Genomic DNA, 72,089 nt, shown 5'->3' with positions numbered 1-72,089 from the left:
CCCTCCATTAAAGGACCAATAGCCCTGTATTGTGATAATAACGGAGCTATTGCACAGGCAAAAGAGCCTAGACACCACCAGAGAGTCAAGCATGTACTTCGTAGATTTCACCTTCTACGAGAGTTCGTTGAAAGAAAAGAAGTCGAGATAAGCAAAATTGGAACTGATGACAACATATCAGATCCATTAACTAAACCTCTGCCGCAGGCGAAGCACAACTCGCACACTGCAGCTATGGGAATCAAGCATATTGGAGAATGGCTTTGATGTCTCTGTTTAATGTTTTAAAGTTTTAGATTTAAATCTTTGTAAAACATTATTGGTTAATCATTCACAATAAATGAAAAGAATTCATTTTTCCATTTAATTTGTGGTTTATTAAATGATAAGTCCCTTCAATTTGACGATATATTCAAGATAGACTGTCAGGACCAGTCCTGTGACTAAGAAATGTCTATCAAGTGAACTTGAATGTCAAAGGTTGAAAATGGTCCCTAATCGGAGTTTTCTATAAAATTGGACGCATAGAAAACGTTAGACGATTAGAATGCAAGATGACTAGTAGTTCTGTTTCTTGAACTATGTGGACATGGCAATGTCATAATCATTTGCATAGATACTTACTTTGGGAAGACTAGTATCGGACGAGACCTATGAAACTTTACTGTAAGAGATGAAAGTCTGTCATAAGTAAATTTCATTAAATTATTAGACACTAAATCCTCAATACCTGAGTGATTTGAAGATTACTTGTTTGAGAACTGGTTGCTTTGACGTTGACCAACCGTCGCATCGTAAAAGGAGGCTATAAAGGCAACGCTCAGGTAATCACCTATCAAACGAAGTCTAATCTCAAGATCGCAAGATTGGGATTGTCCTCCCATAAATCGGGATGAGATGCTTAAAAGTTGTACAAGGCCACTCGGAGAGCTAGAAACTGTGAAATGCATGGCCGTGCTCGGATGAATCATAGGCTATGATTATCTGTTTATTTGATCAGTTGAACTCTGAAACCGAGGAACACCTCTGGACATAATAAGGATGACAACTCTTACCTTATGTTCAAGAGCAAGCATCGAGCGACAAAGGAATTAGGAAATGCACACTTGTCCCTAAGGACAAGTGGGAGACTGAAGGAAATAATGCCCTTGGTCCAAGTATGCATTCTATGTTAAGTCTAATAAATGCGGTTCAGTATTAATTAACAAGTTAATAATTCAGTGAGATCAAGTGAGCTGAATGCCTAGCTAGAGGCCGCTTTAGTTCAAGTGGAATTAATGATATTAATCCACAGCTTACTCTTGACTGAACCCGTAGGGTCACACAAATAGTACGTAAACGGATCAAGTATTTAATGGCATTAAATACTCCATCTATGAATATTCGGAACCGACGGATCTTGGTTTCAGTGGGAGCTAAGATCGTCACAGGCAAGAAATGAATACTCCGGAAACGATGATATTGCCGGAAACGGAAATATGGATCGTATCGGAAATATAAATATTATCCAAGTCGTAGATGTTGCCGGAAACGGAAACATGGTACGTATCGGAAAATATTATCGGAAATGGAAATATTGCCAGAATCGGAAATATTGCCGGAAACGGAAATATTGTCAGAATCGGAAATATTACCGGAATCGGAAAATAATTCCGGAAACGGAAATATTAAATATTTGTTCGAAACGGAAATTAATTCCGGAATCGGAAATATTAAATATTGTTCGTATCGGAAATGAATTCCGGAATCGGAAAATTTAATCGGAAGCGCATCGTACGAATAAGCATCGGACGAGGCCTGCCGGACGAGGCCCAGCACGAAGCCAGGCCATCGCCCAGCAAGCCAAGCGCGCCGCACAAACAGCCACGCCAGGCCCAGCGCAAGGCCAGGCCCAGCAGGCTGCGCGCAGCGCGCAGCGCGCACAGGCGCTGAGTGGGCTGCTGCTCGCGCGCACGCATGGGGCCCATCGTGGCTGCCGTGCGTATGTGTGCAAGTGTTTGTGTTCGTGCACGTTTCCTAAAACATGCAGAGTTCGGTTAATGATTAAATTCCTAATTCTATTTGATAAATTAATTAAATTAGAGTTCTTGTAGGATTCTAGGTTTAATTAATTTGTATCTGAATAGGATTTCGATTCCCTTTCCATACCCCTATAAATATGAGGCTAGGGCTCACAATTTATAACGAGTTTTAAAAGTATTCAAAGTGAGTTTTTGAGAGAAAAATTCAGCCACACATCTTGCTCAAAAGTGCCGAAAATTCTAGTACCTTAAGGGCGATTCTAGTTGGTCAATCTTAAGGCGGATCCGGACGTGCTGTGGACTATCTACGGAGGGACGACACTTGGAGTCCTAAAGACTTGTTCTTGTTCGGTTCGGGCGCAGCTACGGAAGGCACGCAACAAAGAGTATGCATCTAATCTATGCTAAATGATTATGTGTAAATAATATGTTTTCCTGGGTTTATGGTTTTTCCGCATGATTTATGAATTGTCATATGTATCATAACCTAACAAGTATCTATGCAAATGATTATGACATTGCCATGTCCACATAGTTCAAGAAACAGAACTACTAGTCATCTTGCATTCTAATCGTCTAACGTTTTCTATGCGTCCAATTTTATAGAAAACTCCGACTAGGGACCATTTTCAACCTTTGACATTCAAGTTCACTTGATAGACATTTCTTAGTCACAGGACTGGTCCTGACAGTCTATCTTGAATATATCGTCAAATTGAAGGGACTCATCATTTAATAAACCACAAATTAAATGGAAAAATGAATTCTCTTCATTTATTGTGAATGATTAACCAATAATGTTTTACAAAGATTTAAACTCTAAAAATTTAAAACATTAAACAGAGACATCAAAGCCATTCTCCAATATGCTTGATTCCCATAGCTGCAGTGTGCGAGTTGTGCTTCGCCTGAGGCAGAGGTTTAGTCAATGGATCTGATATGTTGTCGTCAGTTCCAATTTTGCTTATCTCGACTTCTTTTCTTTCAACAAACTCTCGTAGAAGGTGAAATCTACGAAGTACATGCTTGACTCTCTGGTGGTGTCTAGGCTCCTTTGCCTGTGCAATAGCTCCGTTATTATCACAATACAGGGCTATTGGTCCTTTAATGGAGGGGACTACACCAAGTTCACCTATGAACTTCCTTAGCCATATAGCTTCCTTTGCTGCTTCATGTGCAGCAATGTACTCCGCTTCAGTTGTAGAATCCGCAATGGTGCTTTGCTTAGCACTTTTCCAGCTTACTGCTCCTCCGTTGAGGCAGAAGACAAACCCAGACTGTGATCTGAAATCATCTTTGTCGGTTTGGAAACTTGCGCCCGTATAGCCTTTAACAATTAATTCATCATCTCCACCATAGACCAGGAAGTCATCTTTGTGCCTTTTCAGGTACTTCAGAATATTCTTGGCAGCAGTCCAATGCGCCTCTCCTGGGTCTGACTGGTATCTGCTCGTAGCACTGAGTGCATACGCAACATCCGGGCGTGTACATATCATAGCATTCATTATTGAACCAATCAATGATGCATATGGAATCCCATTCATTCGTCTACGCTCATCAAGTGTTTTTGGGCACTGAGTCTTGCTTAGAGTCATTCCATGAGACATGGGTAGGTAGCCTCGCTTGGAGTCCGCCATCTTGAACCTATCAAGCACCTTATTGATATAAGTGCTTTGACTAAGTCCAATCATCCTTTTAGATCTATCTCTGTAAATCTTGATGCCCAATATGTACTGTGCTTCTCCTAGATCTTTCATCGAAAAACATTTCCCAAGCCAAATCTTGACAGAGTTCAACATAGGAATGTCATTTCCGATAAGTAATATGTCGTCGACATATAATACTAGGAAAGCAATTTTGCTCCCACTGACCTTCTTGTATACACAAGATTCGTCTGCGTTTTTGATGAAACCAAAGTCACTGACTGCTTCATCAAAACGTATATTCCAGCTCCTGGATGCCTGCTTCAATCCGTAGATTGACTTCTTTAGCTTGCATACCTTTTTAGCATTCTTTGGATCCTCAAAACCTTCAGGCTGTGTCATAAACACAGTTTCTGTTAAAACGTCGTTTAAGAAAGCAGTTTTGACATCCATCTGCCATATTTTGTAATCGTAATGTGCAGCGATTGCTAACATTATCCGAATAGACTTTAGCATTGCAACTGGTGAAAAGGTTTCATCGTAATCCACACCGTGGACTTGCCTGTAACCTTTTGCAACCAATCTAGCTTTGAAAACTTCAAGTTTCCCATCCTTGTCCTTTTTCAGTTTGAAAACCCATTTGCTTCCAATGGCTTGGTAGCCATCTGGCAAATCGACCAAATCTCATACTTGGTTTTCAGACATGGAGTCTAATTCAGATTGCATGGCTTCTTGCCATTGCTTGGAGCTAGGGCTCGTCATAGCTTGTTTGTAAGTCGCAGGTTCATCACTTTCAAGTAATAGAACGTCATAGCTCTCGTTCGTCAAAATACCTAAGTACCTTTCCGGTTGAGATCTATATCTTTGCGATCTACGCGGGGTAACATTTCTAGTTTGACCATGATTCTCACCAGATTCTTCTAAAGATCTCTGAGTTTCATCCTGAATGTCATCTTGAGCATTCTCTAGAGTTTGTTGTTCGACTCGAATTTCTTCGAGGTCTACTTTTCTCCCACTTGTCATTTTGGAAATGTGATCTCTCTCCAAAAAGACACCATCTCGAGCAACAAACACTTTGTTCTCAGATGTATTGTAGAAGTAATACCCCTTTGTTTCCTTTGGATAGCCCACAAGGATACATTTGTCAGATTTTGGACGAAGTTTGTCTGAAATTAATCGTTTGACGTATACTTCACATCCCCAAATCTTAAGAAAAGACACATTTGGAGGCTTTCCAAACCATAATTCATATGGAGTCTTTTCGACAGCTTTAGACGGAGCTCTATTTATAGTGAGTGCAGCTGTATTTAGTGCATGTCCCCAAAATTCTAATGGAAGTTTGGCCTGACCCATCATTGACCTGACCATGTCTAGCAAGGTTCTGTTCCTCCGTTCCGACACACCGTTCCATTGTGGTGTTCCAGGAGTAGTCAATTCTGATAGAATTCCACATTCTTTCAGATGGTCATCAAATTCATAGCTCAGATATTCACCGCCTCTATCAGACCGCAGTGCCTTAATCTTCTTGCCTAATTGATTCTCTACTTCACTCTGAAATTCCTTGAATTTGTCAAAGGATTCAGACTTATGCTTCATTAGGTAGACATAACCATATCTACTGAAGTCATCAGTGAAAGTGATAAAGTAGCTGAAACCACCTCTAGCATTTGTACTCATTGGTCCACATACATCTGTATGGATTAAACCCAATAGTTCATTTGCTCTTTCTCCAACTTTAGAGAAAGGTTGCTTTGTCATTTTGCCAAGTAAACATGATTCGCATTTACCATAATCCTCTAAGTCAAATGGTTCTAGAATTCCTTCCTTTTGAAGTCTTTCTAAGCGTTTCAAGTTTATATGGCCTAATCGACAATGCCACAGATAAGTGAGATCTGAATCATCCTTTTTGGCCTTTTTGGTATTTATGTTATATACTTGTTTGTCGTGATCTAATAAATAAAGTCCATTGACTAATCTAGCAGATCCATAAAACATCTCTTTAAAATAAAACGAACAACTATTGTCTTTTATTAAAAAGGAAAATCCCTTAGCATCTAAGCAAGAAACTGAAATGATGTTTTTAGTAAGACTTGGAACATGGAAACATTCTTCCAGTTCCAAAACTAGCCCGGAGGGCAACGACAAATAGTAAGTTCCTACAGCTAATGCAGCAATCCGTGCTCCATTTCCCACTCGTAGGTCGACTTCACCCTTGCTTAACTTTCTACTTCTTCTTAGTCCCTGTGGATTGGAACATAAGTGTGAGCCACAACCTGTATCTAATACCCAAGAAGTTGAATTAGCAAGTATACAGTCTATAACGAAAATACCTGAAGATGGAATGACTGTTCTGATCTTCCTTTAGCTTTGGACATTCTCTTTTGTAATGGCCTATTCCATCACAATAAAGACAGCTTGATGTGGACTTGTCCTGCTTTGATTTAGCATTGCCCTTGGACTTTCCACCTTTCTTGAACGGTCTCCTTCTAGCCTTGAGTAAATCTTTGGCTTCACAGTCCAGTATTATTTCAGCCTTTCTGACAAGGTGAACAAATTCTGCAACTGTTTCTTCTCTTGGTTCACTTAGGTATAGTTGCTTGAAGCGACCAAACCCACTGTGTAGTGAATTGAGCAAGACAGAGACTGCCATCCTTTCGCTTATTGGTGTTCCTAGTAGACTTAGGCGATCAAAGTATGAACGCATAAGATCCACATGGAACCTCAGTGGGACGCCTACCCTCTGTTTAGTGCGAAGGAGCTGAACATGTGTTTCTTGGACCTCCATCCTGTAACACCTGTTGGGAGAACTAACCTTTAGACCAGACATTGATTCAATCAACTCATGGACGTTCAGGTCCCTGTCCTCCGTGCTTCCACGACAGATATCCCTCAGATTCTTGATGAGCGTAAAAGGTTCATAGGCTACAAACCTTCTAGCCCAATCATCAGGGATATTGTTCAGCATGAGACTCATAACCTTTTTGAGATCCGCATCCCAGGCGTAAAATCTCTCAGGGGTCATGTCTCTGGCATAGTAACTTGGCATGGGATGTGACAGTACATACTCAAGTCCATTGAGTTTGACTATTTCAACTAGCTTAGCTTCCCATTCAAGAAAATTTGCCAGGTTCAGCTTGACCATAAGCTCAGAACCTATGATGATGTTTTGATTGTTGTTTGCCATATTTAAAACTACAATTGAAAAGAATAAACAAATAAATAACCATTCACAGTTTCTCTTAATAAACTTAAATTCTAGCATACATGCATAATTCAATGTTTATTAAGCATTTTATTCAAGTTATGTGTTCCGGCAGGTGTGAATAAAATGATTCCAAGATCCTAAAATCATTGAAGAACTAAGCACAGTTTGTCGACTTAATCCTAAAACATCTTAGGTAAGCAAAAGCCTTTTGCTAATAGTCTAGAAACTATTCTTGGTTGATAGGTACGTCTAAGAACTTATTAGGTAAACCTATCGATTTTGCCACGACATAAAAGGACTCCTTACTTATATCGTTGAGTTTCACCAAAACTAACATGTACTCACAATTATTTGTGTACCTTGCCCCTTTAGGACCAATAAGTAACACCTCGCTGAGCGAAAACTATTACTAGATTGATGTAAAGGATATCCAAGCAAGTGTATATTTTGGCATGGCACCTTTTAACTCAATTTTTAAGTTTGGAACTTAAGGCTCTTACTATGTTGGTTAGATTTTAAGTGAACTAAAATCCTTAATCATGCAACATAATCAAGCTTTTGATCTCATGCATTTTAAGACATATTTAAAAGCAATAAATAACTTAAAACATGCATAAGATAAATGTGATCTAGTATGGCCCGACTTCATCTTGAAGCTTTAACTTCAAAGTCCGTCTTGAAAATCTCCGTGGGAGGCACCATTTTCTTCAAATAGGATAAGCTATAATTAAAACTAATTACAACTATTTGATGGTACGCAGACCATATTTGAATTGAAAAACGACTTTGGTACTTTAGACCAATTACATTCAAATTAATGGTACGCAGACCATATTTTCTATCCTATTTGAGCCATACTAGTCACTTCATAACCTGCAAAACAGTACATATACAATATATACCATTCACCCATTCATTATCATGAATGGCCCACATAGCTGGTTAGTAAAACACATTATGCATCACGTAAACATTTGCAGCAATTAATCAAGGGCACCAATAATCTACCAATTATCCAGTCCTTATTAATTCTAATCAAGTTGTTTTAACCTTAAGGATTTGTAGACCTAATCAAGAGTTTATGACTAAAAGGGGCTCCTGTTGTGGGCAAAATTACCATGCCTTCGTGCACCAATGAAGATGTGACACCTGGCACGTATTGCGCCCCCTAAGCAGAAATCATGCAAAGTCTACTCCGGGGCATGAGTATTAATCTAGGTATCTACAATGTATGTATTTAAGTATGTATAAATGTACGTATAAAACCTATACCTGGAAAAGGGCTTAATTAGTATGTATCCCAAGTGAATTACTAAGCACAATAGGCCCAAATAGCCCACTATTGCTACAGGGGATCAGAGAATTGTAAGGAGAAAGGACACGTGTCCTTCTCCCATTCCCCAGCCAATCATGTAAGGGGAATATTAGGTCATTCCTACAAAAACCTAGTACTATAAATATTCCCACTTCCCTAGAAAAAGGGGTCACAATCAATACATTCTAGAGCAATTGCTGCTCTGCCTTCTCTCTACTTTCTCTCTCTATAAAAATACAATCTTGTTTAATCTTTAAAAGTTACCTAGAAACCTCCAAGGTATCTCACCGGAAAAACCCCACAACATTTGGCGCCGTCTGTGGGGAGGTACGGTAACATGGAAGATCAACGACAGGACAACGATGCTGGGCGGCCTACGCGCGTAGAGCGGCCACCCCTCGAAAGAGAAATGCCGACTGAACATCATACGCCGGCCACAAGAATCACTGAAGATGCCGCACGTACATTTGCGGCCGGGCACACCCCTCGTCACACTGCCGAGGTAGAGGTGCTCAACGAGGAGGACGACCAGGCCAATCGCACCCCTCCTGGAGGACACCTGGATCCTCGGGTGGATACGGTAATAGAGGAGAACCCTGATATGCCTGTCTCTGTGGGTGCTCTTCGGGCTATTTTGGCTGAGTTCCAAGCTGATGTGGGGAAGACAGTTAATGCTGAGGTACAGAAGAGTATGCTGATTTACACCACTGCTGTGGCTGCAAATCATGAGAGGCCGGCAAGCAATAGGCCAACACTTTCTTTGCGCCCCCCGAATGTCTGGACCAGGCTGACAGGCGAGGACCTAAGGAGACAGCCGCCAACAAGTCAGCCCAATCAGGCAATGTCTTACCTACCACGCCGAATGCCACGGCGGCTGATCGGAGAAACGTCCCGAGGACGTGAGCAGCCACGCGCAGAGCAGTTGCCTGACTCTGAGTCTGAACTTTCTGACACTGGGTCAACCCCCGTCATGCCGGATAGACCTCTCCCTCATCCAACTTATACGCATCTGAGCCAGGCACGTCCAGGGGCCACCCGTCCAACCCGTCAAACTCGCGGACGCGAGTCCTCCCTGCGGCTACCCTACTCCAGGCGTCAAGACCCTGTATATCACATTCAGGAGGGGGTGTCCAACATGGCCCTAGGGCACACCACCCCTTTTGCAGACTCCATCATGAGAGCCCCGAGGGAACCCAAAGTCAAGCCGCCCAACATTGATGCTTACGATGGTACCACAGATCCGGACATGCACCTCTTGGTTTACCGGCATCACATGTATGTCCAAGGAACAACTGACTCAACCTGGTGTAAGTATTTTCCGGGCACACTCAAAGGAGTAGCCTCTAAGTGGTTCGAGAGACTTCCAGCCGGAACTATTCGCTCTTTTTCGGAGCTCGAGCTATTGTTCTCTACTCGGTTCATGGCTCACAAGGAAGAGAAGAAGACGAGCATGCATCTGAGTAGGATTCAGCAAGGGAAGGACGAGTCCCTGAGGAGTTATGTGAAGAGATTCAATCTAGAGGCAGGGCAAATTCCGGATTTGCCAGATGGTGTTGCATTCGATAACTTCATTCGAGGGCTTAAAAAGGGCTCTTTCAAGTTTGATCTGGTAAAGAAAAGCGTCCGAACAATGGCAGAAGTGCTGGATGAGGCGGAGGCCTTCATTCATGCAACAGAGATTTGCAGCGTCCTGAAAGACCCCAGAGGAAGTGATACCGCCGAGCTAGCGGCAAAAAAGGAGAAATTTGAAAAGAAGAACCGGCCTAACGGGACGTGGGCTATTTCAAAAGAATCAGACAGGGCCCCCGGAGCGGCAGGTCAGAAACGGCCCAGAACTTATGATCGGGAGCGATTCGAGTATAACACAGACATGTACACAATCCTGATGGACGTCGGGTCCAAATATGACATTGATCGTCCATTTCCCATGAAGTCACCACCAGAAAGTAGGGACCCCAAACTGTACTGTCACTTTCACAGTGACATTGGGCATGACACCAATGAATGTAAGAGCTTGAAAAGGGCATTGGACGGCCTAGCCACCAAGGGGTTCTTAAAAAGTTATATCAGCAGGAACACGGGAGGTTCTGGCAAACCCTTCTACAAGAAAAACAAATCCCCTCCCTCGGAGGAAGATGGGAATCGTACCGACCCAGAGTGCGTGGCAGTCATCTCAGGAGGATTGGCCGCCGGTGGGCCGACCATGAGGGGCCAGAAGGATTATGCCAAGCGATTGGGGCAAGTGATGCTGTCCGGCAAGGCCACAGTTAACCCGTTTCCAAAAGTTGAAATCGGCGAGGCCGACCGTGGGAAAATCTCCACCCCGCATGACGATCCTTTGGTAATTGAGTTAAAAGTTGCTAACCTAAGGGTTAGGCGTATTTTGGTTGATACAGGAAGTTCGTCGGACATAATTAGTCTAGAGTGCTTGAATCGGCTGCAACATGATCCCTCAAAAATTGAGAAAATCCACTATCCCATTATAGGCTTCGGAGGTAGTGTCATCCACCCAGTCGGCATAATTACCCTTCCTCTGAGGATGGGAAATAAAAAGGAATCTCGGCAAATGGATGTCCGTTTTCTCATAGTGAAAGATCTGACGGCATATAACATCATCTTGGGGCGTCCCACGTTGAACAGGGCAAAGGCTGTCATTGTGACTCATCTGATGCTTCTTAAGTTCATTTGTGACGATGGGAGCGTCAGCACTATACATGGTGACCAGCAACAAGCTAGAGATTGCTACCTAACCACCTTGAGTCCAGAAGCATGGGGGACGGGTGAAGAGAAAGGGACGTCGAGCAACAAACGAAAATGTGGCGACACGCAACCCAAGATCGTCAAAGAAACATTAACTATCTCAGCAGGGCACATGGAAGAGAGACGCCCAGAGCCTGTTGGGGCCCATTTCAATGTGGTTTTAAACACAGACAAACCTGACAGAGTAGTGCCCATCGGGATTTCTCCTGACGACCCGCTGACGGCAGAGTTGGTCGACCTTTTGAGAGAATTTGAAGATATCTTTGCTTTCACGGTGGACGAAATGCCGGGTATTGACCCTGCTATGGCCGTCCATAAGCTGAATGTGGACCCAAACTTTAAACCGGTTCGTCAGAAGAAAAGGAACCATGGGGAAGATAGAAATCAGGCGGCAGCCGCGGAAATACAGAAGTTGATGGAGGCTGGGTTCGTCAGGCCTAGTCAGTACCCCGACTGGGTTGCTAACGTGGTCCTCGTCAAAAAACCTAATGGTACCTGGAGAATGTGTGTTGATTACACCAACCTCAATAAGGCATGTCCAAAGGACAGTTTCCCATTGCCCAAGATTGACCGGCTCGTCGACTCTACAGCGGGGCATGCCATGATGAGCTTTATGGATGCCTACTCAGGGTTTCACCAGATTCCGTTGTGGCCTGACGACCAGGAAAAAACGTCATTTGTTACTGAACAAGGCCTTTACTGCTACAAGGTGATGCCGTTTGGGTTAAAAAATGCACCGGCCACCTTTCAGCGTCTTATTAACACTGTGTTCATTAAGCAGCTCGGCAGGAATATTGAAGCTTACATTGACGATATGATCGTAAAAAGTAAGCTGAGGGCGGCGCACATAACTGATCTCAGAGAGACATTTGAGACTATTCGAGCTTACAACATGAGGTTGAATCCTAAGAAGTGTGTGTTTGGGGTGACGGCAGGCAAATTCTTAGGTTTCTTGATTGATGAAAGAGGAATTGAAGCCAACCCAGACAAAATCCAGGCAGTAATTGATATGAGCTCACCAAAGACAGTGAAGGAGGTCCAGCGGCTTACAGGTTGCTTGGCCGCCCTGGGCAGATTCCTTTCCAGGGCTGGAGACAAGTGCCACTACTTTTTTAGGTCTGTCAGAAAGAAGGCCAAGTTTGAATGGTCGGACGAGGCCGAGGCGGCATTGGTCAGATTAAAGGAGCACTTACACACCTTGCCTCGTCTTGTTAGTCCCTTGCTAGGAGAGACTTTGTACATGTATCTCGCCGTGTCCGAGCACTCGTTGAGTGCCGTTCTACTGACAGAGAGGGAGGGAATACAGATGCCGGTATACTTTGTCAGTCATGTTCTTCAAAATGCTGAAGTTAGATATCCTACAGTGGAAAAGTTTGGCTTAGCTCTGTTCATGGCCAGCAAAAATCTCCGTCCTTATTTCTTAGCTCACAAAATAGTGATCTACACCGATCAGCCGCTCAAACTGCCCTTCACAAAGCTGGAGGCGTCAGGACGAATGCTGAATTGGGCAATAGAGCTGAACGCCTTTGATATCACCTATGAGCCGAGGAAAGCTGTCAAGGGGCAGGCATGTGCCGACTTCATTGTTGAAATGACGAGGCCAGACTTTGCCAAGAATACAAGCACAGTGTGGACAGTGTATGTAGACGGCTCATCCACACAGAATGGATGTGGAGCAGGGATAATCTGTCACTCCCCAGAAGGAGATACTTTTGAATATGCTATGCGATTTAACTTCCAGGCGTCAAATAATGAAGCCGAATATGAAGCCCTGCTTTGTGGCATTAAAATGTGTAAGGCGGCAGGCGCCGAGGAGATTGTAGCACTATCTGACTCCCAACTGATTGTGAGCCAAGTTAATGGGACCTACGAAGCTAGGGATCCGACTATGGTCAAATACATGCAGGCCGTCCATCAGGAAGTAGAGCCACTGAAAAGTTTTGAAGTAAGGCAAGTCCCTCGCTCGGAAAATAACCAAGCTGATGCCCTGTCAAAGTTGGCAAGTTCCGCGTCTTGTGATACCCCTCGGCACGTGTTTTGGGAGGTAAAAGAGCACAAAAGTGTTGAGCAAATGGAAGTGGAAACTCTTGACAGAACGTCCACATGGATGGATGACATAGTAAACTTCAAAATGAATGGAGTCTTGCCCGAAGACTCAAGGGAAGCGGCAAAACTTCAAAAGAAATGTTCTTGGTTTGAAATGTGGAACGACACCCTCTACAAAAAGGCCTACTCCCGTCCTTTGTTAAGATGTGTAACACCTGAGAAGGGGCAGGAAATTCTAGAAGACCTTCATCAGGGGTTGTGCAGCTCGCATATTGGTGGAAGGGCTTTGGATGAAAAGGCACTTCGAACTGGCTATTACTGGCCGACCCTTAAGGAGGACGCAATCTCACTGGTCAAGAAGTGTGACAAATGTCAGCGCTTTTCTCACCTAATACATCAACCGGCACGAGTTCTGACGCCCATTACAAGCCCAATTCCATTTGCTAAATGGGGGATGGATCTCCTAGGCCCATTCACGACCGCACCAGGAGGAAGGCGTTATGTCATCGTTGCTGTAGATTACTTCACCAAATGGGTGGAGGCAGAAGCGCTCAAAAACATAAAAACTGCTGATGTGAGAGCATTCATTTGGAAGAACATCATGACTCGCTTTGGGATTCCACAGGCTATCGTCTTCGATAATGGGCCCCAGTTTGAGACGCCTAAGCTGAAAGAGTGGCTGGCAGATCACGGTATACACACCTGTTTTGCATCAGTCGGACGACCCCAAGCCAATGGTCAGGTTGAGGCGTTCAACAAAATTATCTCTGAAGGAATGAAAAAGAAGCTTGACGAAGCCAAAGGTCTATGGGCTGATGAGCTGCCAAATGTCTTATGGTCCATCCGCACCACGGCTAAGAATTCAACCGGTGAAACACCCTTCTTGCTAGCCTATGGCGCCGAGGCTGTCCTACCCATAGAAATGTGTGAGCCAACGTTGAGAGTCATGCTGTATGACGAAAATGCTAACTGGGAGACAATGAAAGCAGCCTTGGACTTTCTGCCCGAGGTTAGAGGAAATGCAGCGCTCAGACAACAGCTGTACAAGATAAGGATGGCAAGAGAATACAACAAGAGAGTCTCTAATAGAGTGCTCAAAGTGGGAGATTTTGTCCTCAGAAAAATGGAGTCCACAGGACGAGCAAATGAACAAGGTAAGCTGACGCCCACTTGGGAGGGACCTTACGAGATCTATGATGAAGTTAGAGATGGAACCTACCGCATTCAAGACATGCAAGGCCGCCCTATTTCGCGCACTTGGAATGCCGACAATCTCAAGAAATATTTCTTCTAGATATGTGCTAAGCCTTGTCTTACTTACCACGATCCATTGCCCAAGGGGCGGCCTCTAATGGTCATAGTAGGGTAGTAATTACTTTTGTAACCGGCTAAATTCGCCTTGCAAAGTTATGAATAATACTACTCTATTTGTCTCGTAATATTTATTGCTCGCACAATGAATATAAAAATATACACTCCAATGCATAACCAAAGCCTAATTGTATGACGGCCTGAGAAGTGGCCCAGATTAGCAAAAACTCAGCAAGACTAATTGTTTGAAGCCTAAGAAGTGGCCCAGATTAGCACCAAGTTGTAGGCTGATCACCTATCCAACTCCCCTCCCAATATAAGCAAGCCGCTGGCCGACCAGTACAGCATAATAAGTGCCAGCGGCACGAATAAACTTAAATCGTAAGTTATTTGTTCAAAAGCCCAGCGGCATGAACAACTTTGAAACATAGGTTGTTCGCTCAAAAGCCCAGCGGCATGAACAACTTTGAAACATAGGTTGTTTGCTCAAAAGTGCGGCGGCACGAAAATATGGCCGTCCAGCCCATTTGACGAGCATGTCTAGCGGCAATCATACCTATTGATTGACTTACGTCAATCAATATCGTTATAGACACGCTCGCCAAAGAAAGCGACTATCACAGTAGTGCCTAGCGGATGCTCAGTTGCCTGCGGCACCAATATCAAAGAGACTAAGGTTGTTTGCTAAAAAGCGCGGCGGCACGCATGTTTGGCCGGCCAGTCCATTTGACGAGCATGTCTAGCGGCAATCATACCTATTGATTGACTTGCGCCAATCAATATCGTTATAGACATGCTCGCCAAAGAAGGCGACGACCACAGTGGGGCCTAGCACATGCTCAGTTGCCAGCGGCACCAACCACTTGGAAACAAAGGTTGTCCGCTCAAAAGTTCAGCGGCACGATTAACTTCGAAACAAAGGTTGTTTGCTCAAAGTTAGGCGGCACGAACGTTTGGCCGTACAGTCCATTTGACGAGCATGTCTAGCGGCAATCATACCTATTGATTGACTTGCGTCAATCAATATCGTTATAGACACGCTCGCCAAAGAAAGTGACGACCAAAGTAGAGCCTAGCACATGCTCAGTTGCCAGCGGCACCAACCACTTGGAAACGAAGGTTGTCCGCTCAAAAGTTCAGCGGCACGATTAACTTCGAAACAAAGGTTGTTTGCTCAAAGTTAGGCGGCACGAACGTTTGGCCGTACAGTCCATTTGACGAGCATGTCTAGCGGCAATCATACCTATTGATTGACTTGCGTCAATCAATATCGTTATAGACACGCTCGCCAAAGAAAGTGACGACCAAAGTAGGGCCTAGCGCATACTCAGTTGCCTGCGGCATCAACGTGCTTAGTGTACACTCGGTTGCACCTTGGCAATCATACCTATTGATTAAGGAATAATCAAATTATGAAGAGCAAGTAAATGACTCTAAAAGAGAAGACAAGTACAAGCAAGTTGGAAATAGACTTACGTCGAGAAGAGTGGCCTGGATCGCACCAAACTGGGCGTCAGTCTTGCGGCCAGGAAGAGAAGCAACATACTCTGCGGGGACGGCCTTAAAAACCTTGCGGCATATAGCCACCCTATCCTTTGACGAATAGTGGGGAGTAGCAGGTACGTTCTCGTCCTCGGCAGCAGCTGCATCCTTCCCTTTGTCTTTGGCTATAGGAAAAACAACGGCCTTAGGATGACGCGGAGAGTAAGAAGAACTGCCAGAGGAGGCTCGATACGTCTGAACGACGTTCGAATAATACTTACCGCCCGAAGACCTAGCTCGGCGGGCCACCTCCGCCGGTATCTGAGAGCGGACGTCGGCCGGGATTCCCGAAAGAGGGTCCTCCAGCTCGTCCGGATGCCCACCGGACCTCGATTTGGACACCAAGTCCACCACCAGAGACGGCTTGTCCACGCCCATCTCTTCGTCATCAGGGCATCCCCCCTCAGCAACCTTCGACTCGTCTTTCTTCACGAGACGGCGAGGTAGGGGTTTTGGCTTCTTGAAGGTACTCGGAGTCTCCGAGCCAGCCGGCACAGCTCTCTTCTTCAGCTGGGACAGAGTCGTCCCCTTCTTCTTCCCTGACGCCCTAGCCGCGTCCTTAGCTTGCTAAAAAAGAAAGGACAGTCAAATATTAGGCCTCGTCATCTATCGCAAGTCACTCACCATATAGTGGCTCGTCATTAAAAAGGACGCCCATCTCAAAAATGACGAGGCGTACCTGATCAATCACAAGTCACTCACCATGTAGTGGCTCGTCATTAAAAAGGACGCCCATCTCAAAAATGACGAGGCGTACCTCATCAATCACAAGTCACTCACAGAACAGTGGCTCGTCATTAAAAAGGACGCCCGTCTCAAAAATGACGAGGCGTACCTCATCAATCACAAGTCACTCACAGAACAGTGGCTCGTCATTAAAAAGGACGCCCGTCTCAAAAATGACGAGGCGTACCTCATCAATCACAAGTCACTCACAGAACAGTGGCTCGTCATTAAAAAGGACGCCCATCTCAAAAATGACGAGGCGTACCTCATCAATCACCAGTCACTCACAGGACAGTGGCTCGTCATTAAAAAGGACGCCCGTCTCAAAAATGACGAGGCGTGCCTCATCAATCACAAGTCACTCACAGAACAGTGGCTCGTCATTAAAAAGGACGCCCGTCTCAAAAATGACGAGGCGTACCTTTTCAATCACAAGTCACTCACAGAACAGTGGCTCGTCATTGAAAAAGGACGCCCGTCTTAAAAATGACGGGGCGTACCTTATCAATCACAAGTCATTAAATAGTGGCTCGTCATTAAAAAAGGACGCCCGTCTTAAAAATGACGAGGCGTACCTTATCAAGTGCAACACTCATATAAAAATGGCTCGTCATAAAAAAGGACGCCCGTCTCGAAAATGACGAGGCGTACCCTATCAACCACGAGTCACTTGTAAAAAAGGGGTGGGGGTGGCCCGTCTTAAAAGGTGACGAGGCGCACCTTGGCAACCACAGGAAAAACACTCACAAAGGGGCCCGTCATTAAAAAGTGACGAGGCCAACATTAGCAAACATGGGTCACATATCAGGATATCGGCTCGTCACTAAATAGACGTCCACTATAGACAATGGACGGAGGAAGATTAACTTGCAAAAAACAACCTAAGAGAATACTCACCTTCTCCTCCAACTCGGCCTTGGCTTTCTGCATCTTGGCCTCATAGATGTCCGCCATCCAATCGGTCATATCGCCTTTCCCGGTATCCGCCGCCGACAACTTGCTCATTCCTTCCTCTGAGAACAAAAGAAATCCAAAGTTAGAAAAATGAATAAGACCAAGGCAGAGCGGCACATAAATTGGCATACAACCTCGAGTCATGGAATATCCTAAGCCTACGGCCGCTAGAAAAGCCTCGTTCCGAAACTGGCTAATGTGCGGCAACCACTCGGCCGGCACATGGAAACTCTTATCCACTGTTAAGTGATAAGTGTTGGCCCTGAACAGGACCATTATCTGATCCCACTCTTCGGCAGTAAGGGGTGGAAGGGGCTCGTCACGATCCATGAAGTTGGCGTTGCAGTTCCAACGGCTCATTCGCTCATACATCTCCTGGTCGTCCGTGTAAAACACGACCCACCTCTTCCTCCACATATGCCACTTGCTGAGCTTGCCGACCACTGTCTGGTAGGTACCACGGCTGCTCAGATTAAACCACCCTTTGGCGGCACTGGGGGAACGAGAGAGGGAGACCAGATGCAGAAAGGCGTTGAAGGACGGCTCCACGTCGTTCAGCGCACATTTGGCAATGTAGCCGAAGATATCCGCCCATGAGTTGGGGGTCAGCTGGGCCACCCCAATATTAAAACCATCTAACACCTCCACAACGAAGGGGTGTGGAGGGAATCTCATGCCGAGTTTGATTGACGCGGCATACACAGGGAATTCTCCCTCGGCAAGCAGGCTGACGGTCGAGTCCAGACCGGCCGGCACACGCATTTGGTACCCTTCCCCCACGCAGAGGTCATCCCTCATCTTGGCTCCGTGCCTGTCTAGCCACCGCATCCAGCCCACGTCTGGGTGAATTTCTGACGGAAGCAATTGGGCCTCCTCCCGTCCTCTGGGCCTAATAAGCTGGGGAGCAGCTTCTTGCTCCTCGGCGGCCGATGACAATGGAGCGACGCTTGGCTCCCCCACTGCCTGGCTCGCTGTACCCTCCGACGAGCTTGCCGCCTGCTCCCCCGCCTCGACGTACTCGTCGATCTCTTGAAAGAGTTCGGCAAATTCTTCGTCGACTGCCGAGGCGGTGGAAGAATATCTCTCCCTAGGAGGTGTCGATGCTCCTTCCCGCAAGCGCAGGCGCGTAGGATCTGCCGTTTGCTTGGTTCTAGCCATGCCTTCTGCATAGTGAACGAAGCACGGCTTAGGGGTGACCAACAATGAAGAAAAAGACGCGATTGGACGTCCGCCCCGACAAAAGATGAACGGCGGAAAAATCTTAAATAAAACCTTTAAACCCTTACCTAGTACTAAGAGGTCGGCCGCTAACAAAGAGAAAAATGACGAGAGGATAACAAAAACAAGAAAGGCGAAAACTAACCTTGAAAGATCTGCGAAGTACTTGGTGAAGAACAGGATGAGTATCGCGAAGAACGGGATGAATTTCGCGAAGAACAGGATGAGTTTGACGAGGAAAAGGATGAGTCTCGTGGTGGCCGGAAATCGCCTGATGGTGGTAGGAACACGGCGGAAATCGCCTATGAGAGCTCTGTGAAAACGAAATGTAAAAAAATGAAATTTACCCCCCCCCCTCTATATATAGGGAGGGGCAAAATAGAGAAAGGTGACACGTGTCACCCCCTCAACACCTGACCCAAAGATGAAGATGCAAATCAAAGATCAAGAAGCGATACCCGGAAAGTGTTTCTAGAAATGCCCTTCTTGAGGGGCAAATGTTGTGGGCAAAATTACCATGCCTTCGTGCACCAATGAAGATGTGACACCTGGCACGTATTGCGCCCCCTAAGCAGAAATCATGCAAAGTCTACTCCGGGGCATGAGTATTAATCTAGGTATCTACAATGTATGTATTTAAGTATGTATAAATGTACGTATAAAACCTATACCTGGAAAAGGGCTTAATTAGTATGTATCCCAAGTGAATTACTAAGCACAATAGGCCCAAATAGCCCACTATTGCTACAGGGGATCAGAGAATTGTAAGGAGAAAGGACACGTGTCCTTCTCCCATTCCCCAGCCAATCATGTAAGGGGAATATTAGGTCATTCCTACAAAAACCTAGTACTATAAATATTCCCACTTCCCTAGAAAAAGGGGTCACAATCAATACATTCTAGAGCAATTGCTGCTCTGCCTTCTCTCTACTTTCTCTCTCTATAAAAATACAATCTTGTTTAATCTTTAAAAGTTACCTAGAAACCTCCAAGGTATCTCACCGGAAAAACCCCACAACAGCTCCCACTCAAACCAATAAATTCATATGCTTTACTAATTTTAAATATAAAAATGTATTTCTAGTCTAACCGGAAACATACAAATTTAATTAAAATTTAAAGCTCATATAAATTTATAATTGAATCCAAAAAGTTTAATTTAATTTCAGTCGTATTTAAATTAATTCATGATTTTAATTTTAGTAAAATAATTAGAATAAATAAAATTTATTATAATTACAATATTCAAAATTAAAATCCAAGAAAATAATTTAAATTATTAATTTTAAAATTAATTAAAATTATGTAAACTGAAAATTTCAAATTAAACATTCAAAACGATCTAATCGCAACGCAAACACCCTACGCATCGCACGCCCATGGGCCACACGCACATAGCCATCGCTGGCCATGTGCGCGCAGCCCATGCGCTGCGTCGCATAGCTGCTGCTTCTACCTTTCGCAAGCAATCGCGCGAGCTGGTGCTCGCTGCGCGCGCGCCAGCGCTCGATGCACGCGAGCATGTGCTTGCTGCGCGCGCGCCAGCGCTCGATGCACGCGAGCCATCGCTCGCTGCGTTCGCTCGCTAGCGCTCGCTGCACGCGGGCCAGCGCTCGCTTCGTGCACTCGCCAGCGCATGCTGTGCGCGCTCGCTAGCGCTCGCTTGGTGCGAGCCAGCGCTCGCTGCGCGCGGCATCGACGCTGGGCGCAACACTCGTGGCACGCGAGCTTGCGCTCGCTGCGCGGGAGGCTGCGCGCGCTTGCGCAAGGCAGTGCGCGTTGTGGCGCAGCTCGCTTGCTGCCCACACGCGACTGCCGTGCCTTGCCTTCGCCCATGCTCATTCGTCCATTGCTCATAGCCCACGACACAAGGCAGGACTGCTGCCTTGTGCTCGTGCACCATGCCCTTGCTCATTGCATTCGTGCCGCATGGGCGACGAGCTCCCTTGCTCGTCGTCGCATGCCCGCACTATACAACACCCCTTAAGGGTAACACGTAGCGTCCATTGCTTTGTGCGTGCAAGTTATATGAACGAATCGCATAAAATTTAAAAAATTTATATTTAAAATTAATGACAAATTAATAAATTAATATTAATTTCATAATTTTAGGGCGAAAAATCAAAAATTTATTATTCAATTGATTTCCGATTAACATGGATTCAAGTCTAGGTCATAAAAATTTAAAATTTATCATAAATTTACAATTTTTATGGTGGCTTTTAATCATAGGTATCTAATTAAATTATAATTAATTATGAAAATTAAATTAATTCTAAATTATTCTAATTTTCAACAAATTTATCATAATTACAAATTAGATTGCATAATTAACAAGGCTAGGCATTCAAACTTGTTAAACATATACAGTAGGTCAATCAAAAATTCAAGATTTATCAACAAGAATCGCAAATATTTAATTTAACATCTTAAATTTACGAAATTTTGCATTCGAAAAACTAAAACCTTCGAAAAGTCATAGTTAGGCTTCGAATTTGAGAATTCTGGGTTCGGCAGAAAAATATTTTTTTTGTCAAAATTTTAGAATGCCTTTTACATGCGGAATTGACACAAAAAACACTCGATTTGGATGAGTAACGAAGAAACTGCCGAAAAACTGCGTACGTATAATTAAATAAACGCAATTTGCAATTAATTAACAATTACGAAAATTAATCACCCCTTTTAATTCTTGCAAATTTGTAATATTTAACCATGTTCATGCAATTTAGATTATGAAAATAATAAGAGGCTCGTGATACCACTGTTAGGTTATGATACATATGACAATTCATAAATCATGCGGAAAAACCATTTAGCCAGGAATACATATTATTTACACATAATCATATAGCATAGTTTAGATGCATACTCTTTGTTGCGTGCCTTCCCTAGCTGCGCCCGAACCGAACAAGAACAAGTCTTTAGGACTCCAAGTGTCGTCCCTCCGTAGATAGTCCACAGCACGTCCGGATCCGCCTTAAGATTGACCAACTAGAATCGCCCTTAAGGTACTAATAATTTTCGGCACTTTTAGGCAAGGAATGTGACTGAATTTTTCTCTCAAAAACTCACTTTGAATACTTGAATCATCTATGTAAATATGTGACCCTAGGCACCTATTTATAGAGTTATGGAAAAGGTTTTGGAATCCTATTAGGATACTAATTTATTTAATTATAATCCTACTAGGACTCTAATTAAATAATCATTATCTAATAGTTTTAGGATTTAATCATATTTCGAATCCCGATTGCTTTAGGATTCCCGCACAAGCATTGCACGAGCACCGTACACCCGCGCAAGCCTTGCGGCCCACGCTAGGCGCACAGCGCTCGGCCCACTGCTGCGCTCTCGCGCGCGCGCCCCAGGCCTTGGCTGGGCTTGGCCTTGCGCTGGGCCTGGTCGAGGCTTGGCATGCGATGGTGCGTGTTGGCTCGCTGGGCGATGGCCTGGCTTCGTGTTGGGCCTTCGTCTAGCGGGCCTCGTCCGATGCTAATTCGTAAGATACGCTTCCGATTAAATTCCCGATTCCGGAATTCATTTCCGATACGAACAATATTTAATATTTCCGATTCCGGAATCAATTTCCGTTTCGAACAAATATTTAATATTTCCGTTTCCGGAATTATTTTCCGATTCCGATAATATTTCCGATTCTGACAATATTTTCGTTTCCGGCAATATTTCCGATTCCGGCAATATTTCCATTTCCGATAATATTTTCCGATACGTACCATGTTTCCGTTTCCGGCAACATCTACGACTTGGATAATATTTATATTTCCGATACGATCCATATTTCCGTTTCCGGCAATATCATCGTTTCCGGAGTATTCATTTCTTGCCTGTGACGATCTCAGCTCCCACTGAAACCAAGATCCGTCGATTCCGAATATCCATAGATGGAGTATTTAATGCCATTAAATACTTGATCCGTTTACGTACTATTTGTGTGACCCTACGGGTTCAGTCAAGAGTAAGCTGTGGATTAATATCATTAATTCCACTTGAACTGAAGCGGCCTCTAGCTAGGCATTCAGCTCACTTGATCTCACTGAATTATTAACTTGTTAATTAATACTGAACCGCATTTATTAGACTTATCATTGAATGCATACTTGGACCAAGGGCATTATTTCCTTCAAAAGTGGGCTTGGAGAGGGATTGAGACTGTATTTGGTTTAAGTTGTTTAAGATCCAATCATATTAAGATTTAAGTAGGTTTCTAAATATTAAATTCGTTGCATTTGTTTTAAGTAGATTAAGGTTCGAGCGCGCTAGACTATAATCAATTAAGTGGATTGAAATTATATTTGATTTCAGTTCTTGAACTCCTTCTTTAAATAAAATTGATTAGGAGTAATAGATTAGGTTTAGGGAAAGGCTATCGTGTTTTGTTTTAGATTATCGGAAGTTGTCTTTTTAAAAATTTTATTCGTTATTTACAGCAGAAACCCTAAAATATTTGTTTTAAAATATTGAAATTCTTGCTTAATCTGTGGATGTATTGTTGTTATATGATTTGGTTTGCATATAAAGTTTTTTACTGACTTATCTGTTCTTTGTAGGCCGCTGCGGGAAAAGATTAAAGGCCAAGGCTTGAGTTACAAAGAGATTCAAATGAGAGGATTTTTTGCTTTCAGAAAAAAGAAGGTATTAATGTTGATTTGATTTATTAATTTATGGTCTTATAATGAGATTGCTTTTTTCATTTGATCTGTTTTGATGAATCTTTTACGTAATCTCAAAGGTAAGCACCTTCATATTTACTGGGTTTTGAATGTGCTGATTCTGCTGGGTTTTGAATGTGTTGTTTCTATTATTGATCAAATGTATGGATTACTTCAGGGGTGTAAGAAGAAACTAAAAAAATAAATCAAGCTTTGTTTTTTGGGTGGATTTGTAAATTCCCAATTTGATTTGGAGGGTTATTCTTGTGAGTGAGGAGTAGTATTTGATTTTGAGGATTTTTGCTGGGATTATGAGTTTTCAAACTCAGGATGTTCGTAGTGATCGTTCGAGGTTCTCACGGGGTCTACAATAGGAAGAAAATTAAACAAGTTAAATGCAAGCTAATACATGCCTCTGTATTCCTTTTTTAACCATTTATTTTGAAAATTACATAAATAGTGTGAAGTTGTGAAGGTAACCAGATTTCACACGATGACCACCATCAACTAGAGAGATTTATACATAAGTAATTACTTGTAAAAATCCTTCCCCTTTTTTTCAGCATGATACCAGAACCCCACATGAGAACGAGAGATTTGAGAAAATCGTTCATGAGGTAACTACAAGGAAAATCTGCAAACTTCATATGGAATGGGTTTTCTTAATTAAGTTTGTTATGTTACAAAGCCAATGCTGGAAGCTGCTCTAATATTTTATTGATTAGAAACTCATCTGACTGGTAAACGAAAAAAGGCATTACCTTCTCACCAGTCATAACTAAAAAAGGGAGGGGACAGGGGATCATGGTAAGAGAAAAACGTCACGTACTATATAACATAAAAGGCATATCTGACATGGAAGGCTTAATCCCTTCGAAGAGGTACCTTATTTCTAATCCATGAATTACATCAATTAGTTTAATCACATCAATCCTTGATCATCATGACATCTATGATAATTGTTTCATTACTTTCACCCCAATTATATTACATAAGATGGTATGGAAATGATTTTACATTTCATCTAAATTACATGAAACTGTAACACAAACAATTTGTGTACAATGTTCCTTGAATCTAGATATCCAAATTCTGAAACTTTATCCTTATTAATCATTTTCCTAATACATACATGATTTTTTTGGTTAAAATAGAGGCAAAATTGTCAAAAAGTATCTTGTTTTTTGGTCACTTTGTGCCAAAAATGTTCCCTTACTTTGAAGAGATTGCCTTACCCAGGCCTGTACCTGCTAATATTGAACTCCATGTGCAGACCTTGGGGGGTTAGATTTCCTATATCTCTCCTTGTGCAAGGACCCATAATATTTTCAATGCAAACTAATATTGAAATATCCTTTCTGCGTTTGTATTACTTATCGCTGAGTGTTTATTTTGCCAGGGATTTTTCTTAGGATTTCGTCCTATGTCAAAAGAATTATTTTCTCCTTTAATGATTTGTCCCAAGTTTCCTATTCGTTTTACCACTTTATGTGAGGTTATGTTGTCTGTTATGAGTTTTTTTCAGTGCTTCATTTTGCTAATAGGGATTGTCCTGGTAATTATGTGTTTCATGATTGTATGATTCAATCTGATATTAAATGGCAACCGTGCTTGTGATTGGGGAGAATATGTTATTGAACTGATAAGAGCATAAGATTGTAGCTTGTTTTTGTGTGATATATGAGGGTGCGTCTTTTATGAATTAAACTGATATAAGTGAAATTTAATGGAATACACTGTCCAATTTATATTATTCTGCATTTTCAAAGGAAACCCATGAGGTTAAGCTATAGTGAATCTACAGAGAATTAACTTCTTATGGTCATAATTTATCCCTATTTGAGATTCTGAGTAGTAACCAGGAAGCACCCCTAAAAGAAATCAAGGTCCAAACTTACCTTCTTAAAACTGGCATTCTTAATTACTCTTGCATCAAAATTCTCGTATGTATGTAGATTTGAAGCTTCTTAACTCTTGTTTCTAAGTGATTCAGGTTACAGTTGAATGATGGGTTATGTTGTAGACTTGTAGTACCTTTCTTCTAAATCAAACAACATTGGACAATGTTGCACTCTAACGGTTAAATATTACTCTGTACTAATAATATATACTTCCAATAAAATATAAATGATTAGATGAAAAATATTTATCCTCTTCATTTCTTGTCTTGCTGGAAATGGAGTTTTGACTACTTGTTTTCTAGGCTTTTTGTTCTTAATTGCGACTTAGATAGTTAGATTTGGTAACTGGTTACCTGCTGATAGGTGCTGCTTGTTATGATTGAATTCTGGCGATTTGTTTTTTGTTTATTACAACAAAGTCATATCATTTTCCTTATTTTTTTATTTAAAATTTATGAAAACAGGATGACTATCTTACGGATGTCTAAGTTGTCAAAATTTCCAAAAGAGAGGAGAAAAAAGTAGAGGAGATAATAACCGACAAAGTGAAAGACAAAGGTACATATGTGAGTATCGAGATGAGTTTAATGAAGATCATGGATCTAATGCTGAAGATTAAGATCTTTCCGACAAGTGGAAAGAGATGAATTTTGCATTGGAGTCCTCTAAGGTATTATTGAAAGATTAATTCCCCTTTTTCTATAGGTCTTATGCTAGGAGTTTTCTACGATGGTTTTTATTTTCTATTTTTGGTGTCTCTTTACTGTTTCCTTTTTCGTTTCTTCCTTTTCTTTTTGTTTTTGTTATTGAAGCATGCTAGGTAAAAACAGACTTTCTTCTCAATTGTATGAGAAAATTTTCTTCTTAGGCATTTTGAGTATATAAGTAGTTGTATGTGTATGTATCTTGTCTAATTTTCCACCCTTATCCGTTCAGCTTGCCTGTAAGTTGTAACTTCATGTTGCAAAATTCTTTACAAGTGTAAGAAGATGACAGTTTGTTGTAAGAAGTAAATTTATGTCCAGTATTCCTCTCACTTTTAGGTAAAGGGAATTTTCTTTTTCCAAGATAATTATATACAAAAACTTTGCAGGGAGAAATCTGGAATAAGGTGTTTAGAGCAGGCTGAAGGTGAAAAGAACGCTGTTAATTACTTTGATTTTGGAATCTATGCTCAGCTTTTACCTTAAGCCACAAATGAAGGTATTGGTTTTTGATTGTTTAGGTTTATGTAAGTGGTTGATCTTTTCACATGTTTCTGCCACTATGATGTGAATAATTGATAAGTAACGTCTTAGTGAAAAATTATAAGTTCCTTTCTCCTCTTTCTATAGCTTTCTATGTTTAGTATTTTCTATTGGCCCTGTCATATTTAAGATTAGTTTTAGCTTTTTGAAGGTTTATCATGCAACAATATTTTAATTTTGATTTCATTGTGACTTCTGTTTTGATTTTTGTATCTCCATCAACATTGATGTTACATGTTTTCTTTCCCGAATCTATAATATGCTGCTTAATGTTGTACTGTTTATGGAAAAGGCTGCATTTCTTTTAGTGATAGTAGTTATTATTTGTGTCAGTAAAAACGTGCTCCGACAACAATTCTTCTGTAATTATATCTAACAGGGCTAAGCGGCCAAATTAGCATTAGCAATCTGAGCAAAAGTTTCTAAACTCTTCATTGGCAATGCAGGTGAAGATGGAGAAGTAACTGTAACTTATTTGCTTCTCGGAATCTGGGAACAAAAGGAGTCTGCTGCTCACCAGATAATGACAGCTCTTGGTTTCAATGACGAGAAAGCAAAAGAGCTTTCGAAATTTGTAAGTTTCTGACAGTTTTACAGAAAGATCATTCTTTTTTTCATTTACCTCTCAGTGCAATAGCAATAAAGCAAACCTTCACAAGGTTTATTTCTATGCCACATTAATCATTTTATAAACCTCATTCCCAAAAAAACCTTATGCTTACAAGTTACAATAGACAAACCTCATTCCCAATAACAGTGCATTGGCTAAACTTGAAAATGCGCTGTTGAGATGTCAGAACGTCTTGTAACTTTTTTGCAGAAATATAACCCTCGTAGACCCTGGTATGTATTCCTTTTGTTTGCAACTTCTTGTATGAAATTATATGTTGTTTAGTTAGAATATAATTTAGAATAAAGGTAACAAGCATGGAGAACAATGTGATCAATGGATCTTGTGTCATGTAATATTTATTATCTGATGATAGCTACGAAAGCTATCCTATCGGCATGATAGTTTTTCTAGATTTATTTTCGTTTAGATTAAATGCTATCAAGATTTCTGCCCAATTTGAGTAGAATGACACTTTGTTTGCCTTTTTCTTTTGCCCTAGGAGTATCAAGTTTTGACACCTTTGTGCTTCGGTTTATCTTTTACTTTATTATATTTTTATGCAGTTTCTGTTGTGAAATGGCTGTGCCTAGAGATCTGCAATTAAACTCCTGAATTAAGTAACAAAGTCAATTAGTTGCCTTATTTCTCGTATGGTGTACTTGTACGAGCGTGAAAGTCCAAATAAGCTGATCTTTTGAGTTTTTTGAAAGTCATGTACCTAGCATTTAAAATTAGATTTTGCTTAGAATTTTATTCAAACATGTAGATTTCTTGATGGTAAATTCCGTGGGAAAACTGATTGCACAATGACGCAAAAGGGATTTGTTAAAGCTACAAGCAATTGCAGGCTTGGAAAGAAAATGACACCTTCACATTAGAGTTTGGTCTGCTATTTCATTCTCGCGCCCTTTCTGAATGGCTTCTAATTTTTCCCGCCAGCAACATTAATGGCTTGTCTTGTATTTTATGTTGGACTAGGCACCAGCTGCATGTTAGTAATGATGCAGTTGCATGTTAATTGTTGTTATTTGGGCTGGATTGCTTTCAGGTTTATGAAATAATGATTCATATACCAAACTCATAAAATCTTTATTATTGTTTCTTCCCCCATATTCATATTCCCCCCCCCCCCTTCCCTTCCCCCAACTGTACTCATTCTTGTTTCTTTTTGAACTACAATGAGCTTCCTTGCAGATCTTGGGGGTCTTTACTGCATAAGTATCTTGGGGGTCTTTACTCCCATTCCTTTCCCCTAGAATTAATATATGCCCTTGTTTATACGATGATCATTATGTCTGAAATTCACTTCCTCACATAAGTCTATTATAGTGCATGATACATTGGTAATTGAAGGTGTGTCCTAAAGACAGCCAGCCACAAGAACCTTACAGGCTGTTGTTTTTGTAGATTGTGGAGCTGTGGACCAAGAGAAACTTTAGGTGTGATTGTGGAAATTCTAAGTTGGACGGCTTCATCTGTAAGATTCAGTCAAGTAAGGACATAGAAAATACGGAGAACTCTTATAACCATAACTTCAAAGGTACACATAGTACTTGTGATTGCCCTTATGACGTTGCACATGGACAGTCATCTTAAAGCCTATTTTGGATTAATTCTTCACTGGTTTCTTTTTGTTGGTTCACTTGAATGGAGTTAAATAATACTTTACCTAATTAAAGGACAATTTGTAAATTTTCTTCTTCCCTTCTTGGCCTTGGCTATTTACACCAGTCTCTTGAAATGCTGCTTTATTTATCTATTTGATTTGGTTATGGTCAGTTATATGGCTAATTGGTCTAAACAAGTATTCAGTCTATCATTATTGCTTGCTGATAAACTTCATGGATTTTATCGTGAATATGGGATCAAAAGACCACTTTCTGAAGATCAGGTTTTCAGGAATATCAAAAGCCGACATAAAGTTACAAGCCATTTGGATAAGGTACAGTTCTATTCTCCCATGCATGGTAGTAATTGTAGTCGTTTACCTTCTTCCCTTTGACTCGAGTTCTGATGAATTAATCTGTTTAACCTTGCATCCAGTTGATAAAGTATGTAATGTATACATGGGGCACTAGCTCATTACTTGAAGAGAATAATAACTTTAGCCTGTGGTTGTGTTAGGGATGCCTCTCACAGAAATGTAGAATCCTTACACAAAAAAGGAGTGATCGAGAAATTAGTTTGCGTGCCATTAGTTTTGACAAGAAAGAATAGTTCACATCAGGAATGATAAGTATCTCTTATGCAATTCTTGTTTGGATATACAATTCCGACTGAAGTTCTCTACACTAATTACTTTGTTCAAATCTCTGCATATTTAGATTGTACTTGAAAAGCGAATTTTTAAATTATCTCTAGCATTTAAATGTCGAAGGTTTTTAGTCCCTTCCTAATATCCCTATTGGTACCGTTCTCTGACCCCTTCACATTGGAGTTTGGGATGTTGTTTCATTGTCACTCCCTTTTTTAATTGCTTCTACATTGCTCCCCCTAACTTACCTCAGACTACGCATAATTGTGTGGGATCAAACTTGTAATTGTATTGTTATGAGCTGAACTTTCACACGATGACCAAAAAACACAATTGCGTGGTCTGAATAGTCAGCCTAGGTGTTGTATTGGGCAAGTAGGAATAAATATTTAAATTCACAAAACTGTTAAAAAAAGGTAGGTTGGGGGGATGGGGGGTGGGGTTGAAATACAATGTAAACACAGGATGTAGGTGGGTTGAGATGTAGGAAGGACTGTACTTTGTTGTTTCTGACTTTCTACCGTAAGAAAACTCGGACTGATATTGGTGAATTTTTAGACTGGGAAAACAATGATATGGAAGTACAATGTAAACAAAGGATGGAGATGGGTTTTGAGGTAGCAAGGAATATGAACATCTGGTTGTTTTTTACTTTCTACCTTAAGAAAACTCAGTCTAATTATATGAGATTTGTAAATTGGTCCACCATTGGTGGATTTTTTAGAACTTGTAAAACAAGTTGATTTGAATAAAAAAAAGTCTATCAAGTTGTGAGGTGGTGTAGATTCTTTGGCAATAGCTCTAGCCCATCTTCTTGTAGCTTTTAGATTTTCGTAGTTCTATATATTTCGTATGAAATTTGTTGTGAATGTTTTTCTTTGATTTGATCTTAATTGAACTATATTGAACTTGTGTTGTAATAGGTCTTCCATAAAGATCAAGATTATGGAAAATAAGCAAGCAACGTGCAACAATGCCAATGTTCCTCGAAGTTAAAAGTTAAATGTTATTTCGTTGTGAAAAAAAAATGGTTCTCCCTGCAATATTTCAATTTTGTTTATGTTGAAATTAGTTTGTACAAAATGCTGTATTTTTCAAGATTTAATTGAATTATTAGATGTATACGGAGTATGATTTATTGATAAATATTTTTTGGTAGAAAGATATTAGGTGTATGTTTTGCTTGAAATTAAATGAAAATGTAATTTCGTTTATATGAATTACAACGTTCAAAATGGTTATGAAATGACAAATTTATCTAATTATACTTTTCGATTCATAAAGTGAGTGGTTTTTTCTTGTGATTACAAAAATGGTTTATGAACATATTGTAATTTCATATAATATATCAATTATAGTTTCACAAATAATATCAATTATAATTAATTTCACAAATAATATCAATTATAATTAATTTCACAAACAGATTTTGCTACCTTGGGGGACGGCGCGCGTTAGCGCGCCGGCCAACAACTAGTGAGAACAAATAAACAAAACCAACCAAAAAAAAAATCCAACAGTAAACGTCAGTGGGGAGTGGGGGTACGTGGGGGGAGGGGGGGGGGGTTGAATTAATTTAGGGTTGATAATTAGGTAGTTTATGAACATAAATAAGCCTTTACATATGAAAGTAGCTTATGCAGTTATATAGAAATACAAATAAGCGTACAATAGGTTAGTATTTATATTTTTTCACAGAAATGTTCAATGTTTATCTTAAACACCAACGTGGATATATTTTATCCAATTTTTTTTTACAAAAATTCACAACAATTATCTAAAATTATATTTATTTTATCATTTAAAAATATGTTTATCTTAAACACCAACGTGGATATATTTTATCCAAATTTTTTTTACAAAAATTCACAACAATTATCTAAAATTATATTTATTTTATCATTTAAAAATTTCAATCATTTAATTTTTTGACATGGAAATCCTATGTGGATGCTCTCATTGCTCTTCAAAAAACTCCCATATATATATATATATATATATATATATATATATATATATATAAATATATATATTAGATTGATACTCCATATGCGATTAGAAATATGTTTACAAGAGGTGTCATTGATATTTTAATATTCCACATGCAACGTTAAGCTCTCCAAAATGGTTATTGTAGCATTCCACATGCAACATTAAGCTTTCCAAAATTGTTATTATAGCATTTTACATGGAACATTAACAATGTGCTTAGGTCGCAAATGGAAGGGGGGCATCTCAGTGAAAAACAAAGACAAAAGGAAGGGTGAAAATATATTGATAAGAATAAGAGAAATAAAACAAATAAGGAAATTGGGGGTATGTAGGTAATTCCACTATTGGGTGAATAAGAATTGAAGTTTAAGGCTTTATAAGTGTTAGGATTTGCCAAGAAAATCATAGGTGGTATAATTCTATTGATAGAGTGTATGTAAGGTAGTTATTACTCCTTCTGTTCCACAATTATGTTCCAATTTAGAATTTTGACATTATTGACAATTGAAGAGAATCTTCTATTTTATTTCCAACACATAAGAAAAAACAAATTCATGTGGGGTCTTGTTTTATTTGTCTTAAAGAATCTATAGCTATACTAAAACAGAAGCCCCTAAAAGCAAGCCTGACACTTGTCGCGCTCACATTAAAAATTTTCCCGCCCTTTTTACTTCCCCTAAATTAATGAACTAATGATAATTAAATTAATCAATTAATATTAAAAAATGCTAAATCGGATTTTTTTTTTGGTGAAAATGAGCCACAAGGGCAATATAAATTACAAATGGAGGCGAGGGGATTCGAACCTGAGACCTATTGTACACAGGCCCTCAGTCTTAATCGGATTAGCTGGTAAATAAAAAAGGGAGAAAAAATATCCTTACCATATTGTTGTGGGATCTTTTTACGGTGATGACGTGTCACGCGTTCCTCGGAGGTATCAAGTATGAGCTGGCACGAACTTCTGGCAACCTGCAAAACAAGAATATTCCCGTAGGAATATTTCCTCCGATGCCTAAATAAGTATGGGCAAGAGAGAGAAGTAATTTTATAGAGAAGGCAGAGCAGAAATAGTTTTAAGGTAGGTGAGAATGAATTGATTGCCCTTTTTACCTAGGGATCTGCACTATTTATAGTGTTAGGGTTCCTTGAGAATTGATCCCTAAATGCTGGCTGCATGATTGGATGCTTTATAAGATCGGGACACGTGTCCGATAGTAGGAAGCTTAATCAGTCCTGTTGGACCTTTTGAATATTGGGCTGGCCTGCAAGCTTTGGGCTTTTAGACATAATGGATCAGGATCCTTTTAAGCAAATAGGTCTCATAGCCTAAGTGATGGGTCTTGGATCTGGATGCGGGCATTGGCTATGCATGGATTCGAGGCATGCCTGTTGGTGGGCCTTTGAGCCTCCTTTATGGGCTATCATACTACAGTCATGTGGCACTCTTTAGTTTAAGTCACATCATTTGCCCCTCAAGGAGGGTTCCACTTGCCCATGTGGGGTAGGCTTCTTGACATGGTGGAGTGCCACGTGTCACTAGTAGAAAAATTGTCAAAAGCTCCCACTCAAAAGATGCTCTTATATTACAAGGGCAACCTTTAATTTGAATAATAATTTTTTTTTTTTTTTAATTTGGTTTTTGTAAGGTCTGTTGATAAAGGAAAAGCGCATCATTTGTAATTATCTCTCTCCTCCTCACACGGTCACTGACCTCATTGCTGCTTCCCTCTCTGCTTAGCATCTCCTTCTCTCTCCCTACCACGCATCTTCTCCTCCCTTCGAGCTCCAATGGTGATTGTTCTTGTTGCGACGGCGGAGCGGGTAGTGAAGGTGGTGCTTGTGGCACAAAATCTTGCTTAGGGTTTCGAATTTGGGAATTTTCTTGGTATGAGATTATTCAAATTTATCACTTCATGTTCTGAACTTTTGGTTTGTACAGGTCTTGATTTTTGTTTGATAATTTTTCAGTTTTTTGCGAATTTTTGTGCAATTGATTATGCGAATTATTGCTCGAATTTTTCTACTGATTATAGAGGATTTTGCTGCAAATTACTTGACTTATTATGCAATTTAAGATTCAAATTATTGTGAGAATGTGTGCTCAATTATTCTTCGAATATTGTTGTGCAATTTTGTTCCTCGAATTTGTTCTGGGATTTTGCGATTTGGTTCCATGAAAATAATTGTATGTGTTAGCTCAATTTTTCTGCAAGATTAAGTAAGCTAAATTTGTAGCAGATTCAGTAAGTGCCTTGTCATAGTTCTCAAGATATTTGTTCACCTGAAAGAAACCCATTTTAGTATTCACGAAGTCAAGCCTATCATCTGATGCAATAAAAGTTAAATCTATATAGGAAAATGGGAGAAGCCGCTTCAAATGAATTGCCTATGAACAAATTTATTTTCAATGATAGTACTCAGAAGGCAAGGACTACTAGGATAGTGGGATGTGTGGAATTAGAGAGAACTCATGGTCAGAAAGCAGAAAGTTGCCCAGGCTGCTATATTAAAAGACAAATCTCAGCTAGAAACTTCAATTAGACCTATGTTAGCTGAAATTTTGTATATGTGGTAGGAGTTATAAATATCACTGAACAAAGGCAAGATTTTCAGAATGATCTTGTGTCTAGATCAGATGTTAATGTTGCAATCTATATACTGAATGAATTAATAACCTAGAGTGTGTGCATCAATATGTTATATTTGGACTTAGAATGTGATAGCCTCTTAGGTCTCACCCTTCCTAAGAGGTGGGCCCCAAGACAGTGTCTAATACTGTACTGAATGGCGTAGTTCTTGTTGGGCAGATGCAAATAAATTGTCTGCGAGAGTATGGATGTAAGCCAGGTAAAACTCCTGTAAATATTGCGACCTTGGTATAAACGAAGTATTACTAATAAGAAAAAGTTACAAAAAATAAGGAACATGTTGGTGAAAAAAGAAATGCTATATTTAGGATCCTAACGTAGTCTAAGCAGCGGCGAAGACAGGGGGGCTCGCCCTACAATATATAATTTTTTTGACAGCATTACACATTGTGGACTTTTGTTCAGTGGTAGAGGAACGATTTGGAAAACTCATAACCGAAGTTTTGTGTTTGCGGGTTCAACTATTGCTTACTTCTTACTTTTTTTCACTTTGTACTTTTGATGCCAGCTAATGCTTACAACATAACAGGAATCAGAAAAGCTGTTTAAGAGTCTGCTACTGGGTCGCAGGCGATCTTGTCTTTCTATTAATCTCTTTAAAAAAACGAAAAAAAAAGTTTCTCAAATAGTAACAGGAAACAAGACAGCCCCTTTCCAGCTGATACGAAGCATTCTTATCATCATCCTCTATCTTATAGAAAGTTCTCAGAATATTCACAAGAAACAAGCTAGCAAGTGTTGTCACCCCTTGACTGAGTCCAACACAGATGGTCCACTGGCTAGCCGAGCCGTGAATCCCGCAAAGAAACTCCAACAAATCAACTCACATACAATAACCTTAACCAAGAAGCAGAAACACATTAGGTCCACACTTGACTCACCCTCTAAGGAAAAATAAAGGTCTACCTATCCTATATTTGTCATTTTGTGAAATTGTTTTAACTAAAAGAATTCAAACAGACAGTAGAGAAGTTAGCTACCTGTAAAGAAGGCCAACAGGAAAAGAACATTCAGGAAACAAATATCCAATGAGGATTTTTAGCAAAGTTCAAAAGTGGGGCCTGAATTTACATCATACCCCCAGTTCAAAGCTCTTTCTTCTTGTGTCATAAGCTTCCTAAATCCAAATAAATAATGGAAAAAAAATGAGAAATTAAACTTACTGTGGCACAGTTGAAAAACAGATCAGGATTTCCCTTCATCTTTTCATCTTTCTCCTGAATCGTGACAACACAGCCAACAGAACACACTAAAAAGTCAAGAACTTGAGACCCTCCATGGCTCCATCAGATTCCATACAATTAAAGAACTATTACACATTTGCATCATATCTTTATGAAGGACATCATTAACGGCTCAACCCCTCCGGCCTTCCTTCCCCCACCCCCTACCGTTTTCTGATATAAATGCCTCCTTTATCGTTAAGTTCTTGAGTATAAAGTCACATTTTTCTCGCTTTTGCTATTCTCATACTTTTTTCTCATCTGCTAGGTGTTTAACTGTGACTTTGAAAGAAAGGAACATTGTTTTTTTTTAGTAAGAATTGTAAATAGCCAGTTGACCTTTGCTATTGATTTTCAAGTCCGACTATTCTGTTTTTTCAAGAAAATGCTGGAAACATCCTTCTATTTTTACCTCATTCAACCACTTTCATGTGACGGATGAAACTTGGCTTTGCGGCTTGTATCTCTTTGATTCTGCTATTATTGTTTGAAGACCTTAACATTCTTTTGCTTAGATATTGCTCATCGCCTTGAAATGGTCTGCGTTATGATAGAGAAGTTGCAGTGCAATGTTTTTTATGCTTTCTTACAGAGGGTATGTTTCTTTGGCTGCTAAGGGATTCTCTTATCCCTGTTATATGTAGTGTCTTCCTTTTCTTGTCCTGTCTTTCTTGTTCTTTATTGTGTAACTTTTATAAGCATTTCTTGGATTTGATTGTGTTGTCTTTTCACAATATCTTTTTGGTTTTATACATTAGCTGATATTTTAGGGTTTATAATGTTGAGGAGAGCCTTAATGCTGATCAATGTTAAACAATTATCTGTTCTTTGTAGGAGCATGTCGTTTTAACTTCACTGCTGCTGAAAGTATAATGGGAATAACAGCAACGAATTGCATGAACATATCTGATTTTATTATACATGTATATTGACAATGATTAATATGTGTAGCGAATAATAAAAACTCTTAGGATCTGTCACTTGCTGCCTTATCTTTTGAGACGATCCTCAGCATTTTAAACTGAAATCCTTCTTGAATACGAAGTATGAAGAATCACATAGTCGTATTGTTAGTTTCTCAAATTGTAGGTTATTATATAGTGGATAGAACGCATATATGAATACGATGTAACTGTGTATGCTCCATATCAACAGAAAAACCTGATATGGCTTCTTTATGATTAGTATCACTTGGCGGTTATGGAATAGTATTAGTCTGACGTTTGCGCCCTCGAGGCCTAACCTGCTGCTAGTGGTATTCTTACTTACTGCACCATATTGTAATTATTAATATTAAAATGCTGCATGTGACTCTATTCAGGTTATCATGTTTCCTCTTGCTATGTTTTGCTTTAGTCTCTAGTCAAAAAACTTACGTAAATGTCTAAAAGACAGTTTTGAATGAGGTAATTCGTTGCATCTGTCAAGGTTTCCTCACAAGCTTCCTTTGCTGGTGAGTAATATTCGTGTCAGTTGTGCCTCTCTGCATCATCCTGTTAAAGTTGTTTTGGGACTGGTAACTGTGTCTTCTATGTTATGAAGGGTTTCTTGTAATTGACTTCGTAAGTAGTGTGTTATGATTAGTATGTGTAATCATTGTTCAAAGACCCCCCACCCCTGCTCATCTTTGCTGGATTGGAATTTCTATGCAAAGTAAAACTCATAAGTCTTTCTTTGACATTCACTAGGTCGCATCTAACAATGGGATCACTTCTGATTCCACCTCATCTAATCAGGGTGTCCCCAACGTCAAAGGTGAGACTGGTCAAGAGTCAGGTGCTGGACAAGATGTGTATAATCCACCTGCTAGCTATTACAATTATTATTATCCAGGTTAGACTTTTGTTGTACTTTCTTTCTGTGTACTTATTCATAGTATGCTTCCTGGCTGAAATGCTATGATGAAAAATAAGTTTGCTTGAAGTTTAATGCAAGTGGTATTAAGTATTACTTCAGTTACAAAACAAAAAAAGGAAAATTGATTAGAAATAATTCAAATAATACTTCGTCTGCATCTTTAATAAAAACAGACTTAACTAAGGAAATACACAAAGTATAAGGGGTTGTTTGGTTGACATCTAAAAATTGGGGAATTTGAAATTCATGGGAATTTATAAACTGGCTAGTTGTTTGGTTGACATAAAAAGTAAAAATAGAGGAAGTTAGAATTTATTATACTTGTCTCGGTATGACCTATATCAGGCCAAATGAGCCTTAGATGTGCATAAAGAATTTGAAATAAGTCTTAGTAACCTCTAAGCCTCTAACTTATCATATCAAACATAAAAAAGATTTAGAAAGTGTCCTTAGGTTCATTTGTTGATATTTGGGATCGAAAATGCCATTTTTGACCATAAATGACCTATATCGACCCAAATGAACCATAGGCGTGCATAACGAACTTGAAATGAGTCTTATAATCATATAACTAATCATATGAATTATGAAAAACGTTTAGAATATGGAAATAGGTTCGTTTGTTGGTAGTTGGGATCGAAAATGCCATTTTTGGCCATAAATGACCTATATCGACCAAAATGACCCTTAGGCGTGCATAACTAACTTGAAATGAGTTTCATAAACATTTAACTAATCATATTAATCATTAAAAAGGTTAATAATTTTAATATAAGTTCGTTTGTTGGTAGTTGGGATCGAAAATGACATTTTTGGCCATAAATTACCTATATCGACACAAATGAACCATAGACGTGCATAACGAACTTGAAATGAGTCTTATAATCATATAACTAATCATATGAATCATGAAAAACGTATAGAATATGGAAATAGGTTCGTTTGTTGGTAGTTGGGATCGAAAATGCCATTTTTGGCCATAAATGACCTATATCGACCCAAATGACCCTTAGGCGTGCATAACGAACTTGAAATGAGTTTTATAAACATATAACTAATCATATTAATCATTAAAAAAGTTTATAATTTGAATATAAGTTCGTTTGTTGGTAGTTGGGATCGAAAATGCCATTTTTGACCATAAATGACCTATATCGACCCAAATGAACCATAGGCGTACATAACGAACTTGAAATGAGTCTTATAATCATATAACTAATCATATGAATCATGAAAAACGTTTAGAATATGGAAATAGGTTCGTTTGTTGGTGGTTGGGATCGAAAATGCCATTTTTGGCCATAAATGACCTATATCGACCCAAATGACCCTTAGGCGTGCATAACGAACTTGAAATGAGTTTTATAAACATATAACTAATCATATTAATCATTAAAAAGGTTTATAATTTGAATATAAGTTCGTTTGTTGGTAGTTGGGATCGAAAATGCCATTTTTGACCATAAATGACCTATATCGACCCAAATGAACCATAGGCGTGCATAACCAACTTGAAATGAGTCTTATAATCATATAACTAATCATATGAATCATGAAAAACGTTTAGAATATGGAAATAGGTTCGTTTGGTTGTAGTTGGGATCGAAAATGTCATTTTTGGCCATAAATGACCTATATCGACCCAAATGACCCTTAGGCGTGCATAACGAACTTGAAATGAGTTTCATAAACATATAACTAATCATATTAATCATTAAAAAGGTTTATAATTTGAATATAAGTTCGTTTGTTGGTAGTTCGGATCGAAAAAGCCATTTTTGACCATAAATGACCTATATCGACCCAAATGAACCATAGGCGTGCATAACGAACTTGAAATGAGTCTTATAATCATATAACTAATCATATGAATTATGAAAAACATTTAGAATATGGAAATAGGTTCGTTTGTTGGTAGTTGGGATCGAAAATGCCATTTTTGGCCATAAATGACCTATATCGACCAAAATGACCCTTAGGCGTGCATAACGAACTTGAAATGAGTTTCATAAACATTTAACTAATCATATTAATCATTAAAAAGGTTAATAATTTTAATATAAGTTCGTTTGTTGGTAGTTGGGATCGAAAATGACATTTTTGGCCATAAATTACCTATATCGACACAAATGACCCTTAGGCGTGCATAACGAAGTTGAAATGAGTCTTATAATAATATAATTAATCATAAGAATCATGAAAAACATTTAGAATATGGATATAGGTTTGTTTGTTGGTAATTGGGATTGAAAATGCCATTTTTGACCATAAATGACTTATATCGACCCAAATGAACCATAGACGTGCATAACGAACTTGAAATGAGTCTTATAATCATATAACTAATCATATGAATCATGAAAAACGTTTAGAATATGGAAATAGGTTCGTTTGTTGGTAGTTGGGATCGAAAATGCCATTTTTGGCCATAAATGACCTATATCGACTCAAATGACCCTTAGGCGTGCATAAAGAACTTTAAATGAGTTTCATAAACATATAACTAATCATAAGAATCATGAAAAACATTTAGAATATGGATATAGGTTTGTTTGTTGGTAGTTGGGATCGAAAATGCCATTTTTGACCATAAATGACCTATATTGACCCAAATGAACCATAGGCGTGCATAACGAATTTGAAATGAGTCTTATAATTATATAACTAATCATCTAAATCATGAAAAAGGTTTAGAATGTGGATATATGTTCGTTTGTTCGTAGTTGGGATCGAAAATGTCATTTTTGGCCATAAATGACCTATATCGATCCAAATGACCAATAGGCGTGCATAACGAAATTGAAATGAGTCTTATAATCATCTGACTAATCTTGTAAATCATGAAAAAGGGTTAGAATGTGGAAAGAGGTTCGTTTGTTGGTAGTTGGGTTCAAAAATGTCATTTTTGGCCAATATAATTGTTTTCGCGACCAATATAATTTTTGTTTTCGCATATGAAACTTAATTTAATTTATTGGTTTGCATGTACGGTGTTCTTTTAAATGTTTTCAAAACTCCAAGGGAGGGGCCCTTTACCAAAAAAGAGTTGGATGAAGTTCGAGACAAGTGGGCTACTTATTTCAACGATTGTGAACTACCCTCAGTGTAATAATTAGAGAAGACTTGTAGTTATCCGTGACTCTTACATTATTTTGTTATTTATCGATTTAATTAATTACATTTGAATTAATTCGGTAATATTATTGGAAATTTAAAATTTATATCATTTTTGAGAATGTCAAGCTGATGTTTGATGAAACAGAAATTATATTGCAAAATCAGAAATTATATTGCAGAATATTAGGAATTATATTGCAGATTTTTTTTTTTTTTCTTATAAAAAAAACTCAAAAGTTGCCCTTGTTTGCAACAAGAGCAACTTATGTGCAGCTTATAAGGTGCCCTTATTTGCAACAAGGGCAACTTATAAGTTTCACATAAGGTGCCCTTGTTTGCAACAAGGGCACCTTATAAGTTTCACATAAGGTGCCCTTGTTTGCAACAAGGGCACCTTATAAGATTATAAGTTGCCCTTTTTAAGGGCAACTTTTGATAATTTTACAAAAGTGACCCCCCCCATTGGTGGCACTTACGAAGGGCAACTTATAAGCCACTTTTAAGAGCAACTTATCAAGTTTTTTCCTCTAGTGTGTGGTTGCTTTTCAGAGCCTGGTTTCTCTTTTAAAACCTGCAGAAATCGCTTATTTTCTCTCATTTTCCTTTTGTTATTTCGAAGTGATTTTTGTAGAAAGAGAAAGTGAATTCTTTGTCAAAGATCTTCTTGTGTTTGCATTGGGTGTTCTTGGATTTTTCGTTCAGTGTTCTTGAAGCTTGGACGATTTTGCTTAAATCATTTCATCAGTTTGATCACTCTTTGGTTAGTCTTTTCAATAACTTCTTGTTTCTGTATGCTTATGAAATTTTCTTTGCTTTTGATGTTTTAATCTCTTGGGGAGGCGTCCTGCTAGTTGCCGCGCTCTTTTTTCCTTTTTTCTAAAGTCAGACGTCATGTTCCCTATGCAGGACGACATGGCTCGTATTAGGCAGACAGCCAACGTGGGTGCATGGGCAGCGCCGCGAGAGAGGGACAACAGGGTTCCTTTTTCAAGCCCGTCCCAAGGAAATAGGGGTGGAGTTATCTCCTCCCATCATTCAGGAGACGGGGCTTTAAGGGCGGCACGTTCTTCAAGAAGAAGAAAGAGTGTGGCTCGCCGTCCTCGTGTCCCGCGTGAGGATTTTGAGGATGATTCCTCCAGTTCTTCTGACGAGGAGTTTGCAAAAAATCTTTCTCCTATGGTTCGTGGGAAAGAGGATGTGGATTTTCTCCCTTCTGACATCCTCCCCAGCATGAAATGGTTGAGGTATCTGAGGGAGCAGGGACGTGACTTTGGACGCTTCTTACTTTTTCCCCGGGGTTTTAGCTTTAGGTGTCCTCGTCCCCATAGTACTGTAGACCGACTCTCTCTGGGCGAGGTTGCTGTCTATACGGCCGCTTTTAGGTTGGGTCTTAGGTTTCCTCTGCACCCTTTTGTAATGGACGTCTTGGAAGGTTATGACATTGGCTTAGCCCAACTTACCCCTAACTCTTGGGCGAACGTCTTTGGGTATATTGCTAAGTGCGTACTGAGTGACGTCACTCCTTCTTTTCCTGCTTTTATTAGGCTTGTAGATATTGCCCCTTCCTCTCGTTCTCCCCAGGGATGGTTAACTCTATATAGCCGACGGGGATATACGACGGTAGTGGGTAAGACCTCTAGCTGGGTGTAGTGGAGGAAAAAGTGGTCTGTTATCCGAATGGAGGACCTCCCACTTTCAGAGCGTCTTTCACGGTGGAATTACCGGCCCCGTTATTTTTCTAGGGATGACGCCTACCCTCGTCTTTTGTCAAGGGATTGGAGGCTCATAAAGCCTTTATTTCAGGCCGAAATGTATCGGTTGTCTTCGAAGAGTCATGCGTGGGTGCCCAATAATTGGCTGCCCCATGTGGGTCAGTTTACCAACATGGTCTTTCTCGCGGCCGTTGGTCTTTGTCCCTATTTGGATAGAGGTAGTTCTCGTAGACTTTTCACTAAAGCCTGGTTTTCTTTCCTTTTACTAACCCTCTTGGTTTTGCGTAGGTTCTTCCATGAATCGCCTGTCCCCTGAAGACAAGGGTTTAGTGGACGTGCCTACCTGGTTGTCCTAGGTGTATACGGATGACATCCTCAAGGCCATGGAGGCTAAGAAGAAGGACTTTTCAAAGAAGTCCGACGAGGGTGCCTCTGTTGATGCTGCCAAGGTACGTCCTGATCATTTTTGATGTACTTCTGTATTCCTTTTAAGGTCTATGCTTGGTTGTTCATCCGTTTCATTTTCAGGAGCCTACTTCGACGGCTACGAAGAAACGTCCTGCGTCTTCGGCGGTGGCTCCTAAACCCAAGCGTCCCTTTTTCAAGAAGCTGGGCACTGCTGATGCTGCAGCGAAACCGTCACTGGTGAGGCCGTCCGCCCCTCTTGCCGGGGAAGAAGGAGTCCCTCCTCCTCAGGCGTCCACCCTTCCACGTGAGCATAAAGAAGCATCTCCGAAGGTGACCACCGAAGGAGATGCTGCGGCCAAAGCGGCCGTTGACAAGATGGTTGCTGACCAGGTTGACGCCCCAGGTGCTGCTGCGAATGTTGGAGGAGCTACTACTTCCTCGTCAAGAGAGGGGAAGGGCAAGGAATCCGAAGGTCCTTCTGCTGGGGACGCCCCCATGCCTCCACCAGCTCCATCGACTGGTTAGTGTCTTAGTACTTAGGACGTCATGATAACTTGGTAGTTTTGGTATAATATTTGACATTTTGATATTGATTCAGTTGACATGTTCAAACGGATGCGGCGTGCTGAAGTGGCGAACATTCCCCCATCAGGCGGGTTTAGTTCAGAAGAAAAGGATAAGATCCTTTCGGACGTCTATGATGCAATTCCCGAGGAATATGTGAGCTCGCTTCCTGGAATTGATCTGGGGTATTTTAGGGCCATGCAGTCCCTCGTACTTGATGTAAGTTTAGATGTATCTTCTTTTTTTTTTTTTACAAAATCTAAGTCTATTTTTGGTCACGGCAGCTCTTCATCCGTTGTGCCAAGGGTAGGCACTACTGCTTTGACATGCATAAAGAGATGCTAAAGCATAAAGACCAGATTGAGAATCATGAGAAGTATGCTGAGAAGAAAGCCAGGTTGATCAATGCGGATGCAGACAAGAAGATTAAGTCCGAGGCAAACGCTCTGAAGAAGGCTGAGGAAGACGCCCAGGACTATGAGAAGAAGTTGTTGGAGCATGAGGAGAGGTTGACCGTGCTGAGAAAGGAGTATTCCTCGGTCTTAGAGCGAGTGACCAATTTCTCTTCCAAAGTGGACGCCTTGGAGAAGAAGCTCAAGGCTACCCAGGATGAGATTGAAGCCGTGCCGGGGGAAGCTTCTAGCTCTTTCAAGCCTGGGGAAGAGTCCATTTTGGAGAATGCTCGGCGGGCATGGGATCAGTCAATGGATGGGAAAGACTTCTCCTGTTTTAAACGTCGTATCTCATACCAGATGGCCGTCTCGACAGCTAGACGCCTTGGCCTGGATCCTCCTGAGTTTTTTAGCGAGGGGGGGGATGAGGACGTGGAGGAAGAGGAAGTGAATTCCCCTAAAGGCCAGGATGTTCAAGACGGGAGCTCCACAACCCCTCATTGATAGATGGTCTTTGTTAGTTGGTTTAGATGGCGCCGCGGGCGCTTGTAATAACATTGATGCCTTTTGGCATTATTTATTTGGGTTTGTTTCGCCTTGTGGCGTGTATGAATATTTTGTGCCTCCTGTGCACTTGTTTTTTTTTATTCCATTTCAGTTTATTACTGATTTCTTAGGAACTCTCTTTTTGGTCCATTGGTGGACGGTTACCCCAGTGTTTTAGATGATCAGCCTAATTTGGAGCGCTAATCTAGGCCACTTCTCAGGCCGTCAACCGACTAGTCTTTTTGTGACGCCTTCAAAGGAGAAGGCGTTATAACTGCTCTTGTTGAGTCTTGCTTTGCGTTTTTTACGTCTTTTTCAATTCAGGCCACTTTTCAGGCCATCGTTCAATTAACCACTCATGATGCCGCCCCTTAGGGCTCGTTAATGTGGTGGTATTTCATTTAGTTTTTTTTTTGTGACTATTGAGCCATGAGTTCATCAGATAGGGAAACATTATCATAGATCTTATAATTTTACTAAGTAGCAAAACCAAATTGGCTTCTTTGTAGGCAGGTATTACATGCCGTTTTGTGGGCTCTTGCACAATTGTTAGGCCGTTTAGTAGGCTCGAGTTACATAACTTATCTTAATTTAATGACATTCTATTTCTAGCCACCTTTTTCTGTCTTGACTGGTATACTCTCATTAGCGGTAGGTAGTTCCTCCTCATGCTTTCTCTTGCCTCTTTCTTCGGCCAAATCTTTCTTCCATGCTGACGGGTTGAGGGTTGTGAGGTAGCAGTCTTTTGCCTGCTGTTGGTCTCCATGTATAGTCCCTATCGCCCCATCATCACATACAAACTTCAGGAGCATGAGATGGGTGACGACTACCGCTTTAATTTTGTTCAGGGTGGGACGTCCCAAGATGACATTGTATGCTGTCAAGTCCTTGACGATTAGGAAGTTTACTCCCATCTTCTGTCCATCTTTTCGATCTCCGAACCGAACCGGCAGGTTGATGACGCCTATAGGATGTATGACGCTTCCTCCAAAACCAATGATGGGATAATGTATGCTCTCTATGGTTTTGGGGTCGTGGGCTAGGCGGCTGAGGCACTCCATGCTCATTATGTCGGACGAGCTCCCAGTGTCTATCAGGATACACTTTACTCTCATATTGGAGATTTTGATCTCGACCACAAGAGGATCATCATGCGGGGTGGCTACTTGTCCTCCATCCGACTCACATATATCTATATGTGGAAATGGGTCCACGGGTGACTTTCCTGACAGCATCACTTGCCCCAGGCGGCGGGCATAGTCTTGAAAGAAATAATGCCCTTGGTCCAAGTATGCATTCAATGTTAAGTCTAATAAATGCGGTTCAGTATTAATTAACAAGTTAATAATTCAGTGAGATCAAGTGAGCTGAATGCCTAGCTAGAGGCCGCTTCAGTTCAAGTGGAATTAATGATATTAATCCACAGCTTACTCTTGACTGAACCCGTAGGGTCACACAAATAGTACGTAAACGGATCAAGTATTTAATGGCATTAAATACTCCATCTATGGATATTCGGAATCGACGGATCTTGGTTTCAGTGGGAGCTGAGATCGTCACAGGCAAGAAATGAATACTCCGGAAACGATGATATTGCCGGAAACGGAAATATGGATCGTATCGGAAATATAAATATTATCCAAGTCGTAGATGTTGCCGGAAACGGAAACATGGTACGTATCGGAAAATATTATCGGAAATGGAAATATTGCCGGAATCGGAAATATTGCCGGAAACGGAAATATTGTCAGAAACGGAAATATTATCGGAATCGGAAAATATTTCCGGAAACGGAAATATTAAATATTTGTTCGAAACGGAAATTAATTCCGGAATCGGAAATATTAAATATTGTTCGTATCGGAAATAAATTCCGGAATCGGGAATTTAATCGAAAGCGTATCGTACGAATTAGCATCGGACGAGGCTCGCTAGACGAAGGCCCAGCACGAAGCCAGGCCATCGCCCAGCAAGCCACACGCATCACCAACACACGCCAAAGCCTCGACCAGGCCCAGCGCAAGCCAGGCCCAGCCGAAGCCATGGGCGCGCGCGGATAGTAGCGTGGGCCGAGCGCTGTGCGCTCAGCGTGGGCCGCAAGGCCTGCGCGGGTGTACGGTGCTCGTGCGATGCTCGTGTGCGAATCCTAAACTATCGGGATTCAATAAAAGATTAAATCCTAAACCTATTAGATAAAGTTTATTTAAATAGAGTCCTAGCAGGATTCTAATTAAATAAATTAGTATCCTAATAGGATTCCGATTCTCTTTCCATACCTCTATAAATAAGGGCCTAGGGTCATTGTTTATACATAAGTTTTCAAGTATTCAAAGCTAGGATTTTTAAGCACAAAAATCAGCCATAATTCTTGCCCATTTAGCCGAAAATAAGTAGAACCTTAAGGCGATTCTAGTTGGTCAATCTTAAGGCGGATCCGGACGTGCTGTGGACTATCTACGGAGGGACGACACTTGGAGTCCTAAAGGCTTGTTCTTGTTCGGTTCGGGCGCAGCTAGGGAGGGCACGCAACAAAGAGTATGCATCTAAACTATGCTAAATGATTATGTGTAAATAATATGTTTTCCTGTCTTTATGGTTTTTTCCGCATGATTTATGAATTGTCATATGTATCATAACCTAACAAGTCTTTCTATCCCCTCATGGTGGGTCCTCCAGCGGCTGGCCCTCCAGATATGACGGCTACAAACCCCCCTTCGCTGTGGTTTCCCTCTGTAGGTGAGACGGGTGATTTGTTCTTTTTGTACTGGTTCTTCCCCGAGCCGTGAGCGCTTCTCTGCAAGTAGTTTTTGAGGTGTCCTTTGGAGGCTAGGCCGTCTAGGGCTCTCTTCAAGCTTCTACAATGCTTGGTGTCATGCCCTATATCCTCGTGGAACTGGCAATACATCTTAGGGTCTCGACTCTCAGCAGGAGACTTCATGGGAAAAGGCCGTTCAAGGTCAAACCTGGTCCCGACGTCCTTCAGTATTGTGAGTAGATCTGTGTTGTACTCAAAATATTCTCTTTCTTGTGGACGTTCTCTCTTGTGTCCAGGAGAATTGGTATCATGCTCTTTTTGTGGAGCCTTTCGGTCTATTTTGTCCTTCTTTCCTGAGGAATCTGTTGACTCACCAGTCTTTCCATCTTTGGACGCGCTGCATATTTCTGTTGCGTGGATAGACGCTTCAGCCTCATCCAATAAAATTCGGCCATAGTCCTAACACTCTTCTTAACTAAGTCAAACTTGAATGATCCTTTCTTCAATCCCCTGATAAAATTATCGAAAGAGGCGCCGTCGGGTAGGTATGGGATCTGCCCGGCCTCTAGATTGAAACTTTTCACATAGCTTCTTAGTGATTCGTCTTTTCCTTGTTGAATGCGTCCTAAATGCATGCTTATTTTCCTTTCTTCCTTGTGTGTCATGAACCTGGTGGATAACAGGGTTTGCAGCTCGTTGAAAGAGGCAATTGATCCCGGGGCAGTCGCTCAAACCATTTGGACGCTACTTCTTTAAGAGTGGCTAGGAAGTATTTGCACCAAGTGGCTTCATTGGTTCCTTGAACATACATGTGGTGACGGTATGCAACTAGGTGCATATCTGGGTCGGTGGTACCGTCATAGGCTTCAATGGTGGGAGTTTTAACCTTGGGTTCTTTCTGGGCGTTCATTATGTCCTCAGAGAAGGGAGTACTCATGTGCCTTAGCGTCAGGTTATTAAACCCTTCCTGGATGTGATAGGTGGGTTCACGGCAGCTGGAGACCATACGGGGGCGCAGGCTTACTCTGTTAGGCGTCATCTGGGTCTGCCCTCGAGCAGAGGGGTAAAATGGAGGATCTTCCATTACTGGGATGGACCCAGTGTTTGATAATTCAGATTCAGCTTCATAGTATTCCTGTCGCCTCGAGGAGGGTCGCAAGATGGCCGGGGGGTTTCCCCTGGATGGTGGTCGCGTTGCTTGGTCTCTCCGAGGCAGAAAGACTTGATGACCGCGGTCAATCTCCCAGCGTTCTGCCACGGGACTGACTCCACGGCTGGCTTGTGGACGGGAGCTTTCTCCAGCTCTCCAAACATTGGATCTAAGTGGAATTCTGTTTATCCGATTGACGCCTAGAGTGAGGGGCCTCTGCGGGGCCGTCCTTTCAGTGCTGTAGATTAACATGTTCTTTCGTATTTCATCCTGCAATGTGGTACTCATCTGCTGTCGAAAGGTTTGATTCATTTGCTGCTGGAATCCTGCTAAAATCTCGCGCAGCGATCCCACTGAGACGGGCAAGTCCAAATTCTCATCCAGCACGGCATCACGGACACTGGGGCTTAGGTGGCCGCCCGGTGGAGATGTTTCCAGGACTAGTTCTTCCTCTACAACCACCTCAGCCTCCTACACTCGACGTGGTGTGTTACCGGCATTTGCGACTCGATTGGCTTCTTCTATATGCGTTGACTCCTTTCGCGAGGCCGTCTCTCTTCTCCTTCAATATGCTCTCCTTCAGACTGTGGTTCGGCCATGAGAACCTCCCACAGACGGCGCCAAATGTCGTGGGATCTTTTTACGATGATGATGTGTCACGCGTTCCTCGAAGGTATCAAGTATGAGATGGCACGAACTTCTGGCAACCTGCAAAACAAGAATATTCCCGTAGGAATATTCTAGACCTGATCAAATGGTGGGCCGGGCCGGGCTTGAGCGTAAAAAATCAGCCCGCTATGTCGGACCGGGCCGGGCCAGGCCAAGATTCGGGCCAAAATTTTGTGCCCGAACCCGTTATTTTCGGGGCGGGCCTACCGGGCTTTTCGGGCCATTTTCGGGCCGGGCCAAATTTATAACTAAAAAGTGTATTTTTGTGTTTCCCAAACCCGCCCAAAAAAATAAAATTTTCGGGCCGGGTCGGGCCGGGCCGGAAAATTCTGCACAAACCCGCGAAAATTTCGAGCGGGCCGCCGGGCCGGGCTCATCTTGATCAGGTCTAGAATATTCCCTCCGATGCCTAAATAAGTATGGGCTAGAGAGAGAAGTAATTTTAGAGAGAAGACAGAGCAGAATTAGTTTTAAGGCAGGTGAGAATGAATTGATTGCCCCTTTTACCTAGGGATCTGCACTATTTATAGTGCTGGGGTTCCTTTGGAATTGATCCCTAAATGCTGGCTGCATGATTGGATGCTTTATAAGATCGGGTCCGATAGTAGGAAGCTTGATCAGTCCTGTTGGACCTTTTGAATATTGGGATGGCCTGCAAGCTTTGGGCTTTTAGACATAATGGATCAGGATCCTTTTAAGCAAATAGGTCTCATAGCCTAAGCGATGAGTCTTGGATCTGGATGCGGGCATTGGCTATGCATGGATTCGAGGCATGCCTGCTGGTGGGCCTTTGATCCTCCTTTTGGGCTATCATAGTACAGTCATGTGGCACTCTTTAGTTTAGGTCACATCACATATGTTAAGGATTTGTACATAATTTTGAAAATATTCTTATATTAGTAAAATATAGAAATATATACGTACACAAAACTTATTATGGCAGATTACGAGCATTTTAAGTTATATACGGCAGATTACAAATTTTAAGAATTTATCCTTATATTCAATTTTACGGGTAATCATACCATATGTTCATTTAACCGGTTGACATGCGGTTAATGTTGCCTAAAATACAAACTTTGATAATGAGATATATATACTAACATATACTACGTAATACAAACTTCGACAATAATACCAACTTCACACACTAAATATCTTTATATATGGAAAAAAGCATATTAAGGAATATTGATATGTGCAATTAGGCAAAGACGAGTGCACATATCACGACATTTGATATTATACTGATTGACATGCTACGTATATATCAATAGTCCATCAGTATATAAGTAATCTAAGACACATAATATAACTATACATTTAAAAAATTATAAAAACGTAGTTAATAGATTATAGATGTCTCATTCAATAAATATGATTAGTGATATAACTCCGCTTAAAGAGAATTGGAAAATAAAGGTCAAAATTATACGTCTTTGGGAAAAACCAGATTACTACAAAAAACTGAAATTAAGACCATTGAAATGTTCTTGGTTGATGAAAAGATATTTTTAATTAATTCGTATATGGCAACGTATCTTGGTTGTAGATTTTTGAGATGTTGTTTATTATCATTCTCATATATATATATATATATATATATATATATATATATATATATATATATATATATATATATATATATATATATATATATATATATATATATATATTTTTACAGCCATCATAAAAAATCTCTTATTGATAAATTTAAGAATCTTATGAAAGAAGGATCTTCGCGCATTATTGCTAATTTTGGAGTAGAATCAAAATTGGGGAAACATAGACCAACTATCCATACGTACATAATTAATTTCTTTTACAAGACTATAGTCAAAGAATGTGGAGATGATACACTCCCCTTACAAGGTTTGGAACTTGTCTCTTTTGACAAAATACTTCAAAATGAAATTGATGACACCATTTTAGTTGGTATGATTTTTGACATATTTTTTTCGCATATATATTTTTTGAAAGGATATAATTTTTTTCGCATATATGGTTCATTTAGTTTGATTTTTTAATCTTCATATTTATATGTTTACAGATGTAATTGGAGAAGTTACCGGAATCGGTGATATGGTAGATAAATCAACCACCAACACCCCAAACTTGTTTTTGCCACTTGAAATTGAAGATACGAAGTAAACAATTTAATTACCGTAATTTCCAAATTGATATTTTTATTATACTAGTTGTTGGACTGTGCGCGAGTCCTCCAAGATATACAAAACTGTCTTGTAAATATATTACGTAAAATAAAAGCAATTACAAATTTATGAAAAGTGCTAGAAAAAAAAATCATAAATAGATAGATAAAGTAGGAGTGATATGTAGTACATGCTCATCGTCCCCCATAATTAGTAATTTTGTGCTGTGAAATTATGATTCATATAATTACTAAGTATGAAAAATAAAGAGTACTTAACTACAAAATTGACATTTCATAACCATTTTGAAAGTTGTTTACCTACAAACCAAATTACATTTTCCAAATTTCCAAATTGATATTTTTATTATACTAGTTGTTGGACTGTGCGCGAGTCCTCCAAGATATACAAAACTGTCTTGTAAATATATTACGTAAAATAAAAGCAATTACAAATTTATGAAAAGTGCTAGAAAAAAAAATCATAAATAGATAGATAAAGTAGGAGTGATATGTAGTACATGCTCATCGTCCCCCATAATTAGTAATTTTGTGCTGTGAAATTATGATTCATATAATAACTAAGTATGAAAAATAAAGAGTACTTAACTACAAAATTGACATTTCATAACCATTTTGAAAGTTGTTTACCTACAAACCAAATTACATTTTTCGCCCTAATTCAAGGGAAACATATACGAAGTATCATTCTTACTAAAACAATCATCAATAAATCATTATACATCCAATGATTCTAAAAATCTTGAAAAATACAACATTTTTTCAACTGATTACAGCCTAAACAAAATTGAAACATTGCAGAGAGAACGATAGATCTGCTTCCCCTTCCCTTCCCTCCCCCCCCCCCCCCCCTTCACATTCTTGTCCTTTCTCTAAACTCACAGAAAATGACATATCAGTAAGGCTCCATTCGAATGCCAAGGTTCTATTAAAGCTCCATATATTTGGATATGGCACATGTCGAAGAAGCAAAGATCTATGATGTTTATTTCCATTACAGGATCAGAAGTTCATAACCATCAAATAGACATATAGCAATTTGGTCATACAAGAGCAAGAAATCGTCCTGCTTTCCACTAAGACCGCATGTCTCCCTCCAAATCTGAGGAATGAAAACGTGTATCAATCAGACATTGCATATATGAGAAATGCAGACGATTAACCCCAGAATTCAAAAACGGTTTCTCATGTCAAGCAGGAAAATCTACAGAATCGATGCTAGAAACTTTAAACTCCGACATAAGAAATACCCATGATAAGAATCTCGGTATAGGTTATGACAAATTGACAATAATGACATGCAGTTTGACACTTCATATTAAATAATTGACAGATGCCTCTCCCTCAAAACAAACAGTTGACTGTCATACATATCTTTCTCATTTGTCACAGCTTTTGGATTCGCATAGAACAGAAGCCACAACTCAAATACCCATCTTTGTACTTCTAAGTACTTCCAAGTGTTAAGGTCAAAATAGAAAGACAAAATATGAAGGCACAACTCAGAAAAATACTCCTAGAAACGTTGCAATTTTATTAGTAAGGAAAACTTCAGATGACTGCAATTTTCAATCTATATTACCAGTTCCAGAACAGGAAATAGCAAAGAAAAAGAACTTGGAAGGCATTTGTACTTTGTTTGTCGTTGTAGGGAAATTTGATCTTTGTGCAGAAGGTAAGTGAATATGATTTCATTCCACATATCTGGCACCATAGGTAGACACCAGTTACTACAATCTGGTACATATGGGTTGTCACTACATATACTTACATGTGCATCACTGCAGTATGCTGCCATGGGAGTAACATTCAGAGCCGTAACAGGTGCTAACATACTCTTGATACCCTCAATATCACATCTGAAATAGGACTTTTGTCCCTACCCTTCGTTGTTAACATCTGCTTCGACTCTATTTGCACATATTACAATTATGACCACTGTAATGATCAGCAGTGTTAATATTGGAATCTCAATGAGCGACGTCCCCCAAGTTAGCAAAATCTTTTTTCATGAAATTATGATGGGTTGTTTTGGTTTATATAATTAGTGAAATTAAGATAACATATTACGCGAAATTAATTTATGAAAATTACTTGTTTGAATTGCAACAAAAAAATAGAGAACTCCGTTATTTTATTTTGAATTATTTTAAGTATGTACTTAGACTTAATCTTGATTTTAAATTTTTAATACATCCTCCTAAAACCCGAGAATCACCTTCTAAATGTGTAACATGCAATCAACTTGCAATAGGTTTCAGGTTCGAATCCCCCCGCCCCCATTTGTAATTTTTTCGCACCAAAAAAAACTTGCAATAGGACGTTAATGCATTTTAAAGGGACTCTGTATGATAATCTGCTCCTCCATAAGGTATCTATATCTAACTTAATATCATATACGAACTCTATTAATTAGTTGTATTCATTGCCTTAGGCGCATAACTGCTACGAAATGTTTGTACTAAAACGGAACAAACACAAATCTCAATAAAATATCCAAATGGACTAATAGATTGACAAAACATCAGCAAGTTATCACGGAGTCAAACAATTACAATGCATATTACATTATGAAAGTATGAGAGTTTCCTTGACAATATTTAAGAGGTATTTGCTGTAAAAAGGATCGGGTTCATAAGCCTCTTGTCCTGTCGGCAAGCAATCCAAGGGCCATCTAGAACTTAGGTGCAAATACAAGATAGTTTACAAGTATCCTAGCACTCCCTTATAGCACATAGAGAAGTTAGAGAGAGAGAAAGTTAGAGAGAGAGAAAGTTGGACTCGTAGCAAAGTTGCTTTCTACTTCCTGTTTGTATCATGGAGGGGGAAGTTAATCTTCCTTCTCCTCCAATTAAGGATAGTACCATGATAGATAGTAATGAACAGTCTTCTTCTCCCACTAATAAGGGAGTAAGTCTAAGTTTCAGAGAGGTGGTTGCGTCTTCTACCCAATGGTTTTCGGAGGCTAGGAAAATAATCTCCACTTCGAAAGAATGGGATGAGATTGAGGAACTTGCTCCGGAAAAGTCATTAGCAGTTCAATTTAGCAAAATAACCTTGGATAAGCTAAGATCACCATGGAAGATGACACTGATGGGCAAATGTCTGGGTTTAAATATTAGACCTGGTTTCATGGAGCAAAGAGTCAGAGCGATGTGGAGACCAAAAGGAGATATGGAGATCATTGATTTGGGTAAGAATGTTTATTTATATCGATTTTCTCAGCTTGATGATTATGAAAAAGCTCTATTTGGGGGACCTTGGTTTATCTTAGATCATTACCTGATGTTGTCCACTTGGAAACCAAATTTCCGTCCATCTCTTAATTCCTTTGATACTATGTCTGTTTGGATTCGTATCGAGGAACTCCCGGTGGAGTATTATGAAAAAGATGCTCTCTTTGAAATTGCAAAAATGGCTGGAAAACCAATTAGAGTTGATTATGCCACTGATAGAATATCTAGAGCTTGTTATGCCAGAGTTTGTGTTGAAATTGATCTTAGGAAACCCTTAGTCACTAAGGTTTGGGTAGGGGGTGCGTGGCAAGCGTTAGTGTATGAGAATATTTCGATGCTTTGTTTTGGATGTGGTAAAATAGGGCATTTGAAGGCCAACTGTGTTCAATTGGATCCCTCTAATACAGGTCTTAAGGTATGTTCTATGGGTAATGATGTAATGGAACAGTTTAACAACGACATTAGTATTCCTGATCCCTTGGGCTCCATTATTAAGGAAAAGGAAGGGGAGGATAAGGTCATAAGTAAAAATGTTATTGAAGATAATAATATGGATGCTTATGGCCCATGGACGTTAGTCCAAACTAAAAAGGCTTCTCGGTCACGCATGGATAATAAAAAAGGAAAATCTAATAATGGTAGTTTAGTTACAAATAAGCGTATTAATGATTACAAAAGATCACTGGGTGTTATGGGAAGTGGTATAAGTGCTCACGACAGCTCTAGGGTTGATATAATTAAGAGTAATCGGTCTGACCAATTAAAGCTAAGTAACATTGATTCAGTTTTAAAGCCCCGAGATTCAATTAATCATGTTACTAATACAGCTTCTGAAGGAAGCAAGGATATAAGTGGGAACAGGAGTAGGTTGGGGGTCTCGAGCCACTTGGCTGCTGATTCCCAACACTTGGCAGTTAATGAAATATCAACAGACGTCACCTTACCCGAGTTGGTAAATTTAAGTACGGTTAACAACACTTCTTACCTCCGTCTTCTCAATCACATTCTCTCTCTTCTTCTCATTCTCTCAGTTCTACTCCTCCTTCCAATTCCTCTCCCAATGGAGAACAATCCACCCAAAAGGAACTCATGCATGCAATCCCAACCACCTCGTCGCTCCTATCAGCGTCGACCAAGACAAGCTTGGGTTCAGAGGGGACCCCGTCTAGCTCAGGGGAGGGAATCCAAGCCGCCATCGGAGACAAGAACATCCTTGGGTTCGAATGTTCAGTCGGAAACTTTAAATCTATTTCCAACCCAGCCGTCGATGAACTTATGTGCGACAGTGAGGGCACCATGTCCACCACAGTCGGAGCTGAAGGAACCAATAGGTTTGTTGGAGACGCTTCAACAAAGGGAGGAAATTCAAATCCAGAGGCAGCAAATTCGACCAAGGTTGGAGTTGTTGATTCCATCATCACCAAGACCATCAATCAGACCACCATTGACGGGAGCAAGTCTGGATTTCAATCCCCCGAATCTGAGCATGCATCGGAAACCGGTGGAACTAAAAGAGGACAAGCACATTCCCTTATTGTTCGTAACAGAAGGAAGAGATATGGGGCATCCTCTTCGCCATATAGCCACGTATATCACTCAACAGGAGGTGGTGGGGGTTCAGATCCAGGCAACTTATTATCAGAAACTCATGGAACCACTTCGAATATTCACGTACTTAACTCCAATTCGGCTGGAGGATCTGGGAATGATGGGAATCACGGAGGAATGGAAGGACTGGGAGGAGTTTTATCTTCCTCTTAATGCGGGCCCTATGGATGCTCCAAAAGTGACGGTTCAGCGTCCCCTTCCAAATCTTTCAATGAAAATTGGTATCTGGAATGTTCGTGGAGCTACTAAGGATGGTTTTCTGCCCCATGCATGGGAAGTTATTGATTCTCAATATCCAGCTGTTCTGGTTTTGCTGGAAACAAAATGTGGTGAAGATCGAGCAAGGGAGGTCATGCAGTTCCTAAGGTTTGATGCTTTCAAGGCCATTCTCCTAATGGAAAGCGTGGTGGTATTTGGCTATTTTGGAAAAAGGTGGTTGATCTGGTGATGTATACGGCTGAAGTTAACCAATTTCATGCTTTGTTCCACTTTCAAAATGTTTCTTCTGAGGTTTTGGTCACGGGTATGCATGCTTCAAATTCTCCAAGACTTAGGCATGAAAATTGGAGAAATCTTCAAGATAACCTTCCACCTTCTCAAACTCCGTGGATGGTAATGGGTGACTTTAATGAGGTCATCTCTCAAGCTGATAAAAAGGGGGGTAGGGCTTTCAGGCCTTCTCAGTGTCAAGACCTTCAAAGTTTCATTAATGCTGCTGGCCTTGTGGATTTGGGTTTTAATGGAAACCCATACACTTGGACAAATTCGAGAGATGGAGCTGACATGATCAAGGAAAGATTGGATCGTGCCTTGTTCAATGCGAGCTGGTTGGAGCAATTCCCTCATACCAAGGTAAGTCATCTCCCTAGAACTCATTCAGATCATGCCCCGATTATTATTTCTTTGGACAATCCTAGAATGAAGGGTCCTTTTCCATTTAGATGTAAGGAGGCGTGGATGGAGCACCCTGATTTTAAGGATTTTTTTTCGAATGTTTGGAGTAATACCTCTAATAATTTTATTATGGGTAGGGATAATTTCCTAGCTAATATTGGAGGTTGGGTGCATAATATTTTTGGGAATTTAAATGTGAAAAAACGTAAACTGATTGCTCGTATTGATGGAATCCAAAAATCCCTAGCTAATAATTATTCTGGGTTTTTGGTTAATCTGGAAAAGGAGTTATTATTTCAGTTAAATGATATCTTTAAGAAGGAAAGAATAATTTGGGCTCAAAAAGCGGGCATCAATTGGAGAAAATTTGGTGATTATAATACAAAATATTTCCATATTTTGGCAAAGATTAGGAAGAGTAGAGGAAAGGTTCTGGCTTTAAAAGATTTAGAAGGACATTGGATCACTGATCAGCAGGAGTTAAAAACCTTAGCAAGAAATCACTTTAAGTTCCTGTTCCAAACCACTCACCTGACCAGTAGGAGAAGTATTAAACTGCAATTCCCCGTTGTTCTCTCAGAGATTGATATTGTGACTTTGAATAGGGATTTATCTAAAGAAGAGGTTCACCTCAATTTGTGTTTGATGGATCCTATTAAATGTCCTGGACCGGATGGAATACAACCTGTCTTTTTCCAAAAATATTGGGATGTCATAGGAGATTCTCTTTTCAGGTTTTGTGAGTCTTGTTTTATTAGCAGTTCTATTCCAGTAGATATTAATAAGTCATTTATTACTTTGGTTCCAAAATGTGACAATCCGGAATCTATGTCTGATTTTAGACCAATAGGTTTGTGTAATACTGTGTATAAGCTTATTACTAAAATTATTTCGTCCCGTCTAAGACCACTATTGGATAAAATTATCAGTCCTTTTCAATCAAGCTTTATCAAAGGTCGTGGTATTGAGGATAACGTAATTTTAGTAAAGGAAGTAGCTCATATGTTTCATAAGTGCAAGAAAGGAAAAAACATCATGGCTTTAAAATTGGATCTCTCTAAAGCTTATGATAGTCTTGAGTGGAGTTTCATTCGGGATACCCTAATTGGTTTCCAATTCCCTAATAATCTTGTTAATCTCATCATGTGTTGCATCACTACTCCTACAATTTCAGTTTTATGGAATGGGAAAATTACTAATGATTTTACTCCATCTAGGGGAATAAGACAAGGAGATCCATTGTCTTCTTATATTTTTGTGTTATGTTTAAATAGGCTTTCAACCTTAATTGAGGAGGAGGTAAATAATGGGACCTGGAAACCACTTAAAATCTCTTCTTCAGTTTCAATTTCCCATGTTTTCTATGCTGATGATGTGTTCTAATTTGGAGGAGCTACTAATTCTAACATGTCTGTAATTATGCATACTCTTAATAAATTTAGTGCCTTATCGGGTCTTAGTATTAACATAAATAAATCTTCCCTGATTTTTCCTGCAAAAATGTGTCATCAAGTTCGTAGTTCTATAGCTTCCTCTTATAGTTTAAAAACTACCTCTTGTTTTGGTAAATATCTGGGAGTGGATATAAGACCCCATAAACTGAAAATTTCAAATTTCTTGGGCCTGCTGGATAAGACCTTAGATAGGGTTAGGGGATGGCAAAGTAAATTATTAAACATGGCTGGTCGATGTACTTTAATTAAATCAGTTCTCAATACGTATCCCTTGTATTCTATGCAGACCTCTGTTCTACCATCTATGGTTATAAAGAATATTGAAAGAAATTGCAAGCAGTTTCTTTGGAATAAAGTTGATCGATCTCGTTATATTTCCAGAACTTCTTGGAGGAATATTACTAGACCTATGGGATTGGGGGGGCTTGGCATAAGAAGACTTAAGGATTGGAACATTGCTTTTATGGCTAAACTTTGTTGGAAAATGTTGACTAGTCCGGATAAGCTTTGGGTTCGTCTTTTTAAGGACAAGTATCTAAATCGTACTAATTTATTTGATTGTATTCCTCATGCGTATAATTCTCCTATATGGCGGGACATCCTGCATGGTAGGGCTCTCCTTCAAAAAGGGTTAATAATAGGAATAGGAAATGGGAGGACCACTTCGTTGTGGTATCATCATTGGGTTGGTTCGGGCCCTCTTTATAAATTAATTGAAAAAGATATTCCGGAGTCGAAGGCCCATTGGTATGTAAGTAACATAATTAGAAATGGGAAATGGTATCTTGATAATGTCAGGCATATTATTCCTTCTGATTTGTGTGATTTAAGTCTTTCCACTCCGTTATCTGTGAATGAGGATCAAGAGGATTTTATTAGATGGAAATATTCTGAAAACGGATCATTTACTATTAAATCAGCTTATTCTCTTCAAACAAATTTAGCCTCCCAATCTGTTGTGAATTCAGTTGTTTTCCCTTGGAAAGGTTTGTGGAAGATTAAAGCTCCCTTTAAATACAAAATGCTTTTCTGGAATTGTTGTCATGAAATTCTCCCTGTAGCTCAAAAACTTTCTAATATTTTAGATTTCATTTCCCCAATCTGTTGCAGATGTCAAAATCAATCTGAATCTCACCTACATCTGTTTAGAGATTGTTGGGAATCCAGTATTTTTTGGAACTTTGTTTTTCAAAGATTATCAGCTCCTAAAGGTTTGGATTTGTCAACCTTTTTTCATGCTGGTTGGTTGGACTGGTTGTCTCTTAATTTAAAACAGGATATGAACTGGAAAGTGATTTTTGTTGTTGGCATATGGCATATTTGGAAATCTCGCAACAGGGCTGTGTTTGATCAAAAAATGATAAAACCTTTTTCCGTTTATAACAGTTTTTATGTGGATTGGATTTCTACTTCTACCATTTTGCAGGATAAAGGAAAGGCTCCAATGAGATTACTGACTCGTGCCAAGCATGTTTGGACTGCTCCAGCGTCTGGCTATTTGAAGCTGAATACTGATGGAGCTTGGACTGCTCATACTATTGCTGGAGGAGGTGGTGTATTTAGAAGATCTTCTGGAACCTGGTTCATGGGTTTCTCCAGTAAGTTCAATGCTTCCACTCCCCTTGCTGCTGAACTGTTTGCTATTAGGGAGGGTCTGATCATGGCAATCGAATACAAGGTAGATAAATTGGAATTGGAAACAGATGCTTTGTCCTTAATGAAGATGCTCAACAGTTTGGATGATCACTCACATCATGAATTATCTCCTGTCCTCAATGATGTTGCTAGTCTGATGCAAAGATTCACCTCTCTCACTATACATCATATCCCTCGTGCAAGAAATTTGGTTGCTCACTGTTTAGCTGCTTACTCTATCTCTATGGCTGTGGGGCATAAAGTTTTCGCGGATGCTCCTCCTTTTACTAGAGTTGCGTACCATGGTGATTTACAAGGTCTGGTCAGAACTTTTGCTACTGAAGGAGAACCTCCACAAGTCATCGATTTAGAGGCCAACTCAGGAACAACTTCTGCTTTAAGTGCTAGTACTACTCAAATTATGTTTGGTTCAATCCCTGCTGATGTACCAATGGGGAATAGAGACACTGAAGGTGGGACTGTGGAGTTACATGCAAGTCACAGTGCTGATGTTACTAAGGAGACTGAAGTCTCCACCAGGAAGGAATGAAGATAGTTGGAAGTTGAAGCTCTCCAGTTTGGATAAAACAACTATATTTTGCGGTTTTTCAAGTTTCGGCTGGAGTAGCATGGAGTCAATACCTATTATTTTGCGAAACTTCATGGATAAACAAGTTTGTTGTGTGTATAGATGGGTTGTAAGTTTTTGGTGTGACCCCTTTTGTAACAAACTTAATGATGGACTTGAGTCCTAAATAATAAAATTGTCTCCGTTTTATGTTAAAAAAAATTACAAGTATCCTAGCTTAGCAAATGGTTCACAAAAGAGAAGGTTTACTTCATACCAAACTAATTTGTAACATCCTTCAAAAAAAAAAAAAAACTTTGTAACAATGTCATCCTCTTCGTCCTCTTCCAGGGCATTCTTTTCCAACAAACTGACGAAAGGCTCCATTGCAAGACGTTTGATTTTTCTAAGAGGAAAGAGAGAATGGTCCCATAAGTACTACGGGAATATAAAAAATCGGGAGAAAAATAAAAGAATCTAGTCTAATCCTAACGGTTGATTTAAATGGTCCAGATATCTTCTCATTTTAAGGCTCATTCTCATTTGAGTGCAAATATATATATATATATATATATATATATATATATATATATATCTTAAACCAATTTAAATATGAAAGCTTGCATTGGGTATTTAGACCTTTAAATGAGCCTTTAAGTGTTTCAGGGTACATAGAGCTAGTAAAGGAAGAAAGTAATTCACTAAGCCCGCACATAATCAACAGCCACAAGTGTAATAATAGCCCACATAGAATTGGGTGATTACAAGTTTTGCATACTAACAGATGTCATGCATAGCCCTCATCAGCTACACATGTAAAAGTCATGGTGCAACAATAATAATAATCCCAACTCCACAAGTAAAAGCCAGGGTAAAACAGTTACAAAATATAATAAGGAATGAAAACACAAATTCAAAGACAAGGAGGAGTGAACCAAAGATCCGTGCATGGAAAGACTAAAAGCATATAATAGATAGGCATTAGAAAAAGCAACCAAAACCTTTTTCAGTTCTGCTTCAAGTTCATCTCTCTTCTTCTCAAGTTCTGCAATCTCAGTTCCTAATTCTTGGATAGATAAGAAATCCCCTCAGATCGGATGTAAATCATTAATTAAAGGTAAGGTAGAAGTAGAATTCTTTTATTGCAAGAGTTATGACAGCCCAAAAAAGAAATTAATTCTAAAGCTAGTGTCACATAAAGATCCTAACAAATTATAGGGAACGAAATCATCTCGACAAATTATAGCATAAACACTTAAAGACTCATTTAAAGGTCTAGATTTCACAAAGCTAATTGAAACCTCAATTTAGAAATTCCAAAAATTAGAATTAAAAATCCAAATTTAGAAAAAACAACCCAAAAGAAGTAAAAAAAATGTAAGCAAAAAAATTGAAATATATATCGAAAACCAAATCCCACCTAAATACCATATGCAAAAGAAGAAATATAGATGGTGAGTCGCTCACAAAATCATGGTGAAATGGTGAATCGGTAGCCTTTGTTCCCAACTCAAGGATTTTTATTATCCCTGCAGTAAGTTGCAACAACCACTTGTGCTTCATAGCCCAAGTTTAATCCCAAATTCCATGGCTTCTATATATCAGTCACACATTACAACAACTAATTATTGACCCCAAATTTCATACCTTAAATAGAATGCCATAACATTATATCATAAGAATCTAGAATAAACCCTCAAGGCCACAAAAAAGATCTTGATGGACACATAACACTTACGCATAGCTAAAGTACAAAAACTAAGCCAATAAAACTCAGTAAATTCTATTACCTGGTGATTCCTAATAGTTAATAATTAAAGAAAACATAAGCGCACCAATATTTTGTATCATATAAATCAAACCAACAGAAAAATATAGGGCATAATAGAATTGGAATTGAAAAGTGATTACTAAATAACATTTCCACCTCTTGGTTATGAAACTCAACCGCATGACACTGAAATGATTCCCTCTGTCACATTTCACAACACATGAACTGACAAAGCGATGCAACAAAATTGCTTATAAGAGCTTGATTATCCAGATCAAATGCCCAAAAAAAAAAAAAAATCAAACACGGTGAATCTGTAACCTATTAAAAGAGTGAGAGAGGAGAGAAAATAGGGAATACCTCAATTTCTAACTTCTTTGCAGCTTGAGTAGTGGCATTGCTCTTTTGTCCGTTGGGGACTTGAATCAGGACCTCTGCCCTCTGTCCAGTTGCAGCATCCACCATTCCCCCAGTTTTCTCAACGCGATAAGCAAGGCCATCCATCCCGAAATCAATAAAGACAGTGGAGTTCTTGTCAATCTCCTCCTTAATGAGCATTTTTGACAATTCTGTAACCACCTTCTTTTCTAACCACCTCCTGAGAGGCCTTGCACCATAAACCTAATGACGGGAAAGAAGTTAGAAGTTAGTACATACACTTACAATAAAGTTTATACCGTTGAAGAAGGAATAAATTTTAAGAAGGGATAAAATTAAGGCACCAGATTTACTTGTTGGATCGTAGCTCTCCGCTAAGACATAATCTAGAGCAGCATCAGCGACTGCCAAGGTAATACCCCTCTCAGCAAGAGGTTTAGCCACATCCTTCATCTGCAGCCTAGCAACCACCCTTAGTTTCTCATGTGATAGAGGATCAAAGATCATAACTTCATCTACACGATTTAGCAGTTCAGGCTGTAAGTGTTTTCTCAGCTGTCGAAAATAATGCAACATTGTTAATATTTAAATTTACTCATTAAAGAAATACACTAAGAAATATTTTGGTTTCAAAGATCAATACCTGTGCCATAACTTTCGATCTCTTGAGCTGCCTCCATGGTGCTCTTGCCCATGAATCCAGAGAGGAAATGCTCCACCTCAAGATTAGATGTCATGATAATCACTCGAACTTTCTAGGTCTAGAGATTTAAATTTTGATTTTTATGGGTTTTTTGTGTGTTTCATATTTTAACTTTCTACGCTCCTCCCATCTTTATCAAAATATGAAAATGCGGCGAATAGGTAATGATCTTTCCGAACTTTATTTAGATGCATTGGAGCCAAAAACTCGCCATAATCTATTGTAAAATTGTTGTCAACATCCGCCTGCAAAAATGAAAGAAATAAGCTTGGTTCTAAAACAGCCATTTTACCACCAGTCACACATTTTCACCATGCCAAATTGCTTAACATAAAAATTTGAATACAATTATTTAGATAATAAAAATACCTAATCACATACATATAGAACAAACAACAGTTCAAGACTGCAAGAGACAAAATGCTCTTATAAGTTGGGTTGTTCAAAGATGTATGACATACAAAGTTAAGGTCGTTAAAATTAAAAAGCAAAAAACTATATTTCGGATTGAGGACAGAATACCACACTTTTTATACAAATATCTATAAACATTTCCTCTCCCCTAGTTCTCTCTTTAGCAAAGACATAATGAAGTTAGTCTACATAATCCAATACAGAATGCAATGAGAAAGTGAAACTTATAAATGTGCTAAGAATAAAATTTCTGTTACATAAAACGTACTGCAGAATCTTGTTATGCGATCAATTTTATCCAGAAATTGCTCTCAAATATTTATCATACCAATACACCAGAATATACGGATACCTTGATTTAATATTCACGTTGCTTTCATCATGAAATCCCATACACTTAAAACTGGATTTAGCCATTGGAAAATAAACGCAGGAAAAAACAATTTCAGATGTCAGAAAGAGCCTTCACAATTAAGAAAATTGGAGTAGTTGCATAGAAGCAATTAAGAAATTAAGAAAATTGGCATGTATACTTCCAAAATCATCTCCTCAAGTATCCCCTTCACAATTTCACATACATACAGTCGAATATTAGATGTTCCTAATTTAAATACAGTTAGAACTACTCCAAAAATCAACTCCTCTGATATCTCTTCACGTATATGCAGTCAAATATTAGATGTCCTAACTTAGACACAATTAGAACACATAAAAATATTTAAAAGCTGATATTCCAAAGGCGTGGGAACTCCGCTCAGACAAACCTTGGGAGAACGAAAAAACAGTAGGTGCAAATTACAAAAAGTTACAAAGAATAAGCCCATTATCAGGAAACTCCTAGATTTTTCGAACGAAGCACATTTGTTATCAATAGTAATTAGTCTAATAACTCTAATGACAGAACGATAAAACACAGTTTAATATCTATCATAAAGCTAAGAAAGAGATGTGAAATAGGAAAACATAAGTCCATCAGATTGGGTATCACATGTATACCAATTTAGGTAGGTACCCGGATGCATCAGGAGAAAGTCCAGCTCCATCAACCATCCACGAATATTCAGGTGATCCATTATTGTGAGAAGTCGGCTCCTAAAGTTATTATCTCATTCAACCTTGCATGTATTAGAGGTTATTCAAATGAGTACACATGAACCATAATGTAATATATCAGAAATACATCATAACTACCCCTGCAGTACACAAAAATAAGCAAATACTCAGGTGAATTACAAATAAGTCAGTAAGTGCCGGAAGGTTCCATAATATTCCCATGCAAGTTGATGATTCGATTATCAGATCTAGGGTTTTCAAATAAAAACTCTATATCTTGAAGAATATTAAAAACGATTTCTTCAAGTCAAGGCCAAAATTATTGCTCCTCTGTTGGTCAACCAAAAATCAAAGAAGACCAGTGGTTTTCTCCCTCACAAGTCCAACCTCTATTCGTGTTCGCAACAAGGTGGGTCCTATGGACACCGGTATAATTGGTTTAACTAAATTGACTAATAAGCATAACAAAATTCTAAAATCTCTAAAGGAGAAAAACAACACTCACTCAACCAAACAAATAGACATCACATGACACACGCATATATAAGAATAAACTCCATATCACCAACTTACTGAGAAATGAAAGTGTCCTATACTCCATTTTGTATTAATATGTAAAGTTTGATTTGTTCCCCTTGGGGATAAAGATTAAGGCACCAAAGAATCTCAAGACTAACACTAACGATATATTTTCTACATTACTTATACAAAGAATGTTAGCTAACCTGCTTTGAATATATCAAAATCTTATCAAATTCTCTCCTCTCTGCAAATGCTGCTACAACTTTAGGAATCGCTTTAGCTTTGATGTATATCTTGAGAGCAAGGTCGGTATCAACTGTCTGCATATAAAGAAAAATAAGAAATCAGAAAGGCACAGGACATTGCCTCAAAGAGAGAAGGAATAAATAGACATCAAATGACGAAATAAAGGACAAAAAAAGTAAGTATACCTTCACAAGATCTCCAAGCTCCTCACTACATTCAAGCTTGTCATCTTCCAACAAATTCCCTAATAGATTCTTTTTATTCTGATTTACAACCAGTTTAGATAATTCAAGTGACTCAAAGGCATTGTGTTTTCCTCTGGTTAGCAATGTTCCAATGTATTGCAACAATGGTGGTGTTTTCCCAGATTGAACAGGAACACTCTACAAATAGTAATAATAACAAGGTGAGGAATTACGAGATGCAACACAATAAAACCAACCTCATAAAAAATGAGCCATTCATACAATCAGCCCTAATTCTTACAAATTCATACAAATTTCCAACCTATGCTTCAACAATAATGAGACATTCATATAAATTAACAAATTAACATAAACAAATTGATACAACCATCCCTAATTCATACAAATTCATAAAGAGTATCATGAAATCAAAAGAAAGAAAATGGACAGGGAAAATTGAATAAAACAAACCTGGGCAGAAGGATTGCAATTGCTACAACAATCGTTGCAAGCAGCAGAAGAGATCGAAGTCGCTTGGAGGAGAGAGAAAAAGATCCAATTCGGAAAGAGGAAGGAGAAATCGAAAAACCAGGTGAAAGGAGGAAGGAAATAACGAATAGCAGAGGAAAGAAGGAAGGAGAGAGAAGAAACGAAAGGGTTCCAGTTTCCACTTCAGAAAAAGGAAGAAGGAAAGAACCTTAAGACACACGTGTAACAAAATGACCAAGGGTAATACAGTGTGTGCACTATTATTAAGAATAAGACGAAAAAAAATGGGAAATTCTCAATGGTGACCCTATATAATTGCACTTTCTCAATGGTAGCCAAATTTTTTTCTTAATATCATTAATAGCCTTATATTTGTGTGTATTATCATTAATAGCCTTATATTTGGATTTATTATCAACAATGACCATAAAACTAACCATGGTAAACAAAGGATGATTTAATTACAAATTTACAATAACACCAATAAATTAACTTCAACCCCATCAAAAAATTAAAAGAAAAACAAAAAATCCCAAATTTTCTCTCCTTCTTCGTCCCTTTTCCAGTTTCTCCTTTTCTTCATCCCTCTTCTTCTCTAATCCACCATATTTCCTGAACCTTTTAGACTATAGAATTAAATTACCTAGAAAAGTCAAGACTACTCATCTCTCAAGCCTCATGTATACTAGCTACTACTTCAAAATTACCCACTTAAGAAAGAAGGTAATTAAAACCCAAAAATTATATAAAGCACGAGCTGCGAGTCACAATGCGGCTTCATTGCTCCATAATTTGCTATATATTTTTGGTTAACCTAAGTCAAAAGCCTAATTTTAAACAAAACTCAAGCATTAGACACTACTCCGAAAGGCGAGTAATGACTAATAGTTATAGAGTGGTATATCTAATTATTTATAATCAACTCATGGATGAAATAGAAAGCCGATAACGGAAGATATTAGAATACTGAAAGGTAAATGACTGCCCACTACAGAGGGTTTTACCAACATTGATGACACAGTCTTTGAAACGGGTAAGCTGGAAGATCATTGGGTTAATGGGGGAAGGCAGAGTTGAACCATCCACAATGGAGATGAATGTGAAAGATAGTACCGGGTGCTTGGTTAACCATAAGATCGAGAAACCAATTTTTCACGTAATATAAAGTACATTTATGGCTTAAATTGGCAACAATAAATAAATAAAATTGCCCATTAGTTTACCATGGTTAGATTAATGTCATTGTTGATAATAAATATAAACATGAGGCTACCGATGATAATGAGATATATTTTAGGCTACCATTAAGAAAGTGCAATTGTATAAGGCTACCATTGAGAATTTCCCAAAAAAAATCAAGGCACGAAATGAGGGTAGGGTGGGTACTCCACTATTGGGTGAATAGTAAATCAAGTTCAAAGCTTTATAAGTGTTAGGATTTATATTTATATATGACATTCTCTTTAATTTTTTCTTCGAAAGCAATATCACATTCAAATGTGCATTATGGGGAAAGTATGCTCAACAAATGGTTGCCTATAAACAAGAAGAAAGTAATAATGGACGCGTTATCGTTGTTATTCAATTTGCTCAAATCAAGGTTTTCAAAGGTAATAACTGTTGTAAAGGAGTGATGCATATTACAATGATGTCGTTTTATATTACAATAATGTATTTGATGTAGGTGAAGTTTTAATTTCAAATTCACTTTTTGCAACTAAAATACTGGTCAATGAAGACATACCCGAAATGAATGAGTTCAAGAAAAGGTATTATTCAGGACATACTCATATTTTACCATATATTTTATTGTCACTTTAATGATTTGGTTTTTTTTTTTAGTATTGCTGATGGAGATTGTCACTCATCAAGACTAACTCACTTGTCAAGTCAAAGTTCGCATTCTCTGATGAGTTTTTAGTATTGTCCGAACGTATACAATTGGATGAGATATGCAAACAAAATAAGGTAAAAAAAAATATCTTAGAACAAAATAAGGTTGCTAGTGATGCTTTGTTTGGATCTACTTATCCAAGCAGTTCACAGATATGTGGAAGACTCTCCAACTATATCTTAGAACATAGAAATTATTATTTTAATTTCCCACGCAACAACTCATGGTCTTCAATCCATGTTGCCATTTCAAAACACGATGCTCTATAGCTCGTCCTTGCCAATGGTTAACTCCAAAGGGATCTTTCTTGATCCTTTACCAGTGTTTATGCGTGTAGCATCAATATTTAGCATATCTTTATTTCCTTGAATCAAGAAGTAATCCTATGTACCTTTTCAAGTACCATAAGTTTTTCTTGATCTCAATCTAATTGGTCTTCACTTAGATCAATAGAGATTGGTATATGTTCGTCATGCCTAAAGTCATACGATACGTTTTTGGCGATCCTCATATTATATCATACATGATAAATTCTTTTGCAGAATAATTCCCAATTGAATTCTATTCATGTAACTTTAGCTCATTCAATTTCAGTAGATATTGAATCCAGCTAAATTCTTTGACATATAATATAGGTGAAGAATCTCATTAGATTCTTTGATGTTAACTTAGTAAATGCTTATACATAGTTCAAACATTCTTTTACTTAGATTTATTCACATGGATCGAATATCTCCAATGGAGTATTTCGTGTTTGATTTAGTAAATGCCATTTACTTAATCCAAAACAATAATATAAAATCTTTGTAAATAGATCTTAATACCCAGTATGTACTAAGTTCCGCCATGGTCCATCATTGATGAATAATCTCAAATCTAAGTATTTAGCATTTGAATGTTATTTCACAATAGAGAGATATGTGTGTGATACACATAGGACCAATTAAGTTTTATGTACTCCCACTAAACTTCTTATATATCTATAAGAATCATGTACATTTTATGAAACTAAAATACTTATTAGCTTCACTAAAATACATTTCTAATTCCCAATTGCTTGCTTAAATCTGTACTTAGATTTTATAAACTAGCTTTTCTTTTCAAGCATTTATTTGGATCCACAAATCCTATGACATACCATGTACATAGTTTCTTCCAACATTTGACTGAGGAAGATGTTTTGTCATCCAATTGCCATATGTACCAATATGCAATCATTGCTTGAATTATAGACTTAAGCATTACGATTTTGCATGAGGTTTCAACACAATCCACATCGTGAATTTGCTTGTAACCTTTAGCAACTAATCTACCTTTGTGTGTGAACACAATTTCATGTTTGATGGTTTTTATCCTTAAAATAAACTTTGCAACCAATAGGTGTGAAACTATTCTTGCAAATCAACAAAATTTCAATTTTGTCATCAAAACATTGAGTATGTTTTATGGCCTCTAACCATTTAAAACATTTGAGTCTATATATGGCCTCTAACCATTTTAGGGAATCTGGGTTTCGTCATAGCTTTCTTACAGGTCACAAACTCATTAATAGTTTGACTGCAAGTTGTAGGTTTCTTTACTATCTAATAGAAGAATTGCATAGCTTCAGTGACCTGAACTCCATGTTTCTTCACTATCTAATAGAAGAATCTCATAGTTTCAGTGACTTGAACTCTATGCCTACTTGGGTATAGAACATCAAACAATAGAATATCAATAGCCACTTGAAAGTCCTTTGAATATTCTGTTCTCCTTGAAGCACTTGTAAAGTCTTCTAAGAGATGTCTATTCTTTAAAAGCCACTTCTAAAGTCCTTAAAGAATACGTGTTCGGATTTTCTAAAGAACTTCGAAAAGCCTCCAGATTGTCCGTTTATGTTTGTTGTTCGCCTCGAAAACTTTCGAGGTCTATTTTCTCCCACTTGTCATTTTGGAAACGAATCTCCAAAAGGACATTATTTCGAGCAAACAAACATTATGTTCTCAAAAATTCGTGGTAGAAACAATACCCTTGTGTTTCATTTGAATAAATCACAATGAAACATATATCTATACTTGGGCCTTAGTTTGTTGAATAACAAACACTAAGCTCCCACTGAGTTTAGGAACTCTCTAGATGTATTTTACGAAAAGTTATTCTGAAATTACTTTTCAATAGCTTTGACGAATTTGGTTTAGTTTGGTGGTAGTTGAGCATTTTGTTTTAGAAATTATAGGAAAAGTCTTTATGATTCATCATTAATCGAATCAAGTACTAATTGACTTCGATTATTCCAACTAAGATATGCCATATCTTATGGACCTAGATTGTGAAATTACAACACACAATCATTGATGATCATATTTGGTCTCAAGTAATCATCAACATGATCTAACCTAGATCTTTATGATTTCTTGCCAAGTGGATTTTATACTTCTGAATCTTTGAACTAGCCAAACAGATTCAACTTATATCACATTTGAGTAAATAAACCTATATTCACTCAAATCCATGTGAAATAATAAAGTCATAAAACCTTTCTTTAGCTTTGAACTCTATCGTCTAGGCGCTCTAACAATAGTTCATATTCTTTGTTACTTTCAACAAGTAAGACTAGCTTGTCTTAAGTTGATCTAGAAATCAACCAACTTTCAAAAGTCCATTAAAATAGAGCATTGTGAATGTTAACTTGTTGATATGGTCTAAGCAACCATGCAAAGGATAAGTGGAACTCAAATCAAGGGGTTGATTTGAACCTAGTAAAATTTTTATTTAAAGAGTTGTTTGTTTTAATCAAGCATATTGACTCAACCCGTAAATGACCATTTCATTCAAATAAACAAACAAACAAGCATTGTTTTTGTTCTTCTGAATGTGAGTCTTTCTGTGTTTGAAGCAGAAATTTAGGTATGCTGATTATGGAACAAAATAGCCATTTAGTTCCAGCCTTGAAAGGACTTAAAACAAACTAGATGACCCTACAACTAATGTAGCATTGCCATGCTTCATTTCCCACTTGTAGGTCATTAGTGTAGCCTAGCTTCCATTGTTTGAGTTATTACCGAAGTAAGAACTTCAAGCGGTATATGATACCAAGGAAGTTTGATTGCTAGGTCACTGCTCTTAAACATTAACTTATAGGTAGAAACGGAATTATAAATTCCTTTTCACTTGTTCCTTGTTTTCCTATTTCTTGTGCCCTTTCTTATAGTCTTAAGAATTGAATTCTCTAGTGTTGACTTTTATACTTTGTTTAGACATGTCTAATGTCACTCCAACAGAGTTCTTACCATTTTATTTATGTTGAATATTCTGTTTCAACTAGATGATCTTACCAGAAGCTTCTAAAGTTCTCTAAGCATCGATCTATTCGAATGTCTAGGGACTAGACTCATTCGAGAATTAAATGGAAAAAGATTTTAGGTTGTTAACCATTGGTAAAGCTGAGCGTTTAAACTCAATGTTTTATGATCTCAAAACTACATTGTATTTTGAATTCACAAGCACCAATTGGTTTGCCATTCGATTTTGATATTCGAAAACAACCATCAAAGTCGTTATAAGAAACGTACATTTTAAATTGCTCATTTTCTCTCATTTCCGTGAATCGTTCTTGGATTCACTACCAATCGAGGAAATTTACTGTTACCTTTCTAAAAGGATTTACCGCAGTGCAAGATATTTAATTATAAACAATAATTAAAACATTCATTGAAGCATTCAAAGTCTAAACATTTATCATGAATAATAACTTGAAAATGAAAGCAATCATGCAATTTAAACAAGTCATTAGCATTTTATTCGAATTATGTGTTCCGGCAGGTGTGAATAAAATGATTCCAAGATCCTAAAATCATTGAAGAATTAAGCACAGTTTGTCGACTTAATTCTAAAACATCTTAGGTAAGCAAAAACCTTTTGCTAATAGTCTAGAAACTATTCTTGGTTGATAGGCACGTCTAAGAACTTATTAGGTAAACCTATCGATTTTGCCACGACATAAAAGGACTCCTTACTTATATCGTTGAGTTTCACCAAAACTAACATGTACTCACAATTATTTGTGTACCTTGCCCCTTTAGGACAATAAGTAACACCTCGCTGAGCGAAAACTATTACTAGATTGATGTAAAGGATATCCAAGCAAGTGTATATTTTGGCATGGCACCTTTTAACTCAATTTTTAAGTTTGGAACTTAAGGCTCTTACTATGTTGGTTAGATTTTAAGTGAACTAAAATCCTTAATCATGCAACATAATCAAGCCATGATCTCATGCATTTTAAGACATATTTAAAAGCAATAAATAACTTAAAACATGCATAAGATAAATGTGATCTAGTATGGCCCGACTTCATCTTGAAGCTTCAACTTCAAAGTCCGTCTTGAAAATCTCCGTGGGAGGAACCATTTTCTTCAAATA

The 72,089-nt window shown here is 39.0% G+C and overlaps 3 protein-coding genes across 11 annotated transcripts; 1 reads left to right on the top strand and 2 right to left on the bottom strand.

The window, feature by feature from the left end:
* The first annotated feature begins 33,040 nt into the window (after positions 1-33,040).
* LOC110775649 (uncharacterized) lies at positions 33,041-44,025 on the top strand. Of its 9 annotated transcripts, none has more exons than XM_056828054.1 (8): positions 33,041-33,309; positions 34,232-34,271; positions 35,811-35,890; positions 36,984-37,128; positions 42,270-42,430; positions 42,510-42,909; positions 42,988-43,172; positions 43,238-44,025. In XM_056828054.1, exons 5-8 carry the CDS (start codon positions 42,365-42,367, stop codon positions 43,847-43,849), a joined length of 1,263 nt encoding a protein of 420 aa, XP_056684032.1. In that variant the 5' UTR covers positions 33,041-33,309; positions 34,232-34,271; positions 35,811-35,890; positions 36,984-37,128; positions 42,270-42,364; the 3' UTR covers positions 43,850-44,025. The 9 variants fall into 9 exon arrangements, with proteins under 9 accessions (XP_056684032.1, XP_021835950.1, XP_021835951.1 ...); XM_056828053.1 differs by lacking the exons at positions 34,232-34,271; positions 35,811-35,890 and adding exons at positions 40,889-41,029; positions 41,176-42,199 and having other exon boundaries at positions 33,043-33,309; XM_021980258.2 differs by lacking the exon at positions 34,232-34,271.
* Positions 44,026-44,499: 474 nt separating this feature from the next.
* Positions 44,500-45,126, bottom strand: LOC110775655 (uncharacterized). The gene has a single exon (XM_021980263.2). The coding sequence runs from the start codon at positions 45,124-45,126 to the stop codon at positions 44,500-44,502; it is 627 nt and encodes a 208-aa protein (XP_021835955.2).
* A 6,079-nt stretch (positions 45,127-51,205) lies between these two features.
* On the bottom strand, positions 51,206-66,460 carry LOC110775652 (clathrin heavy chain 1). Its single transcript, XM_056830076.1, has 8 exons — positions 66,438-66,460; positions 65,777-65,975; positions 65,306-65,503; positions 65,078-65,194; positions 62,826-63,130; positions 62,527-62,737; positions 61,035-62,425; positions 51,206-51,740 (listed from the first exon to the last, which is right to left on the bottom strand). Exons 1-5 carry the CDS (start codon positions 66,458-66,460, stop codon positions 62,993-62,995), a joined length of 675 nt encoding a protein of 224 aa, XP_056686054.1. The 3' UTR covers positions 51,206-51,740; positions 61,035-62,425; positions 62,527-62,737; positions 62,826-62,992.
* Between the last annotated feature and the right edge of the window lie 5,629 nt (positions 66,461-72,089).

The sequence above is a fragment of the Spinacia oleracea genome, chromosome 5, assembly GCF_020520425.1.
Source record: "Spinacia oleracea cultivar Varoflay chromosome 5, BTI_SOV_V1, whole genome shotgun sequence".
NCBI classification, from domain to species: domain Eukaryota; kingdom Viridiplantae; phylum Streptophyta; class Magnoliopsida; order Caryophyllales; family Amaranthaceae; genus Spinacia; species Spinacia oleracea.
The sequence above is the reverse complement of the archived record's forward strand: the minus strand, read 5'-3'. Positions and strand labels throughout refer to the sequence as shown.

Bases quoted from the DNA above. Each gene is read 5' to 3' on its own strand.
- LOC110775649 (XM_056828055.1), top strand. From the start codon at position 42,365: ATGGAGGCTAAGAAGAAGGACTTTTCAAAGAAGTCCGACGAGGGTGCC. The intron at 42,431-42,509 runs GTACGTCCTGAT...TTTCATTTTCAG, and splicing joins CCTCTGTTGATGCTGCCAAG to GAGCCTACTTCGACGGCTAC. The intron at 43,173-43,237 runs GTAAGTTTAGAT...TGGTCACGGCAG, and splicing joins TGCAGTCCCTCGTACTTGAT to CTCTTCATCCGTTGTGCCAA.
- LOC110775652 (XM_056830076.1), bottom strand. From the start codon at position 66,460: ATGAGTAGTCTTGACTTTTCTAG. The intron at 65,976-66,437 runs GTAATTTAATTC...CTTTTTCTGAAG, and splicing joins AGTAGTCTTGACTTTTCTAG to TGGAAACTGGAACCCTTTCG. The intron at 65,195-65,305 runs GTATACTTACTT...CTTTATATGCAG, and splicing joins AGCTTGGAGATCTTGTGAAG to ACAGTTGATACCGACCTTGC.
- LOC110775655 (XM_021980263.2), bottom strand. From the start codon at position 45,126: ATGCTGTCAGGAAAGTCACCCGTGGACCCATTTCCACATATAGATATA.